Source organism: Photinus pyralis, unplaced genomic scaffold, assembly GCF_008802855.1.
Source record: "Photinus pyralis isolate 1611_PpyrPB1 unplaced genomic scaffold, Ppyr1.3 Ppyr1.4_LG1, whole genome shotgun sequence".
Taxonomy (NCBI): domain Eukaryota; kingdom Metazoa; phylum Arthropoda; class Insecta; order Coleoptera; family Lampyridae; genus Photinus; species Photinus pyralis.
This window is the reverse complement of record NW_022170249.1, coordinates 1038569-1110657: the sequence shown is the minus strand read 5'-3', so window position 1 is coordinate 1110657 and position 72089 is coordinate 1038569. Positions and strand designations below refer to the sequence as shown.

General features: G+C 37.3%; 3 protein-coding genes and 3 long non-coding RNA genes across 9 annotated transcripts; 4 read left to right on the top strand and 2 right to left on the bottom strand.

Moving 5' to 3' along the window:
- Positions 1-17386: 17386 nt before the first annotated feature.
- Positions 17387-19830, top strand: LOC116158939. Of its 3 annotated transcripts, none has more exons than XR_004142863.1 (4): positions 17387-19004; positions 19062-19433; positions 19485-19562; positions 19620-19830. It is a non-coding gene; the product is annotated as an uncharacterized LOC116158939 (long non-coding RNA). The 3 variants fall into 3 exon arrangements; XR_004142862.1 differs by having other exon boundaries at positions 17387-19153; positions 19206-19433; XR_004142861.1 differs by having other exon boundaries at positions 17387-19433.
- A 1553-nt stretch (positions 19831-21383) lies between these two features.
- LOC116174285 lies at positions 21384-22972 on the bottom strand. Its single transcript, XR_004146079.1, has 3 exons — positions 22411-22972; positions 22106-22356; positions 21384-22041 (listed from the first exon to the last, which is right to left on the bottom strand). It is a non-coding gene; the product is annotated as an uncharacterized LOC116174285 (long non-coding RNA).
- Positions 22973-23034: 62 nt separating this feature from the next.
- Positions 23035-48082, top strand: LOC116174264 (protein quiver-like). Its single transcript, XM_031492157.1, has 4 exons — positions 23035-23163; positions 46052-46096; positions 46285-46428; positions 47840-48082. Exons 1-4 carry the CDS (start codon positions 23139-23141, stop codon positions 48034-48036), a joined length of 411 nt encoding a protein of 136 aa, XP_031348017.1. The 5' UTR covers positions 23035-23138; the 3' UTR covers positions 48037-48082.
- On the top strand, positions 29142-37088 carry LOC116174276. Of its 2 annotated transcripts, XR_004146078.1 has the most exons (6): positions 29142-32195; positions 33235-33505; positions 34002-34096; positions 34145-34213; positions 34270-34683; positions 34738-37088. It is a non-coding gene; the product is annotated as an uncharacterized LOC116174276 (long non-coding RNA). The 2 variants fall into 2 exon arrangements; XR_004146077.1 differs by having other exon boundaries at positions 29142-33505.
- Positions 43698-44730, bottom strand: LOC116174256 (jerky protein homolog-like). Its single transcript, XM_031492146.1, has 2 exons — positions 43953-44730; positions 43698-43902 (listed from the first exon to the last, which is right to left on the bottom strand). Exons 1-2 carry the CDS (start codon positions 44656-44658, stop codon positions 43877-43879), a joined length of 732 nt encoding a protein of 243 aa, XP_031348006.1. The 5' UTR covers positions 44659-44730; the 3' UTR covers positions 43698-43876.
- Positions 48083-63766: 15684 nt separating the features above from the next.
- LOC116159340 lies at positions 63767-64369 on the top strand. The gene has a single exon (XM_031472295.1). It carries the CDS (start codon positions 63767-63769, stop codon positions 64367-64369), a length of 603 nt encoding a protein of 200 aa, XP_031328155.1.
- Positions 64370-72089: the final 7720 nt, after the last annotated feature.

The window sequence follows — 72089 nt, the reverse complement described above, 5'->3', positions numbered from 1 at the left end:
CCCAAAAATAAAATATCACGATCACAGGTCAAGTTATATTTTTGTTTTAGAGAAAAAACTAGAGTTTTAGTTTTTGAGCCGTTGAGACTTAGACTATTAGCTGTGAACCAGTCGTTGGCAGATTCTTGTACTTGCACCATACTTCTAAGTAATTCATTTTCTGTTTCGTGTTGACAGCTTATGGTGGTATCATCAGCAAAGAGTCCAGTGAGCGGCTTTAACACTTTTCGGTAGGTCGTTGACATACATTAGAAATAGTATGGGTCCCAATACTGAACCTTGTGGGACTCCGTACCTATTTGGAAGCGCATGGGAGGCCACAGACTGATACATCACGTACTGACTTCGTTCTGTCAAGTAGGAGCTTAGTAGCTTGCCAGCAGCCTTACCAAATTTTAGATGATTCAATTTTTCTATAAGAATAGGGTGTGACACGCAGTCAAAAATTATTCACATTATACACCTCCAATTTTTACAAATGTCTACAACACGACAAGTTTCATCAATACGCAGATGACACGCAACTTCATTACGACTTTCCCCACGACAACATCGCTCAGGCTATTGAGCACATAAATTGTGATATTTACAGAATTGTTCGTACGTCTGAAGAACATGGATCATACATTAATCCTTTAAAGTCGCTAGCGATGTTGTTTGGAAAAAGCAATATTAGAAGTAGGTATAAGGATGCTGTAGAAATTTATGTTACGGGCACTGCGTTACATGTTCAAGACAAAGTAAAAAATCTTGGAGTGGTTCTAGATTCTGATCTCAGATTTAAATAGCACGTATCTGAAATGGTGAGGAAAGCCTACTTAAATTTAAAATTAATATTCAATAATCGGTTCTGTCTTAGTAAACACCTTAAAATTATGCTTTGTGAGTCACTGGTTCTTTCGCAATTCACTTATTGTGATACTCTTTATGGATCATGTTTAGATTCTGCTGACAAATACAAGATTCAAAAAATTCAAAATTCATGCATTCGATTAATTTATGGTTTAAGGCGATATGCACGTCTCCCACAAATTAAATGAACTAAATTGGTTAAATATGGAGAACAGGAGACTTGTGCACTAGCGTGGGTCGATTTTTTTATTGCGTTATGCCTGTAGTTTTAAAAGTTGTCAAATGGTTTTAAAGTAACCGTAAATTTTTTATTTTTTTTTATCTCATCAATTTAACCCCCCCCCCCCCCCCGACCCTGAAAAAAAATAACTATGTGAAACAAAACTTCCGTGTTATGGTGACGTTATGCGATATTTCCTGTTTATTCAAAATGACCTAGCTGCTAGTGGTGAAGGTAAAAATAAAACAGTTTCCGAGTTAATGAAAATTGTGGTAAAAAAGTGCAAGAGACTGGAGCAAGGCAAGTTTACCATTTATATCAGACCAACAGTGTATTGCCTTATTAAAAAAGTATCACCAACAATTTATGAACATTAAAAAGTCAATTAAAAAGACAAGTGATGCTGCCAAAAAGAAATTACAAGTATTTCGCGATGAAGCTAACTCTAAGCTTTTTGATATTTCAAAGTGCAAATGCGCAGATTTTTCTTCATGTGCTTGCCCAAAGTCGAGCAAGGTTCCTAAAATTGAGCAAGAATTTCTTACAGAACCACACGGCAAATGTTTATTGGGCAAGCAACAAAAGTTTTAGAACAAAGACGAAAAAGAAAAAGTGTAAATATTCCGTGCAATATTCCAGAAACAAAAACTGAAGAAGAAGATTTATCAGACATATCAATGCAAAGTAAATCAGACTCTGATCTTGATTATGAACCACAACCGTCAACTTCTAGATCAGAAATGACTTTCAAACTTCCTGCACTCGCAAAAGCGATAGACCGGACTGGATTGTCAAGCAGAAAAGGAGCAATGGTCGCTAGCGCAGTTCTTGAAGATATTGGGTTGATATCCAAAACTGACAAGTCGTATGTAATAGACAAGTGTAAGTTAGACCGACAACGAAAAAGGCAACGACTTGATTTACAAAAAGGCATCCTAAAGGAGGGTGCTACTCTCCAAGCTCTTTATTTTGATGGTCGCAAAGATCGAACCCTTCACATTGAGCAGCTAATGGACACGTCAAGTAGAAAAACTATTGTCGAAGAACACATAGTGTTATTGAAAGAGCCAGGTAGCGACTATTTAGGACATGTAACACCTGAAAATGGTGCTGCAAAGACCATAGCTTCGTCGATTTTCGACTTTTTTACCGAATTGGTTGCTGTCGGATGTGATGGCACTGTTGTGAACACTGGATCTCACGGTGGAGTAATTAGATTGTTAGAAGTAGATTTGAAACGACCCCTGCAATGGCTTATATGCCAACTACACGCGAACGAATTACCACTACGGCATCTAGTTCGACATCTGGATGGAACCACTACTGGACCAATAACATTTTCAGGTCCAATGGGCAAACTGATCGAATCTTGTGAGCGATTACCTGTTGTGATCTACAAAAGAATAGAAGTTGAGTTACCTGAGGTAAATTTAAAGGACTTAAGCACCGACCAAAATTATTTATACCAGATTTGCATCGCAATATCTACTGGAAATTGCCCGCCAAAATTAGCAACTAAAAATCCTGGCAAGTTATCCCATGCAAGATGGCTTACTACGGCAAACCGTGTTTTGCGAGCTTACATCGCAATGGAAAAACCTTCGCACAGTCTACAAATTCTAACAGAGTACATCCTGCGGGTGTACGCAAAGGTTTGGTTTTTAGTCAAAACTATACCATTATGTACATCAGGCACACTTCATCTTTGGAAGCTAATCCAGTACTCCAGATATTTAAGTGATGAATTAAAATCTGTAATCGGTCCTGTCATGCAACGAAATGGCTTTTATGGCCATCCTGAAAATATTATCTTGGCTATGATTTTTGACTCTCGTCGTCATATTAGAGAGTTGGGCTACAGAAGGATATTACGCTGCAGGTCTAAAGAAAACGAGTTGAAGGACACTATAAGAAAATTTGAAATACCCAAGTTCAACTTTAAAGCCGATAATTATCTGGACCTAATAAGTTGGCAAAACATTAACTTTAGTGAGCCACCAATGACTAAACATTTAACAAATGAAGACATTCAAGAGTTTATTGAAACTGGTGGTTTTCCAGAGAGCGAACTGTGGAAGTTACCCTGTCACACACAGGCTGTTGAACGAGGTGTCAAATTAGTAACTGAAGCATCATCGGCAGTATGTGGTTTTAATAATCGGGATGGTTGGATAAGAGCCACAATAGCATCCAGAAAAACAATGTCAAAGTTTAATACAAAATCAGACTATGAAGTTGGAAATTAAAATTTTTTTATCTGTAAGGGCTGGCGGGGGGTTTAAATAAAGCTTAAATTAAAAAATATTTTTTTTGGGTAATAAGAGAACCCCAATACTTAATATTATAATACAGGCGCATTCATTTTTTAATTATTTTTTTGTTTTTTTTGGCTCCAGCGGGAGGTCACCCCGTAAACAAAAAAAATTGAAAATATGTATTTAAGATTAGGTTAACAATTAGCAACTTTTTAAACCACAGGCGTTCTGAAATTCGAAAAAAAATCTTTAATCGACCCACCCTATTGTGCACGCTGCCTCCTTATACCACAAAATAATTCTCAATAAATCGCCACAGTATTTGTATGAGAAAATCAATTTCAGTACCAATACCAGGTTTTCGGTGCTGATCACTTCGCCGATGCATAAAACGGTATTTTATGAGCGTTCCTATAGTTACAACATTGCCCATCTATACAATTCTCTACCAAATTCATTTAAAAAGCTTAGCCCTAAACAATTTAATTTACATGTCCAACGTTTCATACTTGACCGCCAGATCCGTAACCAATGAACACCTGATTAGGAACCAGAGCTGGGCAGTAATTAACTACTAACGTAGTTAACTACGTAGTTAACTACTTTATTTATGAAAGTAGTTGTATTCTTACTACTTTTTTTCTTCTAGTAGTTATACTCGATTATTTTAAGTCTGCTTCAAGTATTCTAAGAAAGTAGTTAAAAAAGTAGTTAACTACTCAGTATTAACTACTTTAGGTATTTTACCTACATCTGTGTAGTTTAACTACTTTTGTGTAATTTAACTACTTTCAAGAATACTTATGCACTTCCTATATTATGTATATGCGTGCAATGCGCCATGTTAGGCAAGTGTATTCTTTCCAGTCTAGCAAGTGTAACTGACGTTTATACGAGTTCTTTTGTGATAACTGTGATAAGTATCATTTGTTCTACTGTCCTGTGATTTGTGTCATGTCTGACTCTGAGATTGAAGTTGATGGTAATGTTCAGGTAAGTAAACTTTATTTTAATGATTTGGAATAAGTATATGAACAATAGTATATTATTCCATGAGCATGTAATGGTGGCTATTACTCATGAGAATGTGTTTGCGGCACGAGCCGAAGGCGAGTGCCGCGAGTGCCGTAATTCTTTCGAATGAGTAATAGCCATTACATGCGAATAGAATACTATACTTTTTCTACGAATATTTGGCAAAATTTAATGAAAATATTCAAACTTGACGTTTGTTACCAAACCAATTGCAGTCGAGTTATTTTATAAATATTTAAAGTTGGTCATACTGTGACAGTGTGACAATTGAGATGATATCAGAGGTATCAAAAGGTTGTCAAGCTTTCGTTTCTCATTTCTTAAAATTTGATCGTTTAAATTGTGGGTTTATTGCTATATGTAATTATAGCTAATCGCCTAAACATTAAATAATGCGGGTACTACCAAAACTACGACAAAATAACAGGCATGTGCGACTTACGAAGTAACAGAATTTGTACGAATACTTAACCTCACTTTGAACTCACTTTTTACACTTTGAAGATCCTTTTGTAAGTAGTAAGTAGTTGTCTTTTAGGTCGAGAAAATGGGAGTGAAATATTCAAATTTTCATATTTATATTTAGCTTAGATCGATCTAAGATATTTAGACTTTTCCGGCTATAAATTTAAACATAATTTTTTTGTCGTTTCTGTTATATTTGGCGGCGTACAACTTCATTATTTTCATTTTCGGTATCCATCTTGACACTTTCAAATTGGATGCGTCGGTAATACAGTGATCTTTTCCTTTGAGTTCAATTCAGCAACTTAATTTATATTAAAAACGGTCTAAATTAGCATGGGATGTTTTATTTAATTTAATATTGATTTTCAATTATACAATTTTGCATTCACATTTTTGTTTTTTGTGTTATTAAATCTAATTCTTAGATTTGGGCAAGTCCTATATTTCGATACAAAGGGAAGTTACAACCAGATAAATTGACAGATTGATTCTTTGTTTTTTATGAAACTTTCTCATTGGCTGGCTGCGGTGAGTTTTTTTAAAGCCATGCCCAGTGATTAATTATTACTCACTGCTGTTATCCAATAATGTGAGGAATGTATACTCTTACTTCATAAAATTGGAACGTTTAATGTATTCATTAACCCATATGAGTAGAAAAACATTTTTAATGTTGCAATAATGCATAAATAATAAATATTATATTTCTTTCTCCCCACAACCGTTAAAAAGATAAAATAATGAACTGTTGTAACTGTAAAGAAATATACCTAATTATAACGCCCAAGGTGTTTAGTTACACTTATTGGCGTTGGTTTCATATCGCAAGATAGCGTAAATCTACTCTACTTAAAAACGCTGAGTAGGTAGCTGTCAGCTGAAGTGAAGATTTAAGGCAGCAGAAATTGTTACTCATCTCATTATCAGTTAGTTCATATTTGTGAGAATTTATATTGAGTACCCCAAACCCCACCGGTAATCCGCCAGGCCAGTCGCTCCTAAAGAACCCCCGAAAGGATTGAAAAACGAACTTTTTTTTGGTTTTTTGGTATTAGTTTAAAATGGAACTGGAATTTACAATGCAATGCAAAAACAAAATACCTGCTAAACGTAGTTTTATAGGAAATTTTATGCTCTTTAATTTTTCTGTCTTTTCATTTTGTATATAGATTTGCTTCTTTGTTTAATATATAAGTAAATGCGTCACTATAAAAACGTCGCATCTTATCTTTATTTGGGAAAAGCATATTAAACGTCAACTCCTTAACCCCTCACTCCTCTAAAAATATCTGCAGTCATCCTGATCAAATACAGAGTTAGGATAAAGGGGAGCATTTGTACATGATTCGCGACAGGAGGGGGGGGGGCAAACTTCTAGTTACGCAACTGTATGTAGCCATGCTACATGCTACATACATGATTTACTTTACACCTGTAAATGTTGTTTTCAGATTTCTAAGAATAAGGTACAAGATTTCATGGATATGGAAGAACCATTTCCTGGAAGTGATACCGATTCAGACTACGAACCAAACAAGAAAAATAAACGTAAAAAAATCACAGATTTTTTTGGAATACACACTAAGACCAACGACAAGTTATCCATGCCAGGATGTTCTAAGGAGCCACAGCCAAATACTTCAAACGAGACATGTTTCAGGTATTAGTTCATTACTCTACAATGGTTGTAATGTAAATACAAAAAAAAACAATAAAGCCTCGGGCGCACTAGTACAGTACATAGACGTCATTTCACTTTTCAAAGTAGAATTATTGCTTTTTATTGATATGCGCCCAGTCGCCCACTAGACCGTTTATCCAACACGAGAACGATATTTTTAATAACTAAAGCGCCCTATAGATGGTACGATTTGTCGTACGACAAGTCGTTTCAACTTGCCGTACGACGTAATTCCCTAAAAACGTAAACGATAAGTCGAACAACATGGTAAGATTATCGTGACATTCAGACGGTAGTATCGATCCAAAGTCGTACGATAAATCGTACTGTCTGTGGAGCGTTTAAAAATGCCTTGTTCGTCCGTCCGTGCCATCCTCCTCCTCCTATAGCATGCCACTACCTATTTTATTTTTGTTTTTTTTTAGTTCGTGTTCGTCAGTTCTGGAAGTAGTTGAACCCACCGAAAATATCGATAAAATCGAGAAATTAAAATCTGCAGCCCTATTTGATGGACGGTTTTTTTCTATAACTAGCATTAAAGGAAATAAAGTTGAGGTTAAATGCGAGCTCTGCTTATCTAAAGATATTCGGTTAAAAGGTACCTATCCCTCTACGTGCAATTTTATTAAACATATCAAAACAAAACATCAAGGAAGTTTTGAAAAATATCAGGAACATAAGAAACTAAGTAGCCAGAAAAGAAGTAACCAATCACTTCAATCCGACTCTAGCGCGAATTCTAAACAACTAACTATAGATAATTCTTATAGTAACAAAAGAAGAACCGAGAGTCAAAAAACTTTTAATAATAAATTAGTAAGATTTGTAGTACAAACAATGGTTCCATTATCAGTTGTAGATAATGACAGTTTTAGAGATTTATTTTCTAGCACAAATTTTAGAGTTATGAGTAGAAGATCTTTAACGCGCCAAATTGAAGAGACATACAAAAGTCAAGTTTTGAAAATTAAGGAGACTTTGCGCTATAGTAAATTTGTGTGTTCTACCGCTGACGTTTGGTCTGGAAAAAGATGAAGCTTTATGGGAGTCACCGTACATTTCATAGATGAGCACCTTAAAAGACATTCCTTCGCTTTGGCCTGCCGAAGGTTCGCTGGCACACATTCCTATGATAGAATTGCAGAGCTTCTCGAAGACATTAATCTATCATTTGACATGGATAATACAAAAATCGTTTCGACCATTACCGACAATGGAAGCAATTTTGTAAAAGCATTTTCAGAATTTGGACTTAAATTTTCAATGAGTGAAGATGAAGAGATGGAACAGGACGCTCACAATGATGAGAATGCCCATGACGCGTATTTTAAATTCAACGAGTATACACTACCAAAACACAAACGATGTGCCAGCCACACGCTTAATTTGTTGGCAACAACGGACATCAATAATATTCTTAAGACGAACCAAATATTTAAGAATAGACATGAAAAAGTTTTACACAAGTGCAATTTATTATGGAATAAAGCAGGTAGGCCAAAAAGTGCTGAAATTATTAACAATATATTGGGACATACGTTAAGTTACCCAGCAATAACGAGATGGAATTCGTTGTACACTTCAATTAAGCAAATTATTGACGAGAAAGATAAATTAAAAGAGTTATGTGAAAAACTTGATATTAAAGATGGCTTAAAAGAGACTGAAATTATATACCTTGAGGAGTATTTAGCAATATTATCTCCCGTCGCTGAAACACTTAATTTTTTACAAGGTGAACAGAATACCTTCTATGGTTATCTCTTACCGAGCATTATTTCATTGAAAGTAAAATTTGATAAACTAAAAAGTGATTTGAATATAAGAAATCTTCAATTTGTAGTTGAAAAACTTGGAACACAGTTATTAAAACGATTCAGCGTTTATTTTCAAGAAATGAAGATTCTCTTGAGGCTATAATTGCGTCAATAACAATACCGTCCGTTAAATTACGATGGTTGAATGTTTATCAAGAAATTGATTCCACCATAAATAAAGAAACCCTTTTAAAGCAGATTATAAATAAATTTTGTGATTTGTTTAATGAAAATATTGTAGATGAAAACGATCAGAACTTAATCGTAAGCGATGTACAACCTGAAAATAATTTTTTTGATTTCAAGGAAGAGCAAAATTTAAAAAATTATGATAAATACAAAAACACATCAGAAACAAAAAAAGATTTAATAAAAAACAAATTGGAACTAGAGCTATTACAGTATTTGGAGGATAAAAGAAATAATAAAGAAATGCTACATGATTATAAATTAATTAAACAAATATTTATATATATAGCACCAGATACAACACCAACTTACCATCATCGGCTGCAGTTGAAAGGATGTTCAATTTTGCCACCTTGATTAATTCGTCAAGAAGACATGCTATATGTGACAATCTTTTTGAACAATTGGTGCTTTTAAAAGCAAATCAGCAAACCTAAGATATAGAAAAATTTGTAGGTTTAGAAATAGAGCCAAAATTACAATTTGTTAACCTTATCCTTATTACATACACATTAAATACACATGTAATATGTATGTATTATCATTTATCTATTATTTATTTCCTATTACTATTGGATAGTAAAATTAGTTTTGTTTTTGTACCAAAAGGAACTGTATTTATGTTATGTTTGTTTTTTTTAGTTTTATATTTTTGTACCAGAAAGGAAAGAATAAAAAATTGTATATCATTTTGTGTTCGTTCATTTGATGCTTTTTTAATTTAATATTTTTAAGCGCGGTTTTTAAATAATAAAGGTGAACTGCAGGTTTATCTTGTAGTTAAAAAAGTAGTTGCACATTTAACTACTTGGTAGTTAGTATTCTAACTACTTCTTTGATAAAGTAGTTAGTAGTTATATTCCACTACTTTTTTCAAGTAGTTAGCCCAGCTCTGTTAGGAACACATATATATATATATATATATATATATATATATATTGTAACGGAAATGCTCCAGACATGACGTCGCCTTTGGCGCTCTGGAATTTTCTACGCGCGCGATAGTGGGATTTTGTGTAGGAATATTCGAGAATGTACTGGACTTACATTGCTTGCGTGTATAAATGGTTGCGGACCGAACATCGCGGCAGTCTACTACCGAACGAGTACGTAAACATCGAGCGCGGAAATATAAATTGCGAAGTGTGAGTGATATAAATAATCGATATAAATTGTACGGATTTTATAGTGTTTTAGTTCTGTTTAATAAATATTGATATAAATCGAACCCGAATTTATAAATCACGTTACAATATATATATATATATATATATATATATATATATATATATTATTATATATATATATATAATATATATACAGGGTGATTCCTAGAGTTACCTGCCACCGTTGGAAGCGTGTAGGTTGGGTGCGTAGAGGCGAGTATTGATATTAGGACACTTTGGGGTCGGAAATTAAAATATAAGGGTGCCAGAGCCAAATTTACCTTTCTGGATCTTCGACGGCCTGTAGGTAGGCAACCCAACGGCGGCGGTGCACACGAGCGATCTCAGGCGGGATGTGTGGCTGACACTGATCAGAATTTTGTTTAAACCCACGAAATCCCGTCTGCAACGACGCGTATCAATGAATACACTACTTGGCACGTTTTTTACTAACTCACCGGAACAGCGGACATGCATTCATGTAGGATGGCAAATGTAACGCACGAGCTGCACGACGAGCGTACGCTGAGCGGTATCCAAACCGTCAGTTACCTGCAGACAGGTTTTCAAGAAGTTCCCTTCCGACTGTGCGAGACAGGGCAATTGCAGGTAAGCTGACGAGGCTTAACTTTACACACAGATTCGTGGATGCACATCGATACTTGGGTCATTTAAGCACCCATTTCGAAAAGTTTGTTTGTTTACACCGACCTCCTCCTATTTCGCGTCGTTGCAGAGGGATTTTCGTGGGTTTAAACAAAATTCTGATCAAGTGTCAGCCACACATCGCCGCCTGAGATCGCTCCGTGTGCACCGCCGGCCGGTTGGGTTGCCTACCTACAGGCGCGAATTCCAGAAGGTAAATTTGGCTCTGGCACCTTATTTTAGATTTCCGACCCCAAGTGTCCTATATCAAAATACTCCCCTACGCACCACCTACACGCTCCCAAACGGTGGCAGGTACTATAGGATCACCCTGTATTATATTTGCATGATACAGGGTGTTACACGACCGTTCGAAAAAAAAAAATCGGGTTGTAGAGGGCATCAAAACAAGCACTTTTTCCAAATAAATCGAGGGTCCAACGTGTTTCGTTTGGGAGCCACCCCCCAAAAAGTGTTGAAATCTGCATTTCTTCTTTAATTTTTTTCTCAGCAACCATAAGAGTTACAAAGTCGGGTGGCATGTCTTTGAATAGGTTTTTGGGTATGCTCTTTCCGATTTTGCAATTTTTTTTTCAAAATTCCTACCCCTAAAGGGCGCACCCCTAAACTAGGGTGCAAAAAAAATTCTGATTTCGACGAAATTTGGTATCTGGGGGTTTTTTAACATGAAAATCACGAATCTGAAATTAGTTTTTGAAAATTCGAAAAAAAAAGTTCCACTGCAATTCTTGGCGGGACAACGAAAATAGAGATAATTCCACGAAATTTGTTGTGTACATACTAAACGAGTTAAGGAACAAAACTGTCGAACAGTTTTTTAAAATAACTTTTCAAACAAAAGTTATACTCATTTGAATGTTGGTCCTTCGGGTCGCGAAGTGTCCCAAGCCTACTAGTAAGCCATAATTTCGCATGTGTTTTATTCAGTTGAAGATAATCTTAAAGGTCACGGTTCATTTTTTCTAGAAAACATTTGGCAGTTCTGAAAAGAACTTTTTTTGTTTTTAGTGATCAGTAACGGACTTCACTTCTTCCAAAAATGAAGCGATATGCTTATGCAACATTTTCAAAAATGCCACCGCCAGCAGCCACGCACAATCTGCATCTCCTTGGAACAGAATTTGACGACTTCAACACCATCATAGGATTGGTTTTAATAACTTCTGAAGCTGCCATCACGCGACCAACCATGCGAAATTATGGCTTACTAGTAGGCTTGGGACACTTCGCGACCCGAAGGACCAACATTCAAATGAGTATAACTTTTGTTTGAAAAGTTATTTTAAAAAACTGTTCGACAGTTTTGTTCCTTAACTCGTTTAGTATGTACACAACAAATTTCGTGGAATTATCTCTATTTTCGTTGTCCCGCCAAGAATTGCAGTGGAACTTTTTTTTTCGAATTTTCAAAAACTAATTTCAGATTCGTGATTTTCATGTTAAAAAACCCCCAGATACCAAATTTCGTCGAAATCAGAATTTTTTTTGCACCCTAGTTTAGGGGTGCGCCCTTTAGGGGTAGGAATTTTGAAAAAAAAATTGCAAAATCGGAAAGAGCATACCCAAAAACCTATTCAAAGACATGCCACCCGACTTTGTAACTCTTATGGTTGCTGAGAAAAAAATTAAAGAAGAAATGCAGATTTCAACACTCTTTGGGGGGTGGCTCCCAAACGAAACACGTTGGACCCTCGGTTTATTTGGAAAAAGTGCTTGTTTTGATGCCCTCTACAACCCGATTTTTTTTTTTCGAACGGTCGTGTAACACCCTGTATATATCAGTAATTATATTCAATATCATTCTCGCTACGTCCATTCATAATTTTTGTACCGCACTGGTCAACAATAATTTTCATTGTTTAGTTTTTATTATTTATAATTAGAAGCAATGTGTCATCCCTTTATAATGTAAGTAATATACTGGGTTAAGTGGAAGAGCAGAGGCAGTGGGTTTCACCACTGTCATCTGAACTTCGCCCAATTAGTTACACGATAAATATATAATTTTTATAAATTTTGTTACATTACTAACCTAAATGTAATTCTATTTGGTATGGTTGGAAAGCATTTTTTCAGAGCTTTCCAACGACGTATCACACATGGGGAGTCACTATTTAAGATTTAAAAGTTGGGGTGGCTGGGGCGCAAGGGGTTGGAGGGGGTGCGTCGCCAACTATCTCATTGTGATTCCCCCTCCGAATTACCGAAACGGATTTTGATTTTTTTAAATATCTCGTTTATTTACTAAGATATGGGGGGTGGTAAGTTTTCAAATTGTCACCCTGTATAACCAATAGATTACTAGTGGCGCCACCAAACTCGTGGAGGAACCAAACCGACACCAAATGAAGGTACCTTCGTAGATGTGATCGGTCGATGAAATTGTGAGAAGCCCCACTGCCCAAGAGAAATTTTGAAGGGCGAAATGTCCTAAAATCATATTACCATAGAACTGTGGACGGAAAAATGCAGTCCGCCAAAGGAATCCTATGAGATAGTCAACAAATGAAAGATCTTGAGAAAGAACGACTTAATTGCAAAACGAAGGCACCCACTCGCAGAACTGACGGATATACCTACTTCAATATAGAGACACTGCTCTTGGAAATCAGTCCCTTCCTGCAAGAACACAGATCAACAATTTCCCTCAGCCACCAGTCAAAATTTTTGACAGCTCTTCATTTGTTTGCACAAGGAGGGTACCAGACAGAAGTTGGAGTGGATTTTTACTCTCCCAGCATCGGTGAGTCGCTGCATTGAAGATGTAGTCAATGTGACGACCATCTCGGACATCACATACATTTCCCAATTAGTCCAGCAGAAAAAAGAAGAGAAAAGCAATTATTTCTTCAAAAACTTGGGAGTTTCGTGGAATCATAGGTATTATAGACGGAACACATCGCCATTCAAGCGCCGCCGACTGATGATCCTACAATCCGGGAATCGCATACTATAATAATACGAAGGGCTGCTGTAACTTGAATGTACAAATAGTTTGCACTGCCGACCAGCGAATAATTGGGATAAATACTCGCTTTCCCGGCTCAGTTCACCGATTTTGCAATGTGGACAACCAGCGAGGTGCATCGTCATCTGCGAGAGCTGCATGAAACTGAAAAAATCTCTTTACTCATCGGAGATTCAGAATATCCCCTGCAGCTTTGGCTCATGGTTCCAGTGGGAGAGCGAACCTTAAATGCCCATGAGGAGCGTTTCAATAAGGCATTTCGTAAAATAAGAAATGTTGTGGAGAGAACAATCGGACTTTTAAAGGCAAGATTTCGATTCCTGAGATGATTAGGTTTTAAAGGTTGTGGAGAAAAATCTCTGTGCTAAACTTCTCGAAGGAGTTTCCTGTTGCCAAATATCTTTCCTAGGGCTAGGATTGTAGAGGTACAATACCTTTTTTTTTTATTATTTTAGGTACAGGACAAATACTTGTAAATAAATCCGTTTCTGTGAAAATGGAGTCAATTGACGGCCATGTAATATTACCTAAAAAAATACCTAAACGCGTTTTTAAAACCTAAAACTCTATGAGTGCACCTGAACTACCTAATATTACCGAATTTAAATTTTCGTAACCCATAATTATAATGAAATCGGTGGCGCAGCCAGGATTTTGGTATGGGGAGGGCTGGAATTGAAAAGTGTATCAGGGCTGGAAAATCTGGTATTATAAAGTGTATACCATACAATCCCAAATTTGGGGCTCTGTTAATACACACCGACGGAATGTCGAAAAAAGCTCTCAAGCGGCAATATATGAAACTAACAAAACTTCAAATATTATAATATTCATAGCCAAAGAATAACTCTTTTCAATTAACCCGAGTTTGTTAAAATCGGCTCAGCCGTTTCGAAGGGAGAAACTTTTGAATACCCTCCCACCACTTCATTTTTAGAGGTACAGCAATAATTGTCAAACAAAAAAGGTTCAGATTATCGTCGACTTTAAAGAGGGGGCATTTTTTTAGGTTAATATGGCGGAAATCACTTTTTTAGATTCCAAATTGCAATTACACCACCTAGCGGCCATGTCAGAAACTTAAAAATATTTTCCAGGTTTTTCTCGTGGCCGTTTTAGTAATAACTTTTTTTACTACTGAAGATTTGCCCAGAATATTAAAAGGGTAAGGGCTAATGTCACTAAAAATGATGTAGAGGAATATTTTACCAATCTTAGTGAATCTCTCAAAGATGTTCCTGATAAGAACATTATAAATTACGACGAAACCAATGTATCAGATGACCCTGGTAAAATTAAAGTTTTATGCAAACGTGTCTCAAAACGAGCTGATCGAATCATTGACAGTAGCAAAAGTAGTGTGTCGGTAATGATGGCCGCATCAGCTTCTGGAAGACTTCTTGCACCATACGTTGTATACAAAGCAACCCATTTATATCCAACGTGGGTGGAATAGTAGGGGAGCTAGCACGAAATCCACTGAACGAGAATGATCAAAATTTTAACCGATGGAGTTCCATTTTGCCCTATCAGAGTATGCTAAAATCGATCGTCTGCCGCCTCAGGTCATACGACTTAAGGCGCTGCGGGTACTTCTTGCGGTACCAATTCTGAAAGGTTGTTTTTCGAAAAAATAAGTTATACACCAAATGAAAACGTTGATAATAGCTCTTAAAAAAATATTTAAAAAAATCGCGCACATTTGATAACTCCGTAAAAAACAATTCTTAGTCGGTTTTTCACGAACTTTCTACGGATATAACTAGGTTACCGTTGGAAGAATGAAGCTGATTTTTTTTTACAGACTAATGATAGGTACAGCCAATGACTATGAGAGTGTTTCTTTTTTAAATTTTTTCTCTAATTATAAGATATCTTATAATGTTAAGCTAATAAGATAATCTTGTAATTAGAGACAAAATTTAAAAACGAAACACCGTTAAGTCATTAGTAGTACCTATCATGAGTCTGTAAAAAAAATCAGCTTCATTCTTCCAACGGTAACCTAGTTATATCCGTAGAAAGTTCGTGAAAAACCGACTAAGAATTGTTTTTTTACGGAGTTATCAAATGCGCGGGATTTTTTTAAATATTTTTTTAAGAGCTATTATCAACGTTTTCATTTGGTTATATAACTTATTTTTTCGAAAAACAACCTTTCAGAATTGGTACCACAAGAAGTACCCGCAGCGCCTTAAGTCGTATGACCTGAGGCGGCAGACGATCGATTTTAGCATACTCTGATAGGGCAAAATGGAACTCCATCGGTTACAATTTTGATCATTCTCGTTCAGTGGATTTCGTGTTAGCTCCCCTACTAGAAGGGGGCTTAGATGGAATGCATTACAATAGAACCAAGAGCGGTTGGTTTGATAGCACCACGTTCGAAGAATGGTTCTCAAAAATAGCACTCCCATATTTTGAAAATCGTTAAAATACTAATTGGAGATAACTTGTCGAGTCACGTGCCCCTTTACGTATTAGAAGAATGCAAGAAGAATAACTTAAGGTTTATCTTGTTACCGCCAAATTCTACTCACCTTTTACAACCCTTGGACGTGCTAAAGAAACTCCCAGATAACACTGAAGAAATGGAAAAAGATAATTGGTCAACATCATTTACGCAATTGCTAAAAGAAAAACGATTCAATAATGATCCAAAGCCAAAACGAGGCAAAAAATTGAATGTTGCTCCAGGAAAATCAGTACAATGTGGCGGCAGCAGTGAAAGCTTATCAGACCAAACGGTACAAGACAATGAAGATGGTTTAGAAGATGACTCGGAAGAATTAGAAAATGGAGAAGAAGTAGAAGACAAAGAGAATGCATACGAAAACCCAGCTATAGCAATTTTAAAAACAATTACATTCGTTGTTGTAGGTCTTCCCAGCAACAAACAAACTACAAAAAATTTAGTGGCTTCTGTGAAGGAGGTGTCAGATGAAAATACTTTCATAGTGAATTTTTTACGAAAGCAGACATCAAATAAACTGAGTAACTCTAAATATTATTTTACCTACCCGCAAATTGTTGATGAAAGTGCGATAGAACGGCGGCAGTTAAAGTTGGTGTTGAAAGGCTTTAAAGATCTTAGAAGGGGAAGATACCATTTTGAATTGCCTATCAATTTAAACATAGATTAGTTTTAATTCATTTTAAGTTTTATTTGTGCAACATGTTTTTTTTTAGTTTTATTTGTGCAATATGCTCTATTTATATCTTATTAAAAGAATAAAATAATGTTTAGTTTACGTTTTTAAAATTAATACATAATAGGTAATTATCTCTTTTTCGGTAATTTTATTTACGAAAAATTTACGTAAGATTAGACGTGGCTCGTTTATTAAAGAGCGTCGGCAGGTGGAAATTAGATAAAAATAGAAAACCGCGTTTGGTTCGTAGGTTCTACCTGAAATGCGTGGGTCATCTCGTGGATACACGCACAATAACAGATGCAGCCGAGGTTATGAAATCAATGCAACAGTAGCGCAAAGTGAAAGCGAGGGTGTCTCGAATCTTACAGGAGAGAACACGCCTGCGGATGAAAGAAAAATGTTCCTAAAAAACAGCTACAGCAATTCAGAACCACAGAACAATATCATCTAGGACGGTTTTATATTTATTTCCGGATGACAACTGACAGTTTTGACGAGCTATGAGCATCAATACCGAAAAAAAAAACAGCGACGGTGGAATCTTTGAGGTATCAGCTTTCGGACAACGTCTACAAAACCACGCACTTAACGTGCCTGCAGCTCGACCTTTAGCGAATCAACAGGAATCGACACCTTGTGTCTTATTGGGGACGAGGCATTCTCCCTGCGACCATATCTTATGCGCCCTTTTCCTCGCGGACAATCCAGAACAGATGAACGAGAAGAAAGATTTAATAAGAGGTTATGTAGGTAGAGGACGGCGTGTAGTTGAGAACGCTTTTGGCATAATGGCACAAAAATGGCGAATACCTACCCCAGAAGCCAATAGAACTACATAGTCCAGTAAAATCGGCTCTGAAATATTCACATGAGCGACCCAAGAGTACAACCAGATGTGTTATATATCATTTACAAGCACAATGGGCTCTATCATTTGTGAAAAATTTAACTTTTTCTGGTGGTACCGAACTTTGAAAATTTAAAAAAACCGCAAAATTTCGAGCGCGCTGAAAAACGTTTTTCTTGAGATATTTCATCCAGTTACACGGCAACTACAAGAGCTATCTATTCCGTTAAGATGGCGTTGAATTCAGTAGTCCTTAGCGCTTCGAATAAAGTTTATTTTATATTGCGGCGACAAATACTTTTCATTTTATTAGGTGTCGAACACAAAATTTTTCTAATGTTGTATCGAAAACTTCGACATGCGGGCAGTTATGTGATTTATTCCATATTTTGACATTTATGATTTGCATAAGTATTCAGAAAACATGCGAAAAGTTGAAAAAAAAAATTATGTTGATATCTGGTGTATTTCCGAAGATACGATTTTTAGGGTCAGCCGAAACATCACCCTCCATAAAAAATTCCCCTGGAAGGCGCAGAGTGGTTCCAAACACAAATTCTGCGGGTGACGCATCAGTATCTGGTCTGGCGTGAGAACGTAACCCAATAAGTAATGTGGATAATACTTTGGTCCAATCGCGATTGGCGTGTTTCAAATGACACATGATTGCAGTTTTAAATGTTCGATGCCACCGTTCGATCATTCCACATGAAGCATTGAAATACTTCCGCCATTTCGTTGAGGGATCACAATTCAAAATTGTCACTGACCATAACCCATTGATATAAATGCTTTTATGCAGAAATCAGATAAAGCCTCACCTCGCCAAGTGAGACAGTTATCTTTTATTGCCCAATTCACAACTCAAATTGAATACATTCCAGATCCTGATAACGTAGTGGCTGATACCCTCTCGGGGATAGACGCGATTAGACTCTCTTCAAATTTCGATTTAAATGAAATAGCCAAAGAACAAGAATCCGATGAGCAATTATCAGAGTTACTGATTAATAACAACACGTCACTGAAATTGCAACGGATTGACTCGGGCCCAGATCAGAAGGTTGCGTGTTCATATCACGTCGGGGTCACCAATGTGGATGCTGGTCACACTCGTAAATCAATAATGCCACTACTCAAAACGACTTTATTACCTTTTTACCATTAACTGTTCAGCGCACGGTCAACCTACAAAGTGCCTGGTAGATTACTCTCCGGCCTGAAGTTAAACACGCATGACCGCAACGCACATGTTCACCAGTGACTCTCTCGTTGGGGCTAAACACTGTGTGGTGCCTAACTAACAGGCATCGGCAGACCCCACAATGTTCTAAGGTAAATAGTAAATAGCTCATTCATCAATTTTGTTTTATTGAATTTATTTTATAACTATATACCCAACAAAAATATGGCTACATAGTCATGAAAATGACCTGGATGGATCCTGTCAATTTTGGATGGGTCGATACAACAGATTCATTGGAACCTGTGATGTAACTTCAAGAATGTGTGCCAAATGACACCCAACGACTATTGGCAATCTTTTGCAGGGATAAATCGTGTGCAGATGAAAAATGCACATGCCTGAAAGAAGGCATGAAATGTTGCACCGAATGTGTCTGCAAAGATTGCAAAAACAGTATGATCGAGTTGGATTTAGATTCAGACAACCAGATATAACGTGTGTAGGTGTTTAATTAATAAATAAATGATAAAAACATAAATAGCGTGTTTATTCCAAGGTTTAAAAATTAGGAGCCCCGCCACAACGTGCGCGAAGGGTAATCGACTGGAGCAATAAACTAATAAGGCCTTATCGGGGTAGCGATCTTAGGTATGGTACATTATGCTCTATGATGTTAAAATAGCGGTAAGTCCTTGCGTAGTTCCGTTCTGTTTTAGGCTTATTATCAGACACTCTCTTCAAATCGCTCAGCACCTACCCGGTATATAACAAACCTTAAGTAGTTAAATGCAAATTATAAATTAACAAGTAAAAAATATTACGAGCATGAAGTGCAACCAAATTTGAGTTATTAATTAGTATAGAAGTAACAAGATTGAATTTAAACGTTGAAAGATGATTACAGCTGCAGCTACGGATTACTAAACTGGTAAGTACAAACGGTCACCTCGAGTCTGGCTAACTACTACTTTTGTTTTAGGTTGAAAAGGTGATCGCCTTGCCCAAAGAGCTTAATGCTGGTTTGGAAATGTCGCCGACATGCTTCACGACAGGAGCGGTAATTAAAAATAATCTGACCTTGCTTTGGAGCTATTTAAACCCGGTGCAATTACAGGTGTCCAATGAGGTGGTCCAAGCCGGGGTTTCTCCACTAGACGCTACCAAATATGGAACAAACAAACAAATCTACATAGGAAATTCATCTATGGAGTAATATGCCTTTGTAATTAATAAATTTTGTGTTATTTCGTCTGGCAGGACAAGGGCGGTTTCTATGTTAATTTCCTTAATCTGGATTTTGGTTTTGTGTCGTTAGTTAAGTACTTCAACAGAAATTATTGTTACGAGAAAGAGGTCAATGTTTGTAGGTATTTGTTTACATTTTAATCTCATCTTTGATTTTATTTAACGTAGATTTCTGAGAATTTTATATCGCTTTTATTCTGTTATCATTGTAAACGTTTAATTTAATTGACAGGTGGATGTTATTTATCGCCTTTTCTTTGTATTTAAAAGACAGAAAATTCTATTTTTTCTAGTATTTTAATTTTGTGTTATCTCTTAATGTCGGTTAAAAATTGATTATAAAAATAATTTCTACCTCTGGTTGAACGTGCGTTAGGGGGGAAATTTTCTGTTATCAACTGCTTATCATTGGCTATTTTAATTTGTAATTTGGAAGAAGGGTTTCCACCTTAAATAGAACGGACTGAGAAGAGGAAGGGCTTTTTGCCAGAGTCAACGCAGAACTACGTTGGTTTGAAATTTAAATCGCCTTTTGCCATGTTGAGAGCAGATCCACGTCTGCAGAAGTTTTGTTTTGGAGTTGTAAAGTTTTAATCGTCAGTTTTGTTGCCAGTTAGGGCAGTTTTGGAGTTGAGTGAAGATTTTTTTAATTCGCTTCGGCGAGTTACCGCAGTAGTTTGATTTTTGTAGAGGCCAGCTAGCATTGGAAGTTGGTGGAGTTTCCGTTTTACCATTGAATAAAAAGTTTTTATTCAAATGGTTTTACGGAGCAAAGCTGAGTTGCAGCAGTTTTGGAAGTTTGGACCTTCAGTAAAGTGCGTCACTAAGGTGTGGTCGGCGCCGACTTGAGTGTTTTTTGTAATTTTGAAATTTTGTTGTTTTTTTTTGTGTGTAACGTATTTGGGATTAGCAGTTTTGGACATGTACCGAATGTAAGTAAAATTAAGTTTTAATTTTAGTTTTTTTCTTTGTAATAATTGTTTGTTTTCCTTGTTGTTTTTTTTTATTGTGTAACCATTAAAACTGAAATTTGTAATTCTCACATTAATTTCTGTGTTTGTCTTTCGAACGATTTCATTTCCTTTAATTTATTGTTTTCTTTGGATACTTGCCCAAGGCCCATTTTATTTAATCAAAATTCTTAGGATCGATTTGGGATTTAAGGTATTTGGTCTAACCCACTATCTGGTAGAAGTTAATAATTTAACTGAGAAAAGAGTCGAATTCCTCCTCTGTGCTGGGGAGAAGTTTTGTTCCGAGGAAGATAAAGGTTTGAGCTAGCTAGGTTTGTTTAGGTGTTTTGTGTACGGTCTGTTTGGCTTACGGACCGGTGCACACAGCATATATATATATATATATATATATATATATATATATATATATATATATATATATATGAGCAATTTAAACTTGCCGCGTTTTTGTTACTTTCATTTCAATGCTTTCATATACAATTTTAGTTACCTGCGCATAACTAATGCGTGCACAGAATAATAGATAATTTTTGATTTCAACTATTCGCACACAGTTAAGTTAAAGCAAGCAGAACAGTAAACGTTTTAGTTCTTTTAGCTGATTGTGGTGAGTTTTCCTTTTGTCCTTTCCTTCACAATTTCAAACAAGTTTACGCCGAATCGCCGAAAAACTAAAGGTAAGATAAACTTACTTAAGATACATTACTTTATTAGCATGTACAAACTTGTGTACACAACCTAAGCAGTACCACACGCCCTGTATTATTATTTGTTGCTGACTAGCAAGCAATGAGAATACAGAATCTGGACATACTCAGGAGTTTTTTAATCATAACGCTTCCATTAAGTGTGGAAGCTAATAATGATACACATATTTCTACTTTATCTAAACATCCAGCAACAGCAACTTCTATTATGAAACTAATTACTGCAGTTCCTCCTTCAGCACCTACGCCCCTCGTCTGGTGAAAAGTACAACTTACTGTGCTAAATGTATTTGACATCTGCCTTCTCTAGAAAAGAATAATTGATTGACGTTCTGTAGCTCAAGACTGGATCTCTTCGGCAATCGTTAAAATATGCTTTTAATTTAGCACACTAGTCCAACTTTTTGTGAATATTTAAGCATGGGCGTAACATAGAATCGGTATATTAACCACAAGGAAGACGACGTTTTCGTTTTACTTATTCAGCGACTTCGTTTGTAGTACACAATTCGCCGAACGTTCCCTCGACTTGTTTGGTAACAAATTACTGATTGTACTTTACGCTACTTCTCGTAACTCCGATGGAGTACTAATAATTTCATTATCCATTCTACAAAGTACCATAAAAAGTAATATTAATCAATTAACAAAAGTATCAATCTGAATTTACTTACACTTCGAAAAATTAAATGAACAGTGCTGCAAAAGGAAGGTAGTATTGGAATCGATGATGATGTTAAATGACATTTACATTTGCTCAAATTGTGTAATTTAAGATCCATCACGTCAATCAAGGTCAACAATGTATTGATGTCAAAACCTTACTACAGTTTAATTGAATTTTTTGAAGATTCATTTTAATTTCCAAACATAATGTTTTTTGCTTTGATGTTATTGTGACGATCCTGTGACGCGTTATATTTGTCTTTATAGGGAATAAAGTTATTATTATTTTTATTAATTGATTTATGCAACGTACTCGTTTCATTAGACTTTGTCGCACACTTCCATTCGGAAACTCATTCTCGTTCTTATGAAACTCGTTTCTTTAATATACTTACTAAAGTTGGAGTTAAAAAATTTACAGATTTCGCAACCCATCGGAAACAATGGAAATGATAACCGTATAACGCCATATGAAAAACACAAATAACTCTTATTCACCCGGGATCACTTGCGACACGAGCGAGCTGAATAATAAGCCTAATCTTAACATGCTCGTAATCCTATTAAAGGAGATGTGCGAGAATTTTAGATTGAAATTAACAAAATAATTGCGCAATATAAAGTAAGTACCGTATCGACAGTATCCGCGTCTTTTCTTTAATCTACCGATTGCGACCGAGTACGGTACAATTAACACTTGACGCGACACCACCGTCTTCTTTTCTGCTGACATTTAACCCTCCATTTAAACTAATCGCAATTCTCTCATTCATCATTGCCGTGCGACATAAATAAAATTTTCAGCTAGTGTTAATACGTGCTTATTCACAAATACGTTATAGGTAAAATCGGTATTAGTATGGGAGCACACAAACTTAAATATAGCTTGACTCGTTGAAATAACTATTGGCAGCTATTTATAAATGCAAAATTGCGAGATATATTTAACTTTTCTATACATATACCAAGCATTTCTTCATATTCACAAGTCACAATTGATTAATTAATAAGAGTGATATCTGTTAATTAGTGTTGTACAATATGAAATTTGGAATTCTCATAATTAGTAAGTACATTTTGTGCTTTAATATAATAACATGACTATAGTAAATTGGCGCATCTAAAATTCTGCGCGTTACACCTGAAAATTGCTCTTTATTTACTTGATTTATACGCCTCCTTTTTGTAAATAGTGTATTGGATGTGTTCGCTATTAGAGCTATCGATATTACATATAGCATAAAAATTTGAGTGTCAAATTAATCATTATCCAAAAGTGCCTCAAATTTATTTACTTTTTTTGTAGTGAAATTTATCTGTAACAATGTCGTAAACTACAGACCTTGAAGCTTGTGACAGTTTCTGATGAAGCTCGTCTGTAGCTCGCATATAAAATTTGATTGGAATCAGACATTATGTTCTCCCTCCGGATTGACTTTAAAATTTAAAGAAAAAACGTAGGTTTGGTGAATTAATAAGGATTTTTTTCTTATTCTGTTTACTATCCAGCACAGCAACAAGTGTTGTAAATGATGCTTTTAACTTACCTATAAAGTTTGATTAGAATGGGAGATCATCTTTGTCTCCGGTTAATTTCATAAAAAAACAAGAAAAACGTTAAATCCTCACTACAGGGTTTACAAAATCCACCTTTATGAAAATTGAAATTGTGATGGTGGCATTATTATATTTCAAGAAAAAGTTCACAAAAATTACAATAACGTGTTACATATTACATTACTATGTTTTAATGAGCGCGAAAATCCTTCTTATACTACGGGAGCCCACGACACTAAACCTAGTGCGATAAAATTACCCGATATTATATATATATATATATCCTGCGATATGTTCCGACATGCAGCAGACCCTCAATTACCTTCTCGCGTAAGAAATGAAATTTTACGTCTATGTGTTTGGAGCGCTTGTGGAACTCGGGATTTCGTGCTAATTTTATAGCACTTGCATTGTCAATAAACAGGGGTCAACAGGAGGCTCACGATCCTGTAAGAAAATGTTCTTTTTACTTCTTTTAATTTTATTTAAATTGATGTTGGTCTTCCTATTGGCGTTTTCGCGTATACCTGTCACTTTGTCTATATTTTTTACGTGTAAAATAGGCTACTGGTTCTTGGAATTCTAGTGTTTCCTTGTTTTTGTTTAGATTCTCTATGTTTTCTTTTGCCTTTTTTAACTGCTTTTGATAGAGGGTTTCGTAGAAAGGCATTATTTCATCTTTGCGCTTTTGATTGTAGGATTCATAAATAATCTGATCTAAGTCTATTTCGTGGGCATTTAGGTCATCAAAGGGGCTATGTATAAAAGGGCGAATGGCGTATATACATCTTAGCATTGTGTTAGTTTTAACGAATTTGTTGGTTTCGTTGAATAAACGTCTGCAAACGCGGATGACATCCGTTTCTAATTCCTTCTCTTGGAAGTACACACCATATAAGATTCGCGGTTCAATAATTTCCTTAAACGTTTTTCTGAGGCTCTCTATTATGGCTCCTCTACATAGTGTAACTTCGTAGTTGGAAGTTAAGGTCGACAGTGAGTTCCTCCGGTATAGGGATTTCACAAAATACTTCTTTCGCGTGTGCTATACACTCGGGTAAAATGAAATTCTTGTCTATTCTTGTTTCGGGTAATAACTGATCCTTCTTGGATGTTTACGGGAATTCGCATTTTATTTTCTGCGTTCTGCCTGAAAGGCTTGAAGTTGAATGAATTTAATTCTAGATACAGATGAATTTGTATTCCACCTATTCTCAAAAATTTATCTTGGTAGTTTATGGTCGTTCGCAGCTTAATGAAATCTTCGCTTCCCAGTAACGCATCGAATCGATCGTGCCATTGAAATACGAGGAAATTAATTTTGTGGTTTATACCGTGTGGTTTATACCGTACGTGGAGGTACTAGTCACTGTTTGATTAATGCTTTTGACCGTATAACGTTTTTCAAAGAAGTAATTTTTAGAATAGGTGTGTGCTACTTCTGCGTTCATTAGAGAATGAGAGGCTCGCTTAGGTATTCTTGGTTATTTTCATGATATTCGGCAAATTGAGGTTGGGTTTCTTCTGACCTATCTACTTGATACGAATAATCTTGATCTGCCTGTGGTTCTACGTTTGTGTAGCTACAAAATCTCTAGGTCCCGTAGGTTTAAAGTGATTTGGGAATTCGCGGGGTTGATTTCTATTATTGTGATAGGTGTTTCGTGTACTTATGGACATAGGTGTGGGCTTGTACCTATTATTGTTATCGTTGTTTACTCCTCCAAAGACGGTAGGTTGGGGATTGTCGGAATGATTAGTTCGAGTCGGTTTTCCGAACACCTGACTGTTGGTGGGGTAATTGCTTTGTATTCGCCTACTCTGGATATTGATTGGTCCTCTAGGAAAATTCTGAAAGGATGGTTCCGGTTGCAAATTAAAGGTAGAAACATGTTGGACCTGCCTCGCATAGGACCTGGGATTATTCTTATCTGAAATTTTGGAAGCAGTTTCGCATGAAATCGAGGAAACTAGCCTGGTTCTGCAAATTATCGTAATTTCTCAAGTGAGCGAGACATTCTTCCAGGGAAAGAAAGGTTTTCATAACGACAAGAGATGAGTACGGTTTAAGCAAACCTGCGCAAAAGGTGTCATTTGCTTTAATTTTATAGTGTGATATTTTGTTATTTAGAATGTTCTGGTCATTTGTACTAACACTAACATATAATCTAAAATTTTTTGTAATTTTTGCCTTATTCTTTCATGATAATTTTCATAGTTTTCGCTAAAACGTTGAAAACATGTCATTAAGTCATTTTCCAAAATCGTTTCGCTACGCTGATCACCAAATCGATTCAAAAGGACCTGTTTTAGCTGAGGCCAGGTTGTACAATTATTGTTGTCAAAGTCTCTCTAGCCGCTCCTTCTAATTTAGAACAACATAACTCGAAAATTATCTTGTTATAAGAACATTGTTCTTGCCCTGTAGTGGTATTTATGTAAGTGGATACAAATTTCTCGCACTCTCTTATATAGTAGGCACGATTCGCATCGCCCCCATCAACAGTAGGAACGATCTCTTTTGCAAGGTTAATTTCGGAAAAGTGGACGTTAACTGCCATTTTAGAATTACTTGAGTTTCTTTTTAAAAGGGATCTATCCCTATACATAGACCTTATAAAATAAGAGCGAAAACTTTAGTTAAGGATAAAATGACAGAGGAATATCGTTGCAGATAACATCACCTGGAGTCGTCCAGAAGGGTAGTGGTCAAAGTTTCGCTTCTTCGATAAGTTGTGCTGGTGGGGTCCAAAGTTACCGGATGGTTTTCGCTACTAGAAGAATTCGGGTAGTTGAGTCCTCTAATTTGCTCGGCCACAAGTTTGTTCTTCGGAATTTTTGCACAGTCTTCTACTAATGAAGTATTGAAATACAACGGAGAACTTAAGATGTTTCCGTTTAGTAATCCTGTTCGCAGCGCCAATTACGTTTGAGGAACAAAAGATTAAACAAAATAACTTTTATTATTATTATTGCACAATCACATTAATTGAACAAGAGATTAAACTTAGAATAATTTTGATTATTACTATTACGATGCTATGAGTAGTTACCAGACCGACGTCTATAGTAGTACTTGTGTTTTGTTTTCCATGCATTCCTATTTATGACTACCTTAATATACCTTAGGGTTAAATGTAACATTCCATTATTGATACAGAAATAAAGTTAAAAGATATTGCTAACTAACTTCTGCTCTTAGACAAATAACTCAATGATAATCCAATATAATTCGAATAAACATGTTAAGGGTGAAGATGTTGCTAACTAACCTCTCCCCTTAGACAAATAACTCAATAATAATCTACTCCAATCCTAATAAACATTTTAAAGGTGACGTGTAACCTTTGCCTTTAAGAAAATAAGTCAAACGGAATCTAAAGTTTTAGGGGTGTCGTTAGATAACCTTTTCGTCTGGGGACTAAATGATTGCATTCAGCGAATTACCTAATATTGTGTGTGTTAAGTGATAAACTCAAAACTATTAAAATTGGAAATGTATGTAATACGTTCAGGATATGCAAGATTATCATAAAATGCATGAAAATCGACTGGTATAACACCCTTCAAATGTTGAAGGTTGTAGCGTTCCAAAATTCTGTAAAATAGAAAATTATTTATATTCAAATTTAAAAATTAGCAAACTTTTAATGCAGTCGTATAGCGCATGAACGCGATACGCGGCGGCGATAAACGGACAATTTTTGAAGGAATAGGAGAAGGCATATGGCGATCTTGTTATAGAGACGTTCTGAATTATTAGTTAAAACAAATTTAGTTTAAGAGACTTATTTAAGTCAGTGGGGTTGCGTGACTGAAAACAACACGTAAGTTACTGAAAATAAAATCTATTTAATAAACGTCAATAATTTTAGGTTTTTAGTTACTTAATTTTCTACAATAATTATTCCAGCACAGATTACAGCAGACAATAAAAAGCACATTATTTTGATAAGTGTCTGAAAATTCTTACGAGGGCCGTTCGTCATCTCTAGTAAGATATAAATTCAATAAGTACCTTAGTCATATTTAGGGACGGGTTACATTTTAGGGCTCTCAATTCTAAGTGTTGGAATTTGAACTACGTAGCCAGCTCCTGATGCCTATAGGACGCAAAATATTATATCACCTGCAAAATAACTAAAGAAAATCGTGTCCATTGCGATAAGAAGGAACGTAGCCGCCATAATTCCACCTGCGCTGCTCAAAGGTTTGAAAGTTAACCAAATCTGTAAACAGCGATGATTTTATGAATTCCCATATTGAAATAAATCTATCGTTATCTTTGTTGGGATTTAATTGTTAATGTTATTTGTGTTTGTTGCCAATAATTTGTGTATCATTGCTAGATTAGTAACGGTTGCAAACGTGAATGATCAATCATCCGCTGCATTCAGCATTCAATTTAAAACTTGCCTGTTTAAATAAATTAAACAATTTATGCATATATGTTTATCAATATTGTCCCACCACCTGTCGTTGGGCAATTTAAAATAAGACAGGTTGGCGCCCACCAAACAACGAATAAGTAACAATAGGTAACCCACGATTCCAGCTTCCGAACCTTCGAGCACGGTCAGCACCTATAACCACCAAAGTAAGGTTACAAGGTGCTGCCACTTCGACAGTGCAATTGAAATTGCCTTTTTATATAAAGCATGCGGTTGGGCTGCAATGTTTACCTTCGTGGGCGTTCTTGGTAGATCTTGATAACCATCATCATAGTTTAGTTTGTAGGTAATGCTCTTGTTACTGTATATTAAACATACAACATCTGTGACAACAGAATCGCCTGCCTTCTTCCCAGGGCGAATGGAGTCATAGTATTGGAGATGTTTTGCAGAATGGTCCTTAAAGAAGCCATGTGTAAGATATTTCACATCAGTAGTGTAGCTGGGTACGTACGGGCACAGGAAGTGACGTCAGACTAATCAGCAGTATTGGCCCCGTGACGGTAGACGGCCAAAGAGAGACGAGTAATGGCTGCCGTCGGCCATTTTGTGGTTTACGAGTTGATAAATGAGAGAGTTGACCATTTTGTATTTGGCGTGTTGGCGCGTGATGAGGTGACCCCCTCGGTGGTATGTTGGAATCATCGAGATGTGTTGCAGTGGTATGTCATTTTATGGTCAACATTTCTTAATGGGAAAAGGAAAAGGCCAACGTGTTTCATTCCTCCGGCATCCCTGACTACAGGGATACCGGAGGCGGGCTGCTCAGGGCTTCCTGACCCTCTTCAGTCAGAGAACGGGATTGTAAGGATGGGTAAAGTTAGGGATGGGAACGGAAGGAACGGAGTTAGGGTGCTGAGGGGGGGAGTACTGCTCCAGCATTCGCCTCGTAGATTTCAACATAATGCTAGCATTATGCGAAGCTACGTATGTCTGAGGAAAACCCCCAGACAGAGCAGTCGGCAGCGGGATTCGAACCCACAACCTTCCGAATAGCATCGGTGAGCGCATCCACTGCGCCACGTGCCTCGGTTCTTAATGGGACTGTTTACGGAGCTAGGTACTTCTTATGAGGGGTTGTTGCCTTGAGAGGGAGCCTTTGCTTGCGGGGGTGTGGTAGCACTAGATGGCGAAGGGTAGCAGGGAAAGAAAAAAAAGGTACCTGTGCCCTCTAGCGGTACAGGTTTGCAAGTAAGGTGTCAGGATTTGAACGGAGCTTAAAACGCTAGCTGGTCTAGCAGTTAACGGAGTTAATCACTAGACCAACTAGAGCTTACTTTGAGGAAGACTAAAAAAAAGGTAACAAATAGTTCGTTAATTCACCTTGAATGCAATATTTGCATTATAAGCGGAGCTGGTCCATCAATATGGATACGTTGCCACGGTTGATTCCAGTGTTTAGTACAGCGAATTCGATTACATATTTCGCTATCATTTTGATATATAATGGGTATCTTGGTCCATATCTGCATTAGTTTGTTAAACGTTTAGTTGCAGTAATGCATTCCTCGTTTCATTAAAGTACTTTTCTTTTTCCGCTTCGAATTGTTGTATACTTTCAAGTATTTGATTCATTTTAATCTAGAAATTGTATAATTACCATATCGATGTAAAAATGTAAACTCACCACTCAATCACCGCGCACAGTTGCATGTAAATGAATTGTAATCAATATCCGCCTTAGTCCTTTAGATAACAGGAAAAGAGTAACCGCAGCGAGCAATTAAAGTCGCATACACACGAAACATAAAAAAGGCTACGTATATAGGTACTATATAACGCGCATGTCTTATAATCAGTGTAAAAGAGTCGATACTAATCCTTGGGACAGCAGTAGCGGATCGAATCGTGCTACCTACATTATGAGCGATCAACAAAACAATTTGAACCTGTCCTCAAAGAGCTATGGAGTGAGGAAAGCGCAAATTTTAGTTGGATTGATAATTCGGCAGAAACGATAGTCACAGATTCGACTTTAATATCAACATGATCTTTAATTCTCGATGGAGTGATTAGACTAGAACTGTGGCATTGAAGGATTTTGCGCCATCCGTGCAAGTATTTTGTAATCAGGCATATTTCAAATATTAAAACAGAGCGTATAATTCGGCTCATGTTAAATGGTCTGGAAGATCAGCAGAATCAGGAAAGGTTTATTGGCTGTGGCATAACAATCGAGGCAGTTAATTTTACACCATTTTACATAGTGTTCTGTTAATCAAAAAAGCGATCACCCTCCTTTTTGCTGCCGTAACTGCTGTGAACCAAAAATTAGACAACTTTAATGATCATTCCATGTACTGAACGTATTACAACTTCATATGTGCAGTAGAAGAAACACTTCATAGGGAAGTTAAAACACATGACGAAAGCATTTTGTCAAGAGGGAAATTTTTCTGTCAAAACCTCTAAATTATTAAAATCGATAGTTGAATGCAGGCAATGGACAACTGATTTAACGTTTTGTTAGAAATTGTAAATATTTACCCTGAAACGTTTAAGGATGTTAGAGATAAGCTAAGAATATTTTAAAAAAAGCTGTATGTTATTAATAAAACACCTTCATAAGTATAATCACTCTTTTATTTTCTAATACAAGTACGTCTAGGTTGTAAATAAGGTTTAACATGCTTATCAAATTTGATGAGATTAGATAATACATCATAAAGCTGTTCTAGTAGCCCCTTATTAGCGCAATGAATCTTGAATAAAGATAAATCCAGGATTCCTGTTTGAGTCACCTGCTCCGAAAATTCACTATATTTATAAAATTTATTGTTGTTATCAATAAAGTAGAGATAACCATCAATATATTTAAACACGGATGTGAATTTGTTGGGGATGTAAGGAAATGTTTGGCTGTATATCAATCGATTCTTCGGTTTATTATTGCAATCATCAAACTCGATCACTTCGTTCGAGCCATGGTAAATAAGTGAGCGTCCAGAATAAGTGTTAAATGCAGCGTTCACTGCACCTGGGATCCCAAATCGATGATAGGGCTGAGGCCATCCTGCTAGCAATTGTAAACTAGGGAACTGCACTATGTAAATTTGACCTCCGCTAATGAATATAATGTCACTATTAGGTTTCTGATATATCGCTTCGAAACGTTCGAAAGATTTCGGAAGGAACGGCAGCCATTCGAATAAATTCCTCGCGGTCTCAATGTAATTACTACCTAGAGCTGATATCCTCACCCAATGTTTGTAAAACATATAAATTCGTTTGTTTAAAATTAAAAAGCGTTCCACTTGAATTGCGCACAAATCGGGTGGTTCACTAGATGACGCTTTTTCTTCAGAGTAGTATCAGCAGTGGTGCTTGTAGTTTTTGTAGTAGTAGAAGTAGCCTTCTTCATTGGGATCTAGCTTCTGTATACCTACGATATCATCAGCGCCCAAATCACGCTTATCGCGAGTTATATAGGGAAACATAATTGCATCTTCATCCTTCGAATGTTCTAATCCCAGTGCATGATCTATCTCATGAACTAAAACCGCATAGTAGCTAGTTGAATCTGCAGGCGGTATATTTGAATCCTCAAAGTACCATGCTTCACTTCTATCCATATGTAATGTCTACCGGAGTCTGACTGCGTTTTGGAAAGTTGGCATGTGCTAGTTTGCCACCTCGACCGTCTAAGGCCCGTTGAGATGTGGAATGGGGATTTAAATACATCGAATGATTGAGGCTTTGAAATGTTATTAATATTATCATATCCAGAAGTTTTATACGCAAATTTTAAATTTGCATATCTTCCTCAAGTTTGGAAAGCTTCTCTAGTGCGGGCTAGCGCTCGATAATCACTATATGCAAGATGATAATATATTGTTTTCTTTTCCCATTTATAGGGTGCTACCGAATAGGAGCTCAAAATATCTTCGTTTCCGCATCTAGGTCTCACCATAAACCCAAAAGTGTCATCATAGAATTCTTCATCCGTAGGTAGCTTGTAATATTCTTGAAATGCTTTTAATTTGTTACTAGTTCTGGAGTTAAAGACCTTATTTTCTCTTCGTAAAGCCATTGAAAGTTATTCTGAGGTAAACACTGAATTTGAGCCCAACCATATAAATTAACCATATCCGTGTATAGAATATGAGAGGACGGCTTGCTAGAATCATAGTTTTCCATATACTTGTTGATTGCTTTACTATATTTCGTGCAGCACTGAGTTATTCTGCCTCTTATTCCCTTTTCCACGAACAATACCATATCGATATCAGATAAGAGATCCAGTTTTACCTTTGTATAGTTGAGCATGCATTGCCACGAACCTGGTGCGGTAAAGAAAAACGCGGGGTCTAGTTTATGCGTTGTTATGCATTTCTCTCTAAAATTGGTGAAGACGTCGGCGAGCAGAAGCACATCGCTCGTTAGATAAAGGTCGCTATATTGACCCAAATTTTGAATGTAAAATTTACGCCAAACGTTTCTAGCATGGGAATATTGCTGATCCGAAATGTCGAATTGCGTTATCTGCTATAAAATTTGCTTTTTTCGGGAAGCGATGATTCCTCGAATTTCGTCCAATCATCCTTGTATTCGTACGGAAACACATATTTTTTAGTTAATAACTTTAACTGCTTATCGTTTAAATGGCCTTAGAGCGTAAAATTTTAAAATCGTCAAATTTTAAATATGATGCCAATTTGTCTAATGATGAATCCATAAAGCGAAACGAATCTACAAATCTGAATTGCACTGTAGTGTCCTTCATGTGCTTAGTGAATGAGATGTAGCGCTCTTTGTTTTTAGGCAAAAGTGTAACTTTACCGGGAATAGCTTGTGCAATGTTTTTAATAATAACATTACTATCGTAACCGCTGAAATTATGGAAAAATATTGGAATCATGTGAAGGGGCCTTATAACGAAGATTGCAAGCCTGATGGGCACTAGATCGAAATCGGCCTGTAAAGTGACAGTGATCGCGAACTTTGACCCCCCTCCAGTATCGGCCCTTCGCAAATGTGACAATGAGTGCTTACATTATACGCGAGCATTTGCATATCACTCAGCGGTGCCATTGGCATGGGTGTATCGAAATATCGTTGCAAAAAACGCATCATCCACGAACCATTCCCTGGCATGGTGAAGAACATCGAGATTTGGTCTTTTTCCAAAGCTCAATATTATATTAAGGACAGGTCCACTATCAGCAAGTAAAAAATTTTCAAAAAATCCTGGTCGAACTTCGTATGCCGAATAAACTTATGGGATAACTAATTGCTCCAAATTTGCAGGATTTGGGGGAGCCGCACGGATTTCCAACCTTTTCCTTCTCACAGTCTTTTTAAGCGTTTGGGATCGAGGAAGTGCACCTCGAGCTGCATCTAAAGTGCATTCATTCAGAACTTGTGGGTTCAATAGTGTCAGCTGCACGACGTTTAAACCTGGTAATGATTTTTTGAACTTCTACCTTTGCAGCGGATGCTTCGTGTAAATGTTGATTGATAGGTTTCAAAACTCCATCTTCCCCACTATGCAATCTGGCTTTGCACCTTCCTCGTTCTTGGCATCTCCAAAACTTAACATTTCCATCACTTGACATCCTATCAAAAACGTACACAAAACTTTCACTACAAAAGTTTGCTTGAGAACGCTGTGAGAGTATTTCATTTTCCATTGTCGATTGAGCACTGCTCAACTAAGGTTTCGATTAGAGTGCAACCACACGTGTAAAGATTGCAAAGTAGTTTCAGTTTGCAAAACTAGTTGGTTAGGTTTAGAAAAACTTAAATAATAAACAAAAGACATTTTCCAAGTACCGCCCTTGCATTTTGTATAGAGTAGAATTCACCTCAACCCAGGTTCGAACACCCTACCTCCGGATTTATAGTCCAACGCTCTACCATTGAACCATAAAGCCGGATAGTAAATTTGTCCTTTCAGATAAAAATGGCTCAAACGAAGCACGTGCTGAAGTTTAGTGCCATTCATTGTGAATTACTTCACCAGTGCTGATGAAACAAAACTTATTCGAAGAGGTAGTATTGATAAATAATATATTAAAATGTAAAATTTTATACTTCAAGGGGAAAATGCAGTGAAATTAAACCACGTAGAACAGTGCTGAACTACTCGATCGATTGTACGATGTAGAGGTAAAATATTTATTTTAAAGATTTAATCAACATCATATTAAACTATTATTTATTAGGTATATCTATAAGGATGGCGAAATCGAGAAAACAAAATGTAGCTGTCCTCGAGGGCAATCATGCCATCATGTAGCGGCTTTGTGTATATATGGCCATCATAATATTTCAGTACCCGATGTTCAGTGCCAGTGGGCTAAACGGAAATCGAAGGAAATCACCACGAAAACTGTTGACGAAATTTATCGGGCCATTCAAATCTTCATCTTCAAATAAAGAGTAATGTTTTATAGAGAAGGTGCTAGTGAATGAGGAAAAAATTAAATCCATCATCAGTGAAGCCACTATTGGCCAGGCCAATAATCAACATTGGCTTATTTGTAGAAAAAATCGCTTAACCGCAAGTAATTTTGGAGCAGTATTGGCTGCAATAAAAAGGAACCGCTATCCCCCATCACTGTTTAGGCGATTAATTGGTACTATAACCCAACAATGTTTGGATTTATTTTTTCAATCGATAATAATTTTAGAGAGATGAACCGGAAGCTATAGAGCAATTCCAAGCCATCACAAATCTCCAAGTTACACCTACAGGATTGTGGTTGCATCGGTGTGGTTTTCTTGAAGCAAGTCCTGATGGATTTGTAGGACATGAGTGTATTATAGAGATGCCCATACCAATTTCGAAATAAAATTTTAAAGGAGGAACTTAAAGCAAATATGTCTTATATTGTTTGTTATGATGATGATACTATCGTAATTAATCAAAATCACCAATATTAAGCACAAATTCAACTCTTGTAACGGAAGCTTGTTAAATTTTTCAAGTTTTGTGGATTTCAAAATTATATTTGAGTAGAAGTGTGTATCGATGATTCAGATTTCTGGGAAGTTGTAGTTTTCATTAAAAATAACAAACATTTTTTTTGTCGAGGTAATTAAGTTTCAAATATCGTGAAATATAAGATGAGTTATTGGTTTTGGACTTCCTATTTTGGGCTAGTTAATGATTAGTACGTGATTTAAAAAAGGTCACTGGTTAAAAGACGCAATTGATTCTAAGAAAAATATGTAATTAAACAGCGAGGCTAAAAAATTATGAGTTTGTTTATTTCCGGTCACTCGATGGGAGCGTTAATTACGGGCGCTGGTTTTGTCGTTGATATTCACGCGGAGCGTGGATACCGTCGCAGAAAACGCGGCTACGGGCCACTTAAGTAATGAGGTGCTGGGTATTAAAGACCTAAACCTAACTTACAATGAACTTACTTAGATTATAATAAATTATAACCCAGCTTGGAAACGGTCTGGGAATCTGACACTTCTGCCAGAGCGCGTAGTGATTAACCTACTATTTCCTAAGCTTACATCGCTACTTACATTACTATTTACAATCACCGCGGGAACAGGATTCCCGGCGTCGCATTTAACCTGAATAGTGAAACCCTGTTCGTCGTCATCGCAACTTTCATCAAACTGATCTTGCTCGGCGATATTTTCTGATAGCGTAAATGCCGGTTTTAAACGGTCGATGGAGACGCGACACTTTTTGTCATTGACTTCAATTATGAAAGATTTTTCGTCGCGTTCCAACACTATATGGTCCGTCGTACGGAGGGTCAGATAAACCGCGCACCGCGTCACGGCGAAGAAAAACGTATGGAGACGTTGTTAATTCTTTGAACACAAAAACTTTCTTTTCGCCATGGCGCCGTACCGGAGTTGGTTTAATATCGCTCATGCGTTTCTTTAAATCGACCACAAATTTAGACGTCGGGTGGTCATTACGCGTCAGGAAAAATTCCGCAGGCAATCTTAGGCTAGTCCCGTAAACTAATTCGGCAGCTGTAGTTGCCAGATCCTCCTTAATCGCGGTACGGATCCCTAGCAAAACGATTGGCAAAGTAGCAACCCAATCATTGCCACCATGGCATTTTATAGCGGCCTTGAGTTGCCTGTGAAATCTTTCGACTAAACCGTTCGCTTGTGGATGATAACTTGTCGTACGAATACGTTTTGTACCTAACAAGTTGCATAACTCTGCAAACAACGCGGATTCGAATTGGCGTCCTTGATCGGTTGTTATACGCGAAGGAATACCAAAACACGCTATCCATGTTGATAAAAACGCAGTTGCGACGGTCACTGCTTCCATATCCGCGATTGGGATTACTTCAGGCCATCGAGAGAAGCGGTCCACACACGTCAAACAATATCTGTAGCCTTGACAATAACTCATGCTAATGATATCTAAATGGACATGTTCGAAACGATCAGCCATATTCTCGAATTGCTGAACAGGCGCGGAAACATGACGAGTCACTTTGCATCGCTGGCACGAAATGCACGCACGCGTCCATTCTCTGCAATCTTTGTTTATTGCAGGCCAAACGAAACGCGAAGTAATTAGATGCTGTGTAGCACGAATACCAGGATGGGATAAACCATGTAATGAATTGAAAACGGCGCGACGAAGATGTAATGGGACAAAAGGTCGTATTACGTCGCCAGTCGTATCGCAATACAAATTCGTATTGTATTCTGGAAAATAAACTTTTTTAAGAATTAGCGTTTGTTGCTCACGAGATAACCAATCTCGCAACTCCTTGTCCTTCTCTTGGGCGGCAGCGAGAGAAACGTGATCAACCGCAGGGGAGATTGATTGGACACGGGATAATGCATCAGCCACAAAATTTTCAGACCCTTTAATATGCTGGATATCAGTTGAAAATTGGGAAATGAAATCTAAATGTCGAAATTGACGCGGAGAGCACTTATCCAATTTTTGATTGAAAGCATAAATTAATGGTTTGTGGTCGGTGAAAATTGTAAAATTCCTACCTTCTACCATGTGTCGGAAATATCTAATCGCGCTGTATATAGCGTAGAGTTCCAGGTCATACGCGCTGTATTTTCGTTGGGCAGAATTCAAAGTTTTGGTATAAAACGCGAGTGGTTGCCAAGCGTTATTCACGCGCTGTTGCAATGCTCCGCCGATTGAAAAATCAGAAGCGTCCACCACAATGCTAATTAGCGCATTTGGAACAGGATGTGCAAGGATCGCGGCATCCGCGAGGGCCGTCTTTGATTCGGCGAAAGCGTCGCGAGCTTCGTCATTCCACTCAACAGGAGCGTCCCCCTTTTTTGAACCCCTAAGTAAGTCGTTCAAAGGATGTAGAATTCTGGCAGCGTGCTGTACAAAACGTCGATAGAAATTGAACATTCCGAGGTAACAACGTAAAAGGCAGAGAAAATTTGGAAATCGCTTCAACGCGTTCGCGCATTGGAGTTATACCGCTGGCATTTACCGGATAGCCGAGGAAAGCTATTTCGCTTACGCCGAAAACGCATTTCGCGGGATTAATCACAACCCCGTATTTCGCGAAGCGGTCGAATAAAAGTTTCAAATGCTCTACATGCTGAGCTTCGTTCTCGGACGCAATTAAAAAATCGTCTATATACGCGTATACGAAGTCAAGTCCACGTATAATCTCGTCCACAAAACGCTGACAAGTTTGCGCTGCGTTGCGCAATCCGAACATCATCATCACGGGTTCGAATAAACCAAATGGCGTAATTATGGCGGCCTTTTCGACGTCTTCCGGCGCAATGGGAATTTGATTAATCCTGCAGTACTCGCGTGAAGATTTGTTACGTGTCCCATAATAACTAACAGGCTTAAATGAAAAGTTAATTGATATTTTGGTACAAAGTGAAGATGTGTGTCATATTTTTTTATTAAGAACCATTCAAACGAGAAATAAAATTAAGAAAGACAATTAAAAAATTTAAAGAAACCCGATTATTCGTCTTCTTTTTCTTCGCATTTTAAGCACACTACAGGCGAATCATTTTGATGATCTTTTCAAATCCAATTATTATTGCAAATGGAGCAGTAGTCTCTGGTCCTTTTGTCTCTTTTGCGAGGACATATGTAGCACCGACCATTTCCTGTTCGGGCCTTCTTTGACGGTGATGCAATGTTGTTTGCAGAAGTAGATGATTCTTCCAAACGTTCGGTTACAAGCAAACAGCATCGTTCCCTCAACTGTTTTGAAATATTGGGAATGCCAGATCGTTTCCTAATTTGCGGTTTCATAAGATCCAAAGCTAAGGTGCGTAAAAAATCGCGTCGTTTGTGAGTTAGGTTTGAGTTGTTCATTTGGAATAATACTAATGCATTAATTGCTGTTATATTCATAATATCAAAAAATATAGTAAGAGGCCATCTCCTACTATTTCTAGCAACATTGTACGCGGCACACATCTGGTCGACAACATCAACTCCAAACTTGGTGTGATTGTAGTCCACTACCATCGTTGGTTTGCCAGTTTCATGGTCAATACTGTCATCTGCATGGCTTGTAGATAGAACCAGTACATTTTTGTTCTTTCTTGGAACAAACGATACAAGAGTGCACTCATTATGAAACGCGAACTGACTACTCAATGCTGGTCTCTCAGCAGTATTTATAAACTCTGCCGGTATTTCTCGTTTATTTTTCTTGACTGTCCCGAGCATAGTAAGTTTGAATTCATTTTTTAGTTGAACAGCAAGTGCAAAGCTAGAAAACCAATTGCCCATGGTTATATTACGATATGTTCCTCTAATAAAAGAAACAAGTCGCTTGACAACATCCGAAGGGATGTTAGATAATTGAAAAGGACCGCCTGGTTGAGTTCCAGCGTATATTTCTAGATTCAAGGTATACATGTGACTTGAATCAACTAGAACGAAAACTTTTAGGCCGTATTTCGCTGGCTTTGATGGTATATACTGCCTAAAAGGGCAACGTCCCCTAAAGGCCACCAGTTGTTCATCAATTGTTAGATCGGGTCCAGGCATAATGGATTTCTGGCAGTTTTCTATAAACACCCCAAAAATGTTTCTTATTGCTGCCAACTTATCAATTTCTCTTCGTTCTTGCCGAGTATTGACATCGTCAAATCTCAAGCAGCGTCAAAGAAACCTAAATCGATTATACGACATTGTGCAATATATGGCGTAGAAGGTATAACATTCCAAATAAAGCCTTTATTTCACATTCTTCAGTCGGCTTCGCATCTCGCTCAGGATTGTAGTTAGACTGATTGTTTTGAATGTATAAATTTGTTGACGTAGTTACTGCTTCCACAATATTGCTACTAATAAAGATTTCAAAACATTCTAAAATGGTTTTAGCATGTGCTGCATTGCCTATAGGTCCAGGTTTTTCTTCGAAAATATTATACGCCCTAGTCCTTGTTTTTGGTGGGCAGATTTTCTTCCATTCCGTTATACGGTCCTTTCCAACGTAACGAGGAATCTGATCGTCATCAAACCACCCTATTATTTCTTCGGAATCATTCGGATCTTCTGCATCTTCCTCAGAATCGGTATCGTGGTCGCCGTTTTCACAAAAATCACCTTCATCTTCATTTGAATCCGCTCACCCTAGTATTTCCTCCTCCTCCTCTAACTAATTGTACCATTCCAACCATTGTTTAGGATCTTTGCTCATTTTTAACATACTAACAGTAAAAATCCACTCATAAACTAAGCAAAGTATAAATGATAACTTACCAACAAAATGTAATCACACAATGAAATTCGGAGGTCGCACGGGATACGCGTGTATCCCAAGGAAAAATCAGAGGGAAACAACAATAATTTAGAAAAAATACACACCTAAACTTCACCAAAGCATCAAATAAACTGTGAGGAAGGATTACCTAGAAGGCAGTAGGTGACACACCCCCCCTTACGACGCAAGCGCCGTTTACTTGTAAGTGGGATACGCCGGGTTAAACGCGCGAACAAGATCAATTTTTGAAAATACCCTCTTACCATGCAGGTTCTGTGCGAAGTCCTCAATGTGGGGTGGAGTGTACCTGTCGGGCACGGTGCGGGCGTTCAAACCACGATAATCACCGCACGGTCTGGATGTACCGTCCTTCTTCGGCACCACATGAAGGGGCGTTGCCCAGGGACTCTTCGATGGTCGCACGACGCCCTGTTGTATCATCATGTCGAACGTAGCCTTGGCGGACTGGAAACGATCAGCTGCCAGGCGACGCGCCTTGGCGCGGACAGGTGATCCAGGTGTCGTCTTGATATGATGTTGTACGCGGTGCTTAACGGTGCCTTCCCGAAAGACGGGCGGTCGCGTTAAAGCGGGATACGCAGCAAGCAGTTTGTGGTATTCCGACTCACCGATTACGGTTTTGATGGCCGAAATATTATCAACCGCCGTATAGCCCTGCGTAGAGAAACCAGTCGTCTTATCAATTACCGATTTGTTTCGCGGGTCGATTAACAAACCGTAATAATCCAAGAAGTCGACACCTATAATCGCGATATGCACGTCGGCGATTACGAATGACCACTTAAACTCGCGTCGAAGCGATAAATTTCAGTTTAATGGCACGTTTCCGTAGGTCGCGATCTTCGAACCGTTCGCAGCGTAGAGTTCATACACGCATTGCAGAAGGTTGCCGGATACCCACTTACGCGAATAAACGCACAAATCGGAACCTGTGTCTACGAGGAAGGATTTATGCAAATTTAAGTCTTTCACATAAAATCGGCGATGCGCTTGGCCATCGGTATTCGCCGTATCTACTGAAGGCGCGCATCGTTTCCCGACCACGAGCAAACACCGCGACATTTGGTCGCGCATTCTTTAAAGCGATTATGATAAAAACATAACCCGTCGCTGGCATCTTTACGACTCTCGGATCGACTCGAGGCCTACGATACTTATTTATTAAGTATCGTAGGCCTCGATCGACTACGCAAATTTTGATCGAGAGCGCGAGCGGGATCGTTGTTGCGTAATTGCGTTCACTTGGAGCGTCAACTGGTCAATTTTTGTTAAAAGGGCGGCGATGACGTCTTTGGTGGCGTTTACGTGCGGCATTGTTTGCCTTGCGGGCTTTACTTCGTGCACGGCATCGGCGAGCTTCAAAATTGTATCGGTAGCTCCCTCGCTGGAGGCGGCCAAGACGGTTTGTAAATCCTGGGGTAAGCGAGTTTTCCACACCTCGAGGATAAATTCTTCGCTGGTGCTATCCGTGGCTAAGGCTTTTAAATCGCGGAAAAATTCAGACGGCTTGCGATCGCCAATCTTCTCACCTTCTATTAACCTGCGCACCCTCGCGCTGTCGGACAGCGTCAGACGTTCAACGAGCTTTTCTCGCAGATTTTTGAATTTATCCGTCGCCGGCGGATTCAATAAAACGTCCTCGATTTGACCGATTGCCTTTTCCGTCAGACTCGAGATTGTCAAACTATACTTAACTTCATCGTCGATAACGTTTGACGTAATGAACTGTGCCTCCACCAACGTAAACCAAACCTTGATTTTGGCGGGCATAAATGCTGGAGCACGGAAAGGTCGCGGTGTGTTGACGTTTACGACGGGCGCGGACGGTGTAGCAACGTTCTCGTTTGGCATTTTTACTTGTTTTAAAAAATCACTCGCGGAATCGAAGGTTCACTTGTATCTTAATTATCTTAATCAAGATCACGTCGGGGTCACCAATTGAGGTGCTGGGTATATGCGCACTTCAGGAATTGTTTGTATTTCGGATTCAAACAATTAATAACCTTTATTATAGCAATTGATTTACAACAAAAATGATTTTACAACAAGCGCCTAACGATGAACAAAACTAACTAACTTACATCTAATAGGAACTACCCTTATAAACATCTGTGTCGCGTTAAGGATTACGTTTTTGATGTCCCACAGCGCAACCCATACTTATAATGGGTAGCACATGTGCGTGTCGAATAATTGATGTGAAAAGGACCGGTCACTTTCAATCCTGTACAAAAGGGATAATTTAAGCGGAACTCAGTTTCACTTTTTAGAAAGCGAAAGTAAAAGTTCTTCGCTACAGTAAAAAGGTCCAAACCAAATAAAATTGTTGTGCGTTTTAATTTAAAATCGTATCTTTTAACCAGGAACAAGTTGGTCGTTCTGGAAAAGCGAATTGTTCGGAAAGTATTCATCATTGAGTATCTTGCAAAAAAGCAACTGCAGTTTAGTTTAACGTGCGATTGAAAGACTTCCGTTCAGAAATTATACCAAGTACGAAAAGCGCGCTAGGAAATGGTTGTTCAATTTGGATTACGCGATTGGATTTAATAGACGAAGATTGAGAACAATCTAAAACATCCTCCACTACAATACCCACCATCTCAAAAGGGGAAGAATACCAATGTCTAAATTGTAAGTTATTTTTATGAAAAGTTATTTACCTAGAAATTTATTTATTTTTTATTTTGTCATTTTATAATTGTTTTTGCCGAATGGTTTTATATAGATAGGATAAATATAAGTTAGAAGTTAGAAGAATATTCAGGATAGATGTAAGTAATTGTGTAATTAAGATTTAATATTAAAAAAAAATCAATTGTGAGTGCAGTGGAATTTGGATTTATTTTATTTTTTTTAATATAATCGGTTTATTTATGTAGGTTTATTTTTATCAATCAGAAACGTGAGACGGTAATAGTAGGGCTATTACACTCTCCATATAACTAAAAAAGACCTTTGTTATTTATCTTATGGACACCAAATGATTTTATATTAACGATAGTTAAAAAAAATGATGCATGGATAGAAAATATTGAATTGTTAAAATCATTTTATTTAAAACATTTTGTAAGCAATATAATAAAAATACAATAGATTTAATGATTGTACAAAGCTTAAAAAATGATGAATGTATAGAAAACATTAAACATTTTATGTAAATCAGTTTGTAGGTAATTTAATAAAAATACAATAAATGTAATGAAACTATTCATTGACCGTATAAAGAGTTTCCACCTCCTTAATAAGTGGAAACTGTAAATTTGTAAGAGCAGCGCATGTTTTAAATATTATAGATGCATGTTCTACTAAAGTGTGCGGCATCATATCTAATATGCTATACATTTTAATTCTATTTATTGCACGCTCCACTGTATCCTTGCCCTAGCAATAGTTCGGGTTCTAATTGCTTGTTCTTCCGTAAATTGTGATGTCAAAAATGAAGGTAAATTAATTGATACACCCTGTGGCAGTAAATCGGATATTAAAAAGCCTTTCTCAGCGAGCACTAAGTCTCCTGGAACTAATTTCTCTAGCACCCCGCAATGTTCTGTAATCTTCTTATCAGAAGTCGAACCTGGATATGTCACTTACGAAGGTGATTACTCCATTTGGAGCAACACCTACTAAAGCCTTCAATGTATTGTTATGTTTATATGAACTATTCTTTGTTTTTCCATGTTTTCGGACTTCATGGTGCTTACCTCGGTACAGTCCATGATACTACAGCTAAGGAAAAAAACAAATTTTGCATGCCAGCATCATTTAGTCCTTTCACAAATTGTCGAATAATCATAGACTGTACCCATGATACTACAGCTAGTGTCATGGGTACAGTCTATGATTATTCGACAATTTGTGAAAGAACTAAATGATGCTGGCATGCAAAATTTGTTTTTTTCCTTAGATGGAATTGCTTGCATTAATTGTAAATACAAAATTTCATACAAAGCAAATAACCACGTTTTAAAGATATTGGCTACTGTTTCACGGCTAATATTGAAACGAGGGCCCAAATCGTCATTCAATAAGTTCAATCTCAATTTCATTAATGTCAAAAGAAGCTGGTCAATTCGACTTATCTTAATTACTTGCCAGTCTCTAAAATAACATCTAAAAAATATATAAAAAAATAACCAACAACAACAAACATTTTTATTTACCTTCCATATCTCCATCCAAAGAAAACAGATTACGGCGTAATTCACTTATAGGAATTAGATCTTCATCATCATATTCAATGTCTTCATCGTTATCGGACATAATTTTGTTCCAGCACTTTTGCAAGACTTCAGAAGAGACCTTTTCCCAAGCATTGCATAGCAGACATACTGCATCTTTTAGGTTACGAGTTTTTAACAACGTAACAATGCTGTTTTCGTTACTTGATAAAATGTGGGCTAAAAGGCTTTTTCGGTAAAATAATTTTGTCAGTCTGATGGCATTTTGGTCCATAGGCTGCAAGAGTGCTGTACAATTTGGTGGGAGGAATAATGTTGTGAATCTTCCATCTTCACTAGTCAGCTCTTTTACAGTTCCATGACTTGAGGCATTATCTATGATTAACAGCGCTTTTTCAGGCAAATTATGACTTCTTAAATGCCTCCTAACCTGAGGTATAAATGATTGATGAAACCATTCTATAAAAATTTTTGTAGTCATCCATGCATTAGCAGAGGATTTGTATTCAACAGGAATGTCTGCGTTTTTAAATGCCCGTGGATTTTTTGCCTTTCCTATCACTAGCATCTTTAGTTTATGTGACCCATTTGCATTGCAACAAGCTAAAAATGTTACCCGTTCTTTGCTTATTTTTCGACCTGGTGCGGTCTTCTCTTGGGAACGAACCAGCGTTTTTTCCGGCAACATTTTCCAGTAGAGAGCCGATTCGTCGGCGTTGTATATTTGAGTAGCCACAAGATTTAATTGTCTTACCTTCTCTTTAAATGTAGTCAAGAAAGGATTGACAACACTTTGATCATTGGATAGTTTTTCGCCGCACACTTTTAAAGCACGAAGACTATGCCTTTTTCGAAAGTTACAAATCCAGCCCCTGCTAGCTCTAAAATTATCATTTCCATATGTTTCGGTATAAAACTGTCTTGCTTTAGCAGATAAAATTTCATAGGAAATTGGGACATGCCTCGATCTTTGTCTACAAAACCATGCATACAAACGAGTTTCCATTTCAGCATATTAAGCTTTTCGTAAAGTTTTTCTGAGCCCTGGGGCAAATTCACATTGACCAATAAATCTTAAAAAAACAACAATTGTACAAAAAAACCACTAAAATTGTTTTAGAATTAATCCTACCTGTCTATTTTAGCCTTTTTCTTTTTTATGTCACAGATTGTAGATCTTCCAACCCCATACTCAGCGGCCAACACTTTACCACTTTCTCCATTGTTAAGTCTTTCAATAATTTCACTTTTTTGTTTTATGGACAATGTCTTGTGTTTTCTTTTAGGGGCCATTTTTATTTAAGCAAATATTAAAATAAAAACCCACTTATATCACCTCAAATGGCATTACAAACATCCCATGCAACAAGCAAAGTAGTATGTAAATATGTATGTATCACTGCTCAAAAGCATACAAAGCAGTAAAAATGCTGCACAACCAGTTTAATGTGAATCCCAGATGATGTAATTGGGGAAATCCCTGAACATCTAGTCACAATTTCTATAGGAAATATGCTTAAAAGTACAGGTTCGGATTATCGAGTACAATGAAATTCGGATTACAGAGTACCCAATGTATTGAAAAGCTTGTTCGGACTACTGAAGAATTCGGATTATCGAAAGTTCGGATTATCGAGTCTGCACTGTAGTATATTTACAAACATAAAAATTAATATGCAAACAGCCAAGCCATATAAGGCGTAGAGGAAAAAAAAACTCAGTACGTAATATAAATAAGCTGCAATGTTCCGAATAGAATATTAAGTGGACTTAGGAAATTACACAAAAATAAAAAGTAAGGATCTTATAGCGGTTCCATTCATAGAACTTCATAACTTCCTCATAGGTTGGTAACATATTGTCTTTAATATCACTTGCATCACTAAACAACGGGCATTTCCACATTAATCTATCCAATGTTATTACAACGGGCGGGTCTTCGTTTATGTTGTATCTAAAGAATAGTAAAACAATGATACATTCTCCGTTGCGGTATCTTTCCTTTTGCAGCGTTTGTTACCTTCGTTTTTGAACGACCGTCGTATTATAATGAATCATTACTAAAGCCAGTATTGTTTCAGCTATGTGTTTATCGGTTCTAGAACTTGACGCAAGGTGTTGTATACGTGAGTATTTTTTTATCATAAATTTTAATTTTAGCTGTATGAATGTCCCAAAAAAATACGCACACGTACATACATTTTGCATCTCTTTTCACGTCATTTTCTAATCAGATTTGAAGTTGAAACCCTACGCAATATTAACTCACATCCACATACGAATTGTAAAAATGTAATGATAATGTGTGTTACAGCGAAGCCTATAAACTGCTACAACTGTGACAGTGAGTATGACGTTCGCTGCAGGGATCCTTTCAACTGGTCGTCGCCCGAAATTCACCCTCCCTATATTTCCTGCAATGGATGCTGTATTAAATGGGTTTTAAATTCAAAAACACGTACGTATAAGTTGAATTGTATTGTTAAGTCAAGAGCTGGCGTTGGTTGAGGTCCGTTGTAAGATGTCAACTGTATGATATTGGCGACCCCTACACCTTCAATACGAATCGCCTCAGCGTTCAATATTTTTCGGGATACTTTTATATCAGTACTAACCTGTATGTTATGTTAACAACATCGGACAATTAAAGGACGTAGATAAAAGAATATATAAGGAGGATATGTTTTATGGCAAGTCAGTGTTTGACTGACGAGCCACAAGAGGTCACTTTGGCTCCGCATAATATATGTAATTTTTTCTTCAAACGTGAGATCGTCGTAGATAGCCGTGAGCACGTCGCTCTTTTGGCATTTTAGACGTCTGTGCGTTGGCATTGGCAGCATATAAAAAAGTACTAGATTATAATTATTGGTAGAACCAGTTTTGAAAGTGATACTTTTTTTCATGAATTTGTATTAATGAGGGCGAAGACACTTACAAAACGTGTTGTACAGGAAATTGTGTTGCATAGTAATCCTTAATAACCCATAATCGAATATCATTCACATTCGTGATTTACTATCCCTCATTAATTCAGGTTATTGTTCACATGGTAATGCATAGTAAAAATCGTGAAAACACTTTCCATACGATTTTATGGCCAAAAAAATCCGGTAAATTGAAATCTATGCAAAAAAAAGACTTTTTCTTCAACCAGCTGACGCTTCGTCCACCAACACTCTTCCTAGTCCCGAAAACGAGCATTTTTCGTACTTATAAAACAAGTAGCTATTGTCTGAGCCTGTCAATGGCAACGAGGACTTTTTTATACACTGCCAATGCCGACACACATGACGTCTAAAACATCAAACTTTTATGTCATGAAATGAGTTGTGAAATGTCGCGTTCTATTGACGTTTGAGGAAAAAAGCTAGTTATCGCGATAGTTCTTGCATTTTCAAGAAAAAGAGTCAAGCGGAAGCAGTGGGTAAAAGGCTGGTTAAAAGGCAAGATTAAAAATTAGACAAATTAGCTGTAACGTTGCGAGTTTTTGACTTATTTGTTGCATCTCATTGTTTCGATCAAACTTTCTAATTCCATGAGAGAGACTGAGAAGTGAAATAATAAACCCTAGAATTAAATAAAATAGAAACATAAAAAACAGAATTGTAATCAAAACCAATATTCATTCATTTTTAATTTGGTATGCACCTCTGTCATCAGCTACTACCCCTATTCGCCTAAGGCAATAATCAACCTTTTCACTTAATCGCGCCCTACTGACCAAATAATGGTTATTGTGTAAGAACAATAGCCTAAAAATGCTATACATCCTGTATTAAATGGCTCTAAAACATAAGTAAACTAAATTGGGATTCAAAGTTTTCTATTCCAAGAATGTATTGATTAAATTTCTTTTCTTTTTTCAGCAAAGGAGATAGTGCGAAGGTCTTGTATAACACAGTACCAGGTAAATTTATTCATGGTAGACAGAGGTTGTATGCAAGAGAGAAGCAAAACAGGTCATTTATGTTTCTGCGAAGAAGACTTATGTAATAGGTGTAGTACAAAAGTTCCTAATATAGTCTTGCTTGTTTTTATTACACTATTTTATATCATTAAATAAAAGGAAAAGGTCGTCGTGTTTCATTCCTCCGACATCCCTGACTATAGGGACGCCGGAGGCGGGCTGCTCAGGCTTACCAGAGAACGGGAATGTAAGGATAGGTAAAGTTAGGGGTGGGAACGGAAGGAACGGAGTTATGGTGCTGAGGGGGAGAGTACTGCTCCATCATTCCTCTCGTAGATTTCAACATAATGCTAGCATTATGCGAAGCTACGTATGTCTGAGGAAAACCCCCTGACAAAACCCCAGACGGAGCAGTCGGCAGCGGGATTCGAACCCACGACCTCCCGAATAGTATCGGTGAGCGCAACCACTACGCCACGCGCCTCGGTATCATTAAATAAAAGATATTGACCTCTATTAGCATATCACAATCTTTGCTAAAAACAATATGATTGAATTTCAACCTTTCACATACCGGTCTGTAAACGTACCTGTGATCGAAAAAATTGCAAAAGAAGACAATAATTCCCCAAGGGCCAAGATGATGTACCTTGGGAAGTACACTTTACACATATATATCTGAACAGGAGTCCAAAAACGTGATTTTTGCGTGGGAGCCATTTTAAAGTGTGGTGTTCGTTTTATCCTGCCGGGCTGCTTATATAACGGGATAATAAACTTCCTATACCTACCTAATGATTATTTTGGAAATAAAGTAAAGTAGTTTCAAGTTATTAAATATTTTTATTTATTTTATTGTATTATTAACAAAATAAAGGACTTAACTATATGTAATGAAAAAACGTATGGACTTAACTGTACTTAACAGTTTTGTGTTATTAAGACACGGGACTAACTCCTAACTTTTTTGTGATACCTAATAACACAACGACTTAAACATTTTTTGTTATTTATTTCTTCATCGTCATCGACGTCATCACTAATGCTGTCAAGTTTAAAATCCTTATAAAACTGGTGAAATCTTGAAGGAACCCACTGCAGCAAATTTAACAGGTGTTTGTGTTTTTTCGTGGTAATAGGCTTTGATGATTTTCTAAGTGCTGGAATCACTAAGTTTAGTCCACGTGTGGAATTTGCTCGACGATTAAAATTAACATCTTCAAATTCAGTGTCAGTAAAATTGGTTTTCAAAAATAGATGGCCGGGATGTTCTCTTTTTACCTGTAAGTGTACTGCTTCGGAAATTTTTAGTGTATTTCCGCTCTCAGATTTTCTAGATTTGATATAAGGTGCATTTTTATCGCCGTATAAACTTTTCAAGTCCAAGAAATCAGCAGTGTCCATATTAATTACAGAAAACTTTGGAGAGGTAATTCTAACAAGTTGTTGCCAGTCCCATGGAGTGGCTATCTGAAAAGCAGGAGTTTTCTTTACTTGCCTCTCAATTAATGCATGGTCAGTGTCTGCTTCAAGATGTGTGTGACCTCTTAGTAAGTATTTATGGTTGATGATTTTAAGCTTTGGGCAAATAGAAAGAACGTAAAAATAACACATCACAATCAATCTTAAAAAAGGGCAGCTTTGGTTCACTACTGTATTTGGGAGGAAAACTAATTAGCACTGGCATTCCTAAGCTGAGGAGAATTGGTTCAGGTTAAATTAATATCTGTTGGTGTACGGAGTCTCATATAGACTCCGGTTTACGGCAGATTGTTAAAACCTGGTTGGAAAGTGGCCTACCCCATTGGCTTACCATCACTGCTGATACCGACGTTGGTTGAGATTCGCTCTGATCACCTGGCCGTCTCGTCCAGACCTGCTGCGGCACGGCACCTAAGTGCTCCAAAACCACCTGGGAGTGCCGCCTTACTTACTGGGAACAGTACCATCTTGTCTTCCCATATTGTAACTATTGTAGATATTTTGTTGATTGTTATAACCCCCCCCCCCTCTGTCCACTGAGAATTAGCCGGCGCCGAAGTGCTCGTTATATAACTTATTAGGTATTATCTATTATTTTGAACTTCGCTTATCAATGTATGACAAGACTTCGCTAAAATGAATAATCTAAATAATAAATTAGTAAATACTTTCGATGGACTGGACCAAGTACTGCCAATAGATCAGAAAGTTATATGGTGCTTAACCCAAAAAACCAAAAAACAAAAAAAAATGGACTCAACCCATGTTCGCTATGTTATATATATATATATATATATATATAATATATATATATATATATATATATATATATATATATATATATATATATATACACAGGGTGATTCCTATAGTACCTGCCACCGTTTGGGAGCGTATAGGGGGTGCCTAGGGGAGTCTTTTCATATAGGACACTTGGGGTCGGAAATCCAAAATAAGGGCGCCAGAACCAAATTTATCTTCTGGAATTTCACGCCTGTATGTAGGCAACCCAACCGACCGACGTTTCGCGCGGAGCGATGCAGAGCGAGTTAGCGCGAGGAAGCGACATGGGAGGGAAGGAGGGAAAACGACAGTCAAAAGCAATAACGTTTACAAGTGTTCAACGTGGCCACCGTTGTTCTCAATGCACTTCCTACATCTAGCCAACCACTCCCCTCGAACTCGCGTGAAGACTCCTATGTCCTGGCGAACAGCCTCTCCGGCCATGACGACGCGCGCAATTAAGTCCTCTTCGGATTCGACGGGAGTCTCGTAGACGTGCGCTTCCATCACACCCCACAAGTAAAAATCTAATGGGGTGATGTCGGGCGAGCGGGCAGGCCACTCCACCGCACCTCCACGGCCGATCCATCTGTCCGGATAGGTTTGGTCCAAGTGTTCCCTCACCTGCGCCCGTAGTGAGCAGGGCACCCATCGTGCTGGAACCAGTGGTCCCAGTACAAGTTCACTGGAACATCCATTAAAAGTTCTGGTAGCACCTCGCGCAGGAAAATCAGGTAATTATGGGCATTTAGACGCGGAGGGAGGATGTAAGGCCCCAGTAGGTTGTCCCCCAGGATGCCAGCCCAAACGTTTAAAGAAAACTTGTCCTGGTATCCTCGCGTAAACGTTTCATGAGGATTGTGCTCCGCCCAGTAGTGGCTGTTACGAGGATTGAAGGTCCCCTCTCTTGAGAATCCTTTCTCGTCAGTAACTAGCACGCTCCTCAGAAAGTTCGGATTAGCTTCTTCCTCCTGGACGACTAAGTTGCAGAATTCCAGCCTCCTTTCATTGCCACCCGGCCGTAACTCTTGCACTTTCTTAAACTTATAGGGGTGTAAGTTGTTGTTGTTGGCGATGTTCCACACTGTGTGTTGACTACAACCCACCTGATCTGCTACAAGTCGAGTGCTAGTACGCGGGTTTGCCTCGAAACGTTCCAACACATCCTCCTCTAAGGCATTTACCAACGGGCGATCGCGATCACGGGCGCTAGTGGGCTGCGAAATAGGAGGAGGTCGGTGTAAACAAACAAACTTTTCGAAATGGGTGCTTAAATGACCCAAGTATCGATGTGCATCACGAATCTGTGTGTAAAGTTAAGCCTCCGTCAGCTTACCTGCAATTGCCCTGTCTCGCACAGTCGGAAGTGAACTTCTTGAAAGACCTGTCTGCAGGGTAACTGACGGTTTGGATACCGCTCAGCGTACGCTCGTCGTGCAGCTCGTGCGTTACCATTTGCCAATCCGTACATGAAGTGCATGTCCGCGTATTCCGTGTTAGTAAAACGTGCCATAGTGTTTATTCACTTGATACGCGTCGTTGCAGACGGGATTTCGTGGGTTTAAACAAAATTCTGATCAAGTGTCAGCCACACATCGCCGCCTGAGATCGCTCCGTGTGCACCGCCGGCCGGTTGGGTTGCCTACCTACAGGCGCGAAATTCCAGAAGGTAAATTTGGCTCTGGCACCCTTATTTTAGATTTCCGACCCCAAGTGTCCTATATCAAAATACTCCCCTACGCACCACCTACACGCTCCCAAACGGTGGCAGGTACTATAGGAATCACCCTGTATATATACACCGGGTGGTGCCTAGCGCGACGCAGCACAGGGATTTCAATGGTAATTTCTTTATAGTCAATTACTAGCTCCCCTAATTATTTTAGAGCAAAAGTCTAAATACGTTTCTTTTAGAGAAAAAAATACTGAATCTGTTCATGCTATTACTCGTTTTCCGTTTTTCAAAACCGTAGAAATCGACAAAATAAAAAGGTTCATTTTACAATAAATCAAATATGCCTTGGAATTACATAAAAAACAGCGATCACGTTTCATTATTTGCCTTTGGCGTATATTAAATTTATACTTGTTTATAAATTAGTTAAAGAACTGCAAGTGCAATAACGTTCATAATGTCCGTTAAAACCATCAAGAAAACGACAATACATTCAACGCTTTGGCTGCAGTAGCGGAAAATCCGAATATAAGTTTAGGAACAAATCTGCTTCAAATCAGTTTTTTTTTCTTCGATTATGTAGGTACTCTGATTCTCTCTGATAAACAAATAGTATCTGATGCAGATGCAGCATACATTCTCTAAAAAAACATTACCCAATTGCGGCTTTTTCTTGCATCGGATAGTTGTAACAGAATTAAATATGAAAATCGTTCGACGCCAAACAACCATAATTTAGATGCGATGCGCTTGTAGTCTGTTAAAAGATTCCAAAGCATCACTGATTTATAAAAATGTAATTTTTTATTTTGTCGATTTCTACGGTTTTGAAAAATGGAAAATTATAACTAAAAGTATGAACAGATGCAGTATTTTTTTCTCTAAAAAAAACTTATTTAGACTTTTGCTCTAAAATAATTAGGGGAGCTAGTAATTGACTATAAAGAAATTACCATTGAAATCCCTATGCTGCGTTGCGCGAGGCACCACCCTGTATAGACATATGGTTTATTTCTTGAGATACCCACCAAGCTGTTTTTGAGGAAATTTGTGCTCGACAACTTGAAAAAATTATTATTTTTACACAATCAGCACTGTGCTGTATCACGAAAAAGTGCATGTTATATGTCAAAAACGTCATTCACACATAGTGATTTATCGGAAACGTCAAACTTAACGTGCAGGTTATCTGCCAAAAAACGTTATTTATTATAGGCGAGATGACGTTTTTGACAGATAACCTGCACGTTAAGTTTAACGTTTCGGATACATCACAGGGATAAATATCTTGATTCAATCAGAGAGGTAAAATTTAATGTTAAAATACAATTAGTATCGCACCATTACATGTCTCAATTGTACCCCATTTACAGGGGGTACGCCTCGCCACAAGAGCGCGTTATTTTGACCGAATTTGTTGGAAAACCTTTAAATTTGACGGTTTACTTTCCTCGCCATCCTTCGCAATTGTTATTGCATCATTTAGTTTAATACAATTTCGCGCTTTGATAATTAAAGAGCGTATAGAGCCCTCATTCGATCAAAGCTGGATTACGGTAGCATTGTGTACTCCTCTGCCAGCAAAACTACTCTCAAGATACTCAACTCGATACACAACACTGCGATCCGCATATGTCTGGGAGCTTTTAGAACTAGCCCCACATATGCATTATACTGTGAGTCTCATGAAATACCGCTTGATTTAAGACGAGAACAACTTCTTCTCTCTTATGCTACGACTGTCTACGCCAATCCCAATAACCCAGTCTATCATATTTTCAATAATCCTGTAACAATACGTGCCATGGATAGTGGAAGAATCAAACCTCTATCAACGATACTGAGTACTTATCTGGGTGACACAAACCTCAGCACAATTAGTAGATACCCAATTTCCACTTTTCCTCCCTGGAGTAAACCAATGCCCAATATCAATACGAGCCTACACAGATATAATAAACGGACAACACATACAACCATACATAAACAACTTTTCCAAGAACTGGTGGAAACTAATAACTTTGACTACATTCTATATACTGATGCCTCAAAAGAAAATAACAATGTCAGCTGCTCGGTAATCTCGCCCAACAAAACACCTATTCAACAGTTGCTGCCCAGTAATACTAGTATACACACTGGAGAATTATATGCCATCTATACAGCCTTGCACTCAATCGATCTAGGATACAGACATACGGCTATCTTTACCGACTCACTCTCTGCTACCAACTCCATCAGCAACATATTTACAGATAATCCAATCGTACAAAGGATTCATGACATATACCGCACAATCGTCAGCAACGGTGCTCAAGTGACCCTAATTTGGATACCTTCACATATAGGAATAGAGGGTAATGAATTGGCTGACAAAGCAGCCAGAGATGCACACACACTACATCTAACTCCAGTTGGTCTTCAGCTACAGGGTGATGTAAAAAACTATTTCAAACATACAATCCACAACAAGTGGCAGAACCAGTGTTGTCATATTTTTAATGGTGGGCGCGCACACTCCTTCATTAGAAATCGCCCAAAGGCGCAAGTCCTAATAATAATGGCGCCAAAATTTAATGCTGTAAATGGTTAAGAATATTAAGAGAAAATAAATCCTAATTTATTTAAAATACGGTGGCAACTACAATGTTTCATTACATGTTAAAATCTTAGTTTTTTAAATGGCCCATGTTTCATACACGTCACTGACGGAACCAAAGTTCTAGCATCTTTTTTGGTCGACCGATGGTATGTGAACAATATAATTGAATACAATGGATTGGACTGATCGTTAGTACTGATCATTGGTTCTTTATGTGAAATGAGTCTACATGTTGTGCATGTCCAATAATTAAGTAAATTTTTGACATGTAACTACCCTGTTCAATTGTATTGTTCATTTTCAGCCTCGGTGGCAACAAAATATCCTCAAGAAGCAAGACAAGAGATTATTAAATCTATTCAATTGTGGTTGGCGCAATCAACGTCTCGCTTAAAAAGGTAAAGTGCAATACTATTGTATTTATGTGTCCAAATTATGTATATCTATTACAGAGCTCAACAAGCTGCAGAAAAGGCTAGGGAAGAAATTTGAATACCTGCTAAATTATTACAAACAATCTCTTATATATATTTTGTATTATTTTTTACAGTGAAGCAGAGACATATTTTCAAGGAAGTCATTGTAACGTAAATATTGAATAAATGTTTTTGAAATATTGCTGTTACATTTTAAAGCATGGATTTTTTAACACTTTTTCAATATTTCCGAATTGTTTGGAAAATATTTTACAGGCATTTTGTAAAGTGGCTTTGTAGTAGATTTTTGGGTCTTAAAAACCTTTGCGAAATATTTTTTCAATCTTTTTGAAACGCCAGAAAAATGTGTTGTAACCCATGAAAATAGTTTTCAAAAACTTGTTTATTATCTTATTGCAATGTTTTATAAACGTTTTTGAAATGTGGCTAATGAGTGTTTCCATTTAAATTGGTCGTAAAAACTTTCTAACAAGGTTTTTCAATATTTTTGAATTGCTTGAAAAAACATTGCATAAACATTTTAAACATGCTTTTTATATGTTGCTAGTACAACGTTTTTGCGGCCATTAAAACATTTTTCAAAAGTTTTACAAAATATCTTTGAAATATGTTCTACAATATTTAAAAAAATGTTTTTAAAACATTTCCTTGTTGGTTGGGTAGGATTCAAGACCTTTATCGGGATCTTGTAGCCAATAATTTTGTGTGGCGTACGATTGTATATGTGCACCGCTGCCTCTGCAGCCAATTCCCACATACTCTCTGGCAGACCAGAATCAAGTATCAGCGCTCTAATTCTTTGTTGAATGGTCTTGATGAATCGCTCAGAAGTACCGTTCAACTCAGGTGTGTACGGGGGTGAAAGTTCTTGTTCTATTTTCTCTTTCTCTATGATCTCTAAAAACTCTCCACCCAAGTAATCAGTCCCCTGATCAGATCTAAAATAACACACCTTTTCATCTTTTCCAAGGAGGTTCCTGGTTGTTATCAGGAATTTCTCTAACGTCTTTCCGGTTTCACTTTTGTGTTTGACAGGATACACTCCAGCAAATCTGGAGTAATCGTCAATCAAAATACTTATGAACCGTTTTCCTCCAGGAAAAGATGTTGGTGTTATAGCCGTGAAGTCTCAATAACGGTCTATCAGCCTTGACTCTATCGCTGCCAAATGCCAACTTTTCCATTTTAGCTAGGACGCAAACTTCACAATCTAAAATGCTTGACTCAAATTTAACCCCTCTAAGGGCTGGTTCAGATTTCAGTAATTTCAGATAGCTAAGTGAAACGTGTCCTAATCTAACGTGCCACAACATGCCCTTACTGACACTGCGCGACTCTGCTCTCTCTATCTCGAATTTTCCTAATAAGATCTTCTCTAATTCAAAAACTGCGCTATCGTCATCTACGTTCAAGTGCTTTCTCTCGAACACTGAACCCTCAAAGCGATTAGGTGACAAACTGTCTCCCAGTTTCATTTCGGATATCAGATGCTTCGTTTTGAATCGATTCTACTCTCCCAGAAGAAATAGGAACCTCTATTTGTTCTAATCTCTTCTCTCCCACGATTCTAGCAAAGCAAGTGTAATCCTCAAAAACTTGAGACTCGGCATTGTCTGACTTTGTCTCTACACTCAAATTAATTTCCCAATTAGGCTTGACATATTTTCCATCTAAAATAGTCTCGCCCCTCTTATTTATGATTTTCAGGACTCTATCATCAAGGACAATCTTAAAACCTGCTTCAGCGAATCTTCGTAGTGAAATCAAATTTTCAGAAATATCTCTAGCAACTAACACATTTGTTAATCTTATTCTCTTATTGTCGGCAAACACACACATGTTGCCTTTTCCGTCAATTTTAATATCAGCTGAGGTGTTTTTGTTAGCACTCTTTATGACACCCTCAGCTACTCTACGAAAATCGCTCAAAACAAGGTTATTGTTGACTATGTGCTCGGTTGCTCCAGAGTCAGCAACAAAATTGACATTATTACTAGTACTAATATGAAAAGCTCGCTCACCTTTATTGTTGTTTTTGGCCAGAAGGTAGTGCTTATGGCTTCCATTCTTAGCAGATTTCTTGTGGACCTTTCCGGATTTGTCTACTTTGTGTAGCTTCTTATCTTTCAACTTCATTGGTTGTTTTCCTCTTGCAAAAGAAGGCTTCTTGGCTCCACTCGATGATGCTATTTTAGGACAATGTGCTGCAATGTGCCGGGTGAGGTCATGACAGCCGTAACAGTACCACAGTCCCTCTTTCGTCTTCGGGCAAGCAGTCGAGCGATGTCCCAGCTCGTTACACCGGTAACACACGTCCTCGCTTTCTGATTTCGTCTCGTTTTTCTTTCAACTCTATTGACCTTGGGTACGTACTCCTTGCTTCTATGTGTCTGCTGGGTCTGCTTTTTCTCAGCCTCCTTGCGCATACAAAAAGAATTGTAAATTCTCTCCTAGACACATTTTGGCAAGTGGAATCTGCATCGCTCAATGTCGGGAAGGAATCAAGAACAGCGTTATAGAACACCGCTCTTTTCTCTTCAGCGCTTAAGGGCGTTGCATTAGCGCAATTCTCTAAAACTCTCGATTCCTTCTCAAACCTCTCGCAGAAGCTGATGAAACGTTCTCCAGGGGTCATCTTCATCTTATAAAATTTAATGCTTGCATTAGAGGGAGTCAGGTTTGCCTCATCTCGTCTGAAACCTCTCAATGTTTGGATTATCTCTACTGGGTCTCTAATCTTCAATACTCTAGAGTGATATGTCTCATCCAGGTGGTTGATGATTATATCTCTCACAATCCCCTTTTTATTGTTGAGAATTGCTTCATCTAGATTAATTGGCCTGGGTGCCTCAAGATCAAGAATAAATAGCAGATCCGCAGTTGACAATTCCGAATGCTAACGGTCCATCCAAAGATCAAAATTTGTGTCTCTCTTTAAAATGTAATCTCTTTTGTAAGAGACCTTTGGAGCACCTTGCTGTGACTGCAGGGTGGTAACCAACTCCGTTACACTGTTGTTTAACTCTCTATTACTCGTAAACTCGAACTCTGGATTGCGATTCGGAATGACAAGTGGAGTCGATGAGAAAGAAATATATTTATTTACCTCTTTCTCATATGTGCGTGGGATCTCTACTCTAGAATGACTCGAAGGTGCCCCACTAGACTCCTCAAAACGGCTGTATCTCGTTGATGACTGACGACCTGACCCTTCAGGTCCAATGTGGTCATATTTACTGTTGATTTACCCTGTTCCAGACGGAGTTCCACCTCCGTTCTGCAACAAAAACTTCAGCAACTCATGATTTGTTTTCGTCGACAGGTCCAGGGCCTGTTTGATGGTGCCAGTGATCTCAGTCAGTCTTCCCATCGATTTATGGAATTGTTTAGCGACGCTTTCCATCCTATACAGGATGTCTTTAGAGTTTCCTTTCAAATTCTCCATGCTGTAAACTGCACTTTGCAATTTCTCAGCCATGTCTCGGAGAAATTCGTGTTTTTCAGCAATGGTCACATCTGTAAATAACTTTTCAAATAAATATCTGGTTTTTAATTTAATTTTATGGATCCTCGTCTACTCAAAAAAAATTTACAGATACTCTAATCTTTTTAATCAAATCCACCAATTTACCTGGGGTGGGTGACCTGTTGCGAGACGAAGTCTCAGACACCGACTCCGCTCTTTCGTCCTCTAACTCGTCTCTATTGCTATTTGGATGTGGTGTTAGATTTCCATTCTCCTCAAAATCCCCTTCATTTACGTTTTGACCACCTCCATTGTGAGTCTCCTATAAAATTCACGCAAACATAAATTTGTGAATTTACCAGATATTACTCTTTGTGTGCTAGCCCACTATTGTTTACAAAAATTTTAAATCAGTACAACTTGATAAAAAAAATTGATAAACTATGATTATTACTACAAAATTCCAGCAACTCAATTCACACACCCCAAAGGATAAATTGTCATTCAAAGCTGACGACAATCCAACCACCTGGGCGATCGTGCATGCAAACTGGGCCAGTCAATTGTTTCATAAAAATCAATAAAGTAAAACAAAATAAAAAATTAAATGCACAGCAATTTAATAAATAATTTTGAGTAAGGAATATACGGTCAACATTATTAATTTTCTCCAATCAATATTCCTTTGTATATAATTAACTAAAGATTATCACAGTGGATTTTATTCCAGGTAATTATAATCCACTCCCTCCGAAAGTGATATCTCTCAACCCGCAATTCTATACGAGTTCAAAAACAAAGACTGCCCCGACACATGACTCCGACTGCACGTGTCAAGAACGTGTCGTCATCAACCGCCGTCGTGCCCTTGAGTCGCAGTTTTGTTTCGAACTTGCTAATTCAAGTACCGTAGAAACGGGTAACTTGGAACCGGAGGGTAACATGGAACAAAACTTCCTTGGTGGTTAATTTGTAGTAGATCTGTCAACAGTGGGCACGCAGTCGTTGTTGTGAGATAGTGAGAGAGGGACGTTGATGCAGTCAATCGGAATTTAAGTAAAATAGCACGTATTAAACTGTTACAGTGACTTTGCACAGCTCCAAAGTTCAAATTAAGACCATCGCATAAAATCTACTTTGGACAACTTCTGATCCCACGGTAAGTAAACATTAAAAACACGCGCGTACTATTTAAGGTTATGTTAGGGTATGCTATAGAATGTAAATACCGCGAAATGTAACCGAATCGGAATTGCGGTATTGCCACACTTAAATAAAACTTTTATCCTCGCGTGAAGTTGTATTTTGTCCGAAAACTTGGAACAGTGTTCCAAGTTTTCGGATCTGTTCCAAGTTTTCGGATCATAATAGACTGTTTGCAATTTTCTGTACCTACTGTATATTTTGGGAGATTAATGAAGGGAATTTTGCATTTACAGCCAAAATGCCCCCAGCTACTAAAAACAGGGGGGGTAGTCGAACGTACGCGGCATATACTCAAGAAATTCTTACTAAAGCAATAAGAGAAATAAATGAAAAAAAAATATCATTACGGGCTACCTCGAAAAAATATAACATTTCGATAGGAACCTTGTCGCGTAAAACACGACAATTGCAAATGCAGAAATATGGCAGACCTGCGGTACTTTTAATAGAGGAGGAGAATAAAATTGTAGAGGGTTTGCAAATAGCAGCAGAGTGGGGATTCCCATTAACAACGCGTGACCTCCAGCAACTGGTTCAGTCGTATTTAAATAGATCCGGACGTACAGAACTTCGTTTTAAACAAAACAAGCCAGGGAAGGACTGGGTACAACACTTTTTAAAAAGGCATCCAGTGCTAACAAACAGGTTGTCGGAGAATATTAAGAGACACAGAGCAGAGGTGTCCGCGGAAGTGATTTCAACATACTTTAATAATCTAGAAATATCGTTAAATAATGTATCTCCTGACGCGATTGTTAATTATGATGAAAGCAATTTCGTGGACGATCCCGGCAAGTCTAAAGTTTTAGTAAGAAGGGGGACGAAGCATCCCGAAAGGTGTTTAGATAGTTCGAAGATGAGCACAACAACTATGTTTGCATGTAGCGCGAGTGGAGTTTTACTTCCACCTTATGTAATTTATAAAGCAGAACACCTTTATGATTCGTGGACGGAGAGAGGTCCTAAGGGTACTTATTACAATAGAACAAAATCTGGCTGGATGGATAGCAAAGTTTTTGAGGACTGGTTTACAGCAATTATTTTGCCATATATGAAAAAGTTACCTCCAGGACCTAAAGCTGTCATTGGTGATAACCTGTCAAGCCATATATCCGAAAAGGTCATAAAAGAATGTGAAAAGAACAACATTAGATTTATTCTTCTTCCGGCAAACAGCACCCACTTATGTCAACCTTTAGACGTCAGTGTATTCCGAGCAGTAAAAGCTGCATGGCGTAAAAACCTTTTAAAATTGAAGCTATCAAACAAAGGATGCATCCCCAAATCACAATTTCCAGGTTTATTGAAGGAAACCTTAGACTCTTTGCAGGAAAAAATTAAAACTATTATTGAATCTGGTTTTCGCGCCACGGGGATCTATCCCTTAAACAAAAATGAAGTCCTCAAGAGACTCCCTGAAAGCAACATCATGGATAATGCCGGGGAATCAACTTTAACTGAAGCGTTGAAGGAACAGTTGATTACCATGCGATATGGCAAGGAAAAACCGCCAGAAAAAAAGAAAAAACGTTTGCAAACTGAACCAGGAAAGAGTTTGGCAGCACAAAGCGACGACGATGAAGAAGGCAGTTTTTCATTACATGACAGTGATAGTTCGGAAGGTATGGAAGACCTTCAACATTTCAGTGACTTGGAAGATGCGGATGATGATGACCATCTTATAACTGAAAACCCATCCACTGATGTTTTAAATGTCAAAAAAGGGGATTTTGTTTTAGTTAAATTTCCTTTAGAAGGAAGATCGAATAAATATAGAAATTACGTTGGAGAGGTTCTAAACGTATTTGAAGATACTCAAACCTACGAATGCACATTTCTTAGACCCCTTCGTCTTTCCAAAACAACGTTCATATATCCAGTTGTAGAAGATTTGGCTATTGTAAACAAAAAACAAATTTGTGAGCATCTACATAATGCAAATAAAGTTGGATCTAAAGTTTCCCTTAATCAACCTGTAAATATTTAGTTATATCGTTAACCTATGTATCAGAATAAAATATTTTCTTAGTAATCAGCTCATTTTTCCATAATAAATGCCTTCTAAAATGTTTGTTAAATTTTAAAAAATTTTAAAAGTGTTCCAAGTTACCTTATATAACTCTAACTTGTAAAAAACATAAATATAAATGGGCGTTCCAAGTTTTCAGTTTTGCGGGTAACTTGGAACACTACCCTCTTTTTAAAAAAAAATGGGTTATGTGGCGCCTTTTGTCATATGTCAATACTCATGTCGTTAGTTTCTAATACCATACATACGACGGTGGGTGTTAAAAAAATTAAAAAAAATTACTTGAAAAGTTACATTAATTTGAACTTGAAAAGTGTTCCAAGTTACCCGGTTCTACGGTAACACGCTTTGGAATTTGTCATAACGAGAATTCATTAGTCATTACGTGCTCAAATGCTCCTCCCGTACCTTTTTTCCATGCAATCGCTTGTTACTTGATAGCTGTACTTTTTATCCGCTCAAATTTAGGGAAAAAAAATTTTCCTCTCATGCTCAAATATTAAAGGATGTGAAAGCTAGAAAATTTCGTATTCTCTTAACCCTAATTTGTTAGTTTCACACATATTCGTGTCTCAAAACAAAGAATTTCTCATACCTCGATATTCTCGTTGTCAAACATGGCGTCACCTCGATGTAACAAAGCCACAATCTTCAACCACTTTTTCACTCGCGTAAAACCTACTCAAACGTTTATAATAAAAACGTGCAATGGGCTCGTAACCTGTAGGAGTGGCTGAACGGATATAACAAACAACACTAACGTTGATATAACCGAGAAAACAAACTCTTTATTAAATCGAACCACACTCAAGCAACTCTCTACTATATAACGCAACGCGCAATTACAGAGGAGCCCTGCAATAACTACTAACTATACTGTATTCAGAAAATAATGTTACTTTTCTCATTAGCGCTGGGGGTGTTCCCAATAGTATTGCGATAAATGGTATTATTGGATTTGCATCTTAAATGTATTGGAAAAACCGGATTTTTAAGGGCGAAAGTCGTTCAAAACAATCCTTACGGTTTGTTTAAATGAATAGAACAATAAGCACCAATCACCTAGCAGTCAGCAGTTCTCAACAAATTATAAATATTACACCAATTTCGATACGAAGGTATAACGCTTGTCTTTAAATGGTAAAGTAACGGTAATTTTACGTTCGTAAAATGCGCTAAAAACTTATACGATATTCAAATGGTACGTAATACATAATATAATGTAATGATATGCAAATATGTACATAATGTGCTAGGGGTATTATCGTTATCACTTTCACTACAATAATCGCTTGTTTACCTCAGAAGTTAATTATATTTAGATTTGTACTTGTACCATAATGACTTCCTAATTATTGTAATCAATATTAATGTTTTATAAGTAAAAGAAAATAAGAAAATATTTGTTAATGTCTTTAGGAAGGGGTTCTATATATATTGCAACTGAATTGTTATACTCACTTAGTTTCCTGTACAACCTGGTCAAAATGGACGCCACTGAGGCCAAACGTAAAATTTAGTTGAACGTGTATGATTATTTTGTAAAAGAAAAAAATCATGGTGGAGTACTTACTTCAGTAATGGCAGTTCAACAAAGAACAGCGGATGCGGTGCAAGTATCGAAACAAACAGTTGTGAGGACATGTGCTATGCGAGAGATTGGAAGTGATTTAAAAAGAAATACATATCGCCGTTCTAAACCACGTAGGACGGACCTATACTAGAAAATAAAAAGCATACCATCCGATATCTGGATTTATGATATGTACGCAAATAAAGAGCACGTAACTCTAGATACTTTGTTGGCGGCGATAAAATTGAAAGACTTGTGTGATTTGGGCAGAACAAGCTTGTTCTATGCACTGAAAGAAATGGGCTTTAAATTTAAGATGACCAATAACAGACGGGGTTCGTGTGAACAAAGTCATGTGGTTTCCATGCGGAATGTGTTTTTGCTAAAATACATCAGAAATCTCGAATCCGAAATTCCGCATGATTTCGTTTTTTTAGACGAAACCTGGGTGTTTAGCAGAGGCGCAACAAAGCGTACTTGGCAAGATGACCGCGCTAAAAGTTTGCAACAACTCATAAGGCTTCAGATGGTAAACGATACATAATTATTCATGCTGGTGGCAGAAATGGGTTTATAGAAGGCAGCAGCTTAATATTTTCGAGTACCAACAAATCGTTCGATTACCACGACAATATGAACGCCGAACTATTTGAAAAATGGTTTGAAGAATCTGTCCTAAAGAAACTTGCTCAGCCCTCAATTATTGTTTTAGATAATGCATCTTATCACACGCGGAAAAGTGAAAAGATTCCAACAGCTTCTTCAACCAAAGAGGAAATTTCGAATTGGTTGAAAATGAAGAATAGACCATTTGATACTGCGATGTTTAAGGCCGAATTGTTAGAAATTGTAAAAAATCACAGTCAAGCAACCATAACTAAATATGTTGTCGATGAAATGACATTACAATATGGCCACGAGGTTCTGCGTTTGCCGCCTTACCATTGCCATTTCAATCCCATTGAACTGGTATGGGGAATTTCGAAAAAGTTTTACGATGACCATATTGTTGGTACGCCGGGAAGACCAGAAGATGTTCTTAAAACCTGGAACGACGCGTTAGCTAAAGTAACTCCAGACGTGTGGAATCGCTGCGTAACCCATACAGAAGAAATAATCAAGGATACCTTCAATCGTGAAAAAATTATAGACGATGTAAGGCCTTTGATTTTTACTGTAAATACAGGAAGTGATGAAGAAAGCGATTATTTAAGTGAAAGTGACAACGACGCGTGAATTCATATGGACTTAATTCATGTCGATTATTATAATAGGTAGCAATTAAGTAAATAATGTACATATTTTCATGTTTATTTGGAACAAATGTTGTAATTTTTAATGTGAACTGATAAAATACAAGCATGATTTCGTATCGTAATTGGTGTAATATTTATATTCTGTTGAGAACTGCTGACTGGTGGGTGATTGGTGCTTATTGTTCTATTCATTTAAACAAGCCGTAAGGATTGTTTTGAACGATTTTCGCCCTTAAAAATCCGGTTTTTCCCATACATTTAAGATGCAAATCCAATAATACCATTTATCGCAATACTATTGGGAACACACCCAGCGTTAATGAGAAAAGTAACATTATTTTCTGAATACACTATAACCACACGCTCTCTCGTGTGTTCTCCGCTGCGTTGCCACACTTATTTGCAACTCTCCAACTCAATATTCGACAATAAATTATTAATCTGTAGTGTTCTTGACTCCTCAACTTGTTCTACGTATATGCACGTGATTTCATAATTTTTAGATCGGTTTAGGAACGTATTACAACGAAATACGTTTGTTCAAGAATCAGGAGAATATATCTTTACCCACAATTCAAAGTTATAGCTATCAATTTTCGGTAATTAACACTATTTTTATGTAAACACAATGCATGTGAAACTTATATCTAAGTATTAGAGAAAATTGCAGTAAAACTCGATTAAAGACCTCCATTGAAAACGATACTATTTCTAGCATGTATAAAGAAGGTAAATGTGACGATTGTTTTGGAGTGATGGGAAGGTAAGCTTTCTAGGCTTATTCGTTGACTTTCCAACTAGTGCAAATTGTCGATAATACGCAGTAGTTATCTAGCGCAAAATTGCCGCTGCTCTTTATAAAATTCAAATTGCTTATAAAACGAAGCTTTTTAAGTTTTTGCCTATTATAATTTGTCCTCGGAAAGTCTGCTGAAATGTCCGTCTTATTTTAGCTTGGAATACTACCACTGAAAATAATTCACCAGATTCTTTCTCAAACAAGTTTACGAAAGAATTATTCCAATTATCTTCAATATTTCTCACTCCCATTTAATCTATTATATTACATTACCTGTAATAATTAAAAGATTTTTTAAACTTTTTATTCAATAATATACGAAGACCTAATTAACAGAACCGGACAAACGAGCACATTGATAATATTTTTATATTGTATGAAAACATGAAAAAATAAATTGTAATGTTATTTTTTTTTTTTTAAATTAAGGCTTCAACTGCAGAGGTTATTTCGCCTAATTTTTTTACTCATGGTATGTAACAGAGTATGTACAAGCTACTAACACTCACGTATGACGTTACAATTTGTCATATAGATTTATCGCCTTTAAGAAATTTATAGTGTTTTTAATATCTGTTATGTTTTTTAAGTTTCCCTCTATATTATCGCTTAGATTAAAAAGCCTCCGTTGTACATTATATACAGGACAGTCACAGATAATGTGTTTGACAGTGGTATGAACATTACATGTTACGCACATTGGTGCGTTTTGACCCAAAAATATATGCCCATGGGTTAGAGAGGTGTGCCCGATTCGTAAGCGATGTGCCTTTGTAGTACTTTTTCGATCTGCTATGAAGGGTAGGTATTTCATTTTTACAGAATTCTTAACATAATATAGTTTATGTTTTAAATCCTTCCATTTTCTCTGCCATTTATTGAAAATATGGTCTTTCAGATAGTTTGCATAGTCGATACATTTCACAAAAGACACATCCTGTGTATGTTCAAGAGTGGCGCTCCGTGCAGCTGCATCCGCCTTGTCGTTTCCCGCGACACCAACATGACTTGGTATCCACAAAAAGAGAACCCGGCAACGACGAATGGCTAAAATGTGTATACCAGATATTGAAGTCTTTGAACAAATGGGTCAGGAGAGAACAGGTCTAGCAAACCCTCCAGGGCACTGCGAGAGTCACATGCTATTAGGCAAGTTGTATGTGTGTGCTTGGTGAAAGTAAGATACAAGAGAGCTTGCCACAGAGCATATTGCTCTGCGAAGTAGATTGACGCAATCTTGTTGAGAGACCAGGAATTCACCTCATCATCTACCACAAAAGCAGAGCCTACGCCGTCGTTTGTTTTGGATCCATCAGTGTAAATTATTTTGTCGTAGTTCCTTTCATTTAATGTCTGTAAGACTTTTTGTCGCCATAAGTGGCTGCTTGTTTGGTTTTTTTGATTTTCGGTCAGACTAAAATCTATTTCAATTTGGTTAAGTTTCCAGGGTGGTAATTCTGACAGGCATACATTAATTAACTCTGGTGGTATGAGTTGTTCCGAGATCAAGAGAGTCCTAAACCTCCCGAATGCTGATTTCTGTGGGGAAGTTTCTATGAAGGTAAGTTGGTTATGAGGATGATTTTTGTTGCTCATTATTTTAATCATATATTTTGTTAGTAGTAATGTACGCCTGTTTTCCAATGAACAGATGCCCGATTCACAATATAAACTTTCGGCGGGGCTAGTTGGAAATGCACCCAAACAGTACCTTATACCCATATTGTGTATGGGATTGAGCGACATAAGTGTACTTCTACATGCCGAGCCATATGCTATGCAGCCGTAATCAATGCGGGATAGGACTAGGGATCTATATAAATTGATCATCGTTTTGGGCTCAGCGCCCCAGTTGGTATGTGCCAATACTTTAAGTATGTCCAGAGTTTTCATACATCTCTGCTTGAGGTCCATGATATGGCTCTTCCAAGTTAACTTGGAATCGATAATCAAACCCAAGAACCGTACTGTATTATAACATGGTATTGGTACATCATTTAGATAGAGCAATGGGTCGTAGTGTGGCTTCCGTAGTCTGCAGAAGTGCACACATTTTGTTTTTTCAGGTGAAAAAAACATTAACGAATGCAATAAATTATAGAATTATTGTGATTAATACTTGGTACAATACCCGTTGACTTCAATGCCATCTTGCATCCGGGAGACCATGGAGTCAGCCAATCGTTCGCAGATGTTATTCTGTCTCAAGTTATTCCAAGTTTCCATAATATTTGCATGGAGTTGTTCAATCGTGCGGATGTTTCCATGTTTCCGGTTATCCTCTGCGCCATCCTGTTCCCTCCGTATCCACCGGCGAACTTGCGGAACCTTATAGAAAAAGAGAAAATTAGTTTTGTTGAGAATAGCGAGTGAACGCTGAGCATTAAAGTAGAAACCCCACAAATGTATAAGGGTTAAATTAAAAAAAAAAACAAAATTGTAGTCCTGATTTCCAATTGTTTGGTATGCTGAACATGAAACAATTTCACTGGTGTAATATTTATGATTGAGTATAATGATTTCTCAGTGAAATAGAGTTTCTGGCAAGAATGAGCAATGTCAATATTGTCTTTGGCGAAATTTGTAGTTTACTTACCGATAAATCAACACGTTCAGCAATTTCTTGAATAGGAACACCACACTCCCACAATGCAACTATTATCCCCCTAATTTCTAACGTCGAATCTCTTTGGCCCGGGCGCCTTGGCATTTTAAATACAAACACACAAAACTCCAAATTAGTCGCAAAAATTGAGATCTTACCGCTTTAGCGAATAATTTACAATAAACATCGAAGTAATTGAAAGCTTACCCCTTACTTTGCACCTAATTAAACGCTCATTACCTATAACAATGAAAACTGGTGCAAATATGTATCAATATATCTAATGAGATTTAATGGTTCATTTATAATACAAAAGTACCTAATTAAGGTCTTCCCTATTTTTCTTTTGAAGATACTGTATCTGAACAGGAAATTGGTTATTAATTGATTGAAAATATCTTTAATATTACACAGACCCACGTGACTGCAGTTGGTTAGGCAACTAAAAATGCGCGAGTGGTAATCCTGATTTTTTTCCCCTAGGAAAGTTACTACTGAAGCCCAGTAATATTTGAAGGCCGAATTAAGTATTTTAGAGAAACACGAAATATATTGTACTATTTATTGTTACAAAAGGTGCTCAAAGGGGCCACCGTTCACTTCCAGGCACAAATTCACTCTACGCTTCATATTTTCAAATACACGTTCGAGTTCATCTTGCGTCACATCGTTTATTTCTTGTCGTATCGCCCTTTCCAATTCTTCGAGTGTGTGCAGTCGATTTTTAAATATATTATTTTTAATTCGTCCAAACAAAAAGTAGTCCAATGGTGTGAGGTCAGGACTTCTTGGAGGCCACAAACCAGTGCTTATAATTCGATCGCCATAAAATTCTTGGAGGTATCTAAGCGTTTCGTTAGCGGTGTGTGCCGTGGCTCCATCTTGCTGGAAAAATCCATGTTGTAGCTCATCATCTTGCAGATTTTCTTCAATAGCTTGATGCAGAATTGCACGATATCGCTCTCCGTTTATAGTTTCATAAAAAAAAATCGGTCCAATTATCCTCCTTCTTGACATGGCTACCCAAACGCCAACCTTTTGGGGATGTAGAGATGTTTCGACAAAAATGTGCGGATTTTCTGCTGCCCAAGTCCGGTAATTTTGGCTATTAACGTAACCTGACAAATGTACCCATGCTTCGTCTGAATAAAACGTTAGGTCTAACAAATTGTTATCGTTTAAGCGTTCGTTGAACCAGTGGCAATATTGCACTCGACGATCGTAATCAAGTGCATGTAATTGTTGCACGGAAGAAATTTTGTACGGATGCATGTGTAGCACCTTCTTCAAAGCTTTGTGGCAGGTACCAGTCGATAGGCCTATAAAAAATACATTTTATTTTCTATTACACAAATACACGTAAACTTAGCCGTACCTGTTTGAGCGGAAAGTCGAGAAATCGATTTTTTGGGACTTTGTTCCATTCGTTGTTGAATATCGTTAACAACATTTTCACTTAAAACAGTCGGTCTGCCTGTTGACTTCCCTTTGCAAATGCAGTGCTTGTTTTCATATCGTGTTATTAGACGTGACCTGTGGTTCTTAAATACATCGTAGTCGATATTAACATCAGGGTATTCTTCGGAAAACTGTTCAATGCACGATTGCAGTGAATAGCTCCAAGTTCCATCAGGATTTCGGTTACCACTGCGGAAATGTGCCATTAAAATAAAAGCATCTTGCTCTGGTGTGAACACCATCTTCCTACAGCGATACACTAAAAATTCAGAATAACTTAATGACAATTCTCCTTAAAAAATTTTTAACTTACATTAGAATAACTTCGTAGCGTTAAGAGCTCTGAAAAGAACTGTTTTGGCTGTTGATTTAAGATAATGTTACAGAAATTCGAAAAAAACGGTAAACACAAGCAAAGATTGACAGGAGGTGAAATAAACAAATATGCAATTTGGGTATTTTGTTTTAACCAACTGTCCGTGTCTACCAACATAAAGAAAAAATATTTAAAGCGGGAAATTTAAATTTGGTCACGTGGGTCTCAGTAATTGATGAAGACCCGGTACCTCTTACATGTTTTATGGCATACACCGATACACCAAATTTGCGTATTTTGTGCATCTCTTAGAAAATGCAATCAAACAAGTTAACTATCTATCTTCGATATTATGTTCAATAAACAATAAAAATGGTCACATCCTTCAGACTGGATTTCATTTACTATTAAAATTCAAAAGCTGTGGCATTATATTTGCTACGTTTTCAAGTTTTATTCCACAATCACAAAAATTGGAAATAAAACATTGGAATAAAATAAAAATTTGGGTTTTATCAAATACATCCCTTGTGGACAGTAAACTAATTGCTATAAATTAAATTACTTTCAATTCTCTTGTAAACCTATTTAAACATAGAAATGGAAATACAGGTCTTAAAAAATCGGACTTGCGCTGTCACTGAAAAACTTTTAGTTTGGCATAGAAGGCAAACTGTTTACAACTACAGAATTAGTCAGCCGGTTTTCCCAAATTACTTATAACAAAGAAGTATTATCGTTGCTTATAATAAACAACTACTTAGGTATAATAAAACTGGTTCGTCTTCCTCAAACGAAAGTGCGAACTCTGCACAAGGGCTGTGTTAGAATTCTTAACCTGGTATGGTTAGTTGCCTATACACCTGCGAATCATTAATTCTGAACGCCATAGTACCTATGCAGACTCACCGATCATCTGGAAATTCCAGTTGATCTTCAATTTCCTGTAATAAACTCATAACAGTTGGTTTTGTAAGACGAAATCTTTTAAAAAAGGTCATATTATCCATATCATCAAAATAATTGGGTCGTTCATAAACTTTTCGCGGAATACCGTTTTCTATTAAATCTAGTATTTCCAAATCATCATCAAACATCTCCATTTCTTCTAAATCTGCTTTATCTTTATGAAGAAAGCAAACAAAAAGAAGAAAACCAAAAAAGTATTTTACATTTATTTTGACGTATAAACGTACTTTTCTGATTGCGCATGCCCAACTTCCTAGGGCGACATTAGGTGTTCGAAATTACGCCCCTAATTTAAGGTATACCTAATCCGAGTTAGGGAATGAAAAAGTTACTGTGCAACCGAAATCTGCACCTAATGCTCACTTATTCGTTCCTTAGCCTTAGGTAATCCCTAACTTGGTTGGTGCAAACGGCCATTAGTGGATTATTTCTCTCCTAGTAGGAGATAATGAATTTAACATTTGGGTTGCCTATAATTAGGGGCAATAAATAAATAACTATCGTTGTACGTTATGTTAACGAGGTAAACAAGGATTTTATTGAACTGAACAAACAGAACTTAAAGAACTTACTTTTGAAAATTATAATTAATCACACAATTATTGTACGCGATATTCTTCAAAATACACCAACATAACATTTTCATTAACTTGTGAAACACATTTTGTTTGACACCACTCTTTAAAATTTAAATAAATTTTATTGTAATGTTTTGATTTTTTAGGCAAGAGGTCGTTAGCGGCCACGCATTTTGCTGCCTCTTGTATGTCTGGATGAGTGCACGAAAATTCACTATCCAAATTTATTTAACAGAAATTAGCGAAACACGCAAAAGGCAACTTACAAATAATGTAATGTCAAAGTCACAGCCTTCTTGTAAAAGTACCTATCTATTATAGGTACTTAAAATCGTGTTTTCTAATGATATTTAAATATGTGTTAAAACAGTTCATCTGCTAGTAGTGAATAAAATAATATATAAACCACGGCAGAGAAGACTTTTCATTGCCTCGCTTCTTATTTCCCTCGACGTAAAACGTCTCGGGAAATAATACCGCTCGGCTAAGAAAATCAACTTCTTTACCTTGGTGTATAATTACTATTCTGTTGAATTATATAGTTGATATTTATTATCCTAATCGATTTTGGAATGTCTACATTAATAATCAGATGTAATAATTAAACAAAAGTGTATTTTCATTCTTTTTCCTTTTTCATCTTAATCTAGTTAAAAATCATAAAAAAGGACAACAAAAGGTTTTTTGCCAACAGCGTAAATAGTATTATGTACAACATTATATATAGTCACTTAACTTTACCTCAACATATTCACAAAATAATTGATAATATTAAGCACAAATAACCAACCCGGTGACGTACTTGTTGGAAGACATGAAAGGAAAGCCGATACTGGGAGGATTTTATGAGCAGGAACTGCAATAAGCTAAGTATTCCGTTATCTATTTGGTGTAAGAAAGATAAAGTGTACGTCAAGTGGTGGGGACTGGATGAAAAATCTTGGATAGAAAATAATAATATCGTATTGTTGTTAT

What these genes read in the sequence shown, in the direction of transcription:
- LOC116174264 (XM_031492157.1), top strand. Translation starts at nt 23,139, where the DNA reads ATGAAATTTGGAATTCTCATAATTA. An exon ending in ATTTGGAATTCTCATAATTA is followed by an intron (nt 23,164 to 46,051) that starts GTAAGTACATTT and finishes GTATTGTTTCAG; the next exon opens with CTATGTGTTTATCGGTTCTA. An exon ending in TGACGCAAGGTGTTGTATAC is followed by an intron (nt 46,097 to 46,284) that starts GTGAGTATTTTT and finishes TGTGTGTTACAG; the next exon opens with CGAAGCCTATAAACTGCTAC.
- LOC116174256 (XM_031492146.1), bottom strand. Translation starts at nt 44,658, where the DNA reads ATGTTGCCGGAAAAAACGCTGGTTCGTTCCCAAGAGAAGACCGCACCA. An exon ending in TTTGGATGGAGATATGGAAG is followed by an intron (nt 43,903 to 43,952) that starts GTAAATAAAAAT and finishes TATATTTTTTAG; the next exon opens with ATGTTATTTTAGAGACTGGC.
- LOC116159340 (XM_031472295.1), top strand. Translation starts at nt 63,767, where the DNA reads ATGAACGCCGAACTATTTGAAAAATGGTTTGAAGAATCTGTCCTAAAG.